General features: G+C 39.7%; 2 protein-coding genes and 2 long non-coding RNA genes across 4 annotated transcripts; 2 read left to right on the top strand and 2 right to left on the bottom strand.

Moving 5' to 3' along the window:
- Nucleotides 1–38826: 38826 nt before the first annotated feature.
- Nucleotides 38827–40251, bottom strand: LOC110872995 (caffeic acid 3-O-methyltransferase). Its single transcript, XM_022121894.2, has 4 exons — nt 39827–40251; nt 39402–39712; nt 39254–39318; nt 38827–39171 (listed from the first exon to the last, which is right to left on the bottom strand). The coding sequence occupies exons 1-4, from the start codon at nt 40249–40251 to the stop codon at nt 38875–38877; spliced, it is 1098 nt and encodes a 365-aa protein (XP_021977586.1). The 3' UTR covers nt 38827–38874.
- A 2450-nt stretch (nt 40252–42701) lies between these two features.
- Nucleotides 42702–43732, top strand: LOC110872996. The gene is made up of 2 exons (XR_002554854.2): nt 42702–43180; nt 43337–43732. It is a non-coding gene; the product is annotated as an uncharacterized LOC110872996 (long non-coding RNA).
- Nucleotides 43733–48817: 5085 nt separating this feature from the next.
- Nucleotides 48818–50746, bottom strand: LOC110872994 (caffeic acid 3-O-methyltransferase). Its single transcript, XM_022121893.2, has 4 exons — nt 50247–50746; nt 49383–49693; nt 49239–49303; nt 48818–49148 (listed from the first exon to the last, which is right to left on the bottom strand). Exons 1-4 carry the CDS (start codon nt 50669–50671, stop codon nt 48852–48854), a joined length of 1098 nt encoding a protein of 365 aa, XP_021977585.1. The 5' UTR covers nt 50672–50746; the 3' UTR covers nt 48818–48851.
- Nucleotides 50747–51848: 1102 nt separating this feature from the next.
- LOC110871170 lies at nt 51849–53824 on the top strand. Its single transcript, XR_002553530.2, has 3 exons — nt 51849–51983; nt 53093–53168; nt 53249–53824. It is a non-coding gene; the product is annotated as an uncharacterized LOC110871170 (long non-coding RNA).
- The last annotated feature ends 18265 nt before the right edge of the window (nt 53825–72089 follow it).

A 72089-nucleotide genomic window follows, 5' to 3' on the forward strand; every position in this document is an offset into this window, starting at 1 on the left:
CTTAAAATTGTTTGTATCAGTTGATAAAACAGAGTAAAAAGGTAATCAGGTACAAAGTTGATTATTCTGAAAACTTTTGTAAAAATCAACCAAGATGGCATCACAATCACACGACCCTTACAACACCGGGACTCTTTTCAAACCACCGATGCTTGTCACATCCGAGTACAACATCTGGAAACATCGGATGGGTCATGTCCTTGCACAACAAAATACCAGCCATTGGAAGTCAGTCATCTATGGACCACATGTTCCACAGGTGCCTAGTACTGAAGATCCAAAAGGCTTTGTGCCTAAGAGCCCTGAAAACTACTCAGAACAAGATTTTCAAAAAAATGAATTAGATGCAAAGGCTTTTAGCATAGTAGCCTCAGCTCTTCCAAATGACATTTATGCTGGACTGTTACACTGTAACACTGCCAAAGAGCTGTGGGATGCTCTAAAAGAACAGTTCGGTGGTAAAGAAGAGGTGATAGAAAATAACAGGGAGGTTTTGAATCAACAGTATGAAACATTTTACCATGTGAAAGGAGAATCACTAACACAACAATTTGAACGTTTTAGTTGTCTCATTAGTGAACTGAAACTTGTTAATGTTGAGTTTGCAAAATAAACTCTAAATAGTAGGTTTCTAAGGTCACTTCTTGAAAAATGGGACACAATTGCTTTTGTAGCTAGAAATTCAGTTCGATTCAAAGAATTAAGTCTGACTGAACTTCATGGTCGACTCCTCACTTATCAGAGAGAGTTGAACCAGAAAAAGAAGTTTCAAGAGTCCGGGAAGGTTGTTGATGACTATACATTTGGTAGCACAACACTTCTTGGTCAAGAGGAATATGGTAGTAGTAAGGATCAGAGTTATGATCATTACATTGACATAACTGCTGGTGGAGCTTTTACTAACTCTGATTCTTACTCAACTAACTATGCTTTCACAGCTAGTAGTGAAAACCAGAGTTCTGACAACTTATCCTTTGAACTCAATGATGTTCAGCATTTTGATCCAACTGATTTGGAGGAAATGGACATATTGCATCAATTGGCATTACCGAGTGTAAGAACTAGCAAGTTTTATAAAAGAACAGGGAGAAAATTTCCAGGTTACATGGGAACTTAAAAGTTGGGTTGGATAAATCAAAGTTAAAGTGCTACAAGTGTAACAGGTTAGGACACTTTGCTAGAGAATGTAGAAGCAACCAAAACAGTGGACCAATCATAACACATCCTAGCCCTAGACCTCAAAATACACAAAACACTGTGCACTATTACCAAAATACCCCTGCTGCTCATGTATACACTGCTCATTATGCATATTGTTAGTGCATGCGTCAGTAGACTTCATCTTGTATCGAGTCTTGTACTAAGAATGTTAGATAAGGGCACGTAGTTCGAGAAAACATGTAATTTCGCTTGAATGGATGTAATTCCGCTTGAAAGTTGCTACGTAATTCCGTGCGGAATTAGATTCCGCGCGGAATTAGATTCCGCTTGGAATTCTAATTCCGCTTGGAACCCTTTCACACGGAATTAAAACACTATATATACCATTCAAACGAAATCAGTTGTAGGGATTCTGGTTTCAGTGCCGAACTGCTACCGAAGTGTCGTCTCACTGTAAATTGTTGTCAGATTAATCATACGACAGTTTAATGTGATACTTGCTGAATTGACCTTGATTCGACTATTTCCTCCATTCGTTTCAAATATAAACTCTTCTGAACGACTCGTTTGGGTCCGTAATCGATCCTACAAGTGGTATCAGAGCTGAGGAGGAAGGGTTCATACCAATTCAGCTGCAAATTCTGATTTCTACACCTTCTTTTTCAAATTAAACTTGTTTTCACGGTCAAAATGTCTTGAATTTTTCACATCATGTGCGCTTTACTGTTTTAACAAACCCTAGAAAGTTTCAGAACTAAAATCGGCCTATATCTTGATCAATTTGACAATTTTCACATCGAGATGATGACGTCAGTTTAATTCCGCATGGAACTAGGGGTTATTTCGCTTCTGAAAGTTAATTCCGTTTGAAATCTCACACAGAATTAGCTAATTCCGCTCCGGTTTGTAATTTCGTTTGAGGTGTTTAAAAACGAAATTAGTAATTCCGTTTAAAAGGTATTATTCTGTTTGGGTGGTTCACGCGGAATTAGTGATTCTGCTTGAAAGTCTTGATTTCGTTTGGTAATCTTGCACGAAATTAGTATTCCGGTTGAAAGTGTGTTATCTCAAACAAAATTAGGGTAATTTCGTTTCAAGTAATCTCGTTTGGACTGGTATTTCCGTTTTGAAAGGATTTCCGTTTGAAGGCTAATTCCGTTTGAACAATCTGTTTATGAAATTTTTGAAAATCCGAAACATGGAAGAAGAATTTTATAACGCCTTTGCTACCCCGATCACAGTTACTCAGCAGACAATGTTGGAAAATGAAACGGGGACTATGCAAAAACCGCCTAAGCTCATGAACATTGAGGAATATAAAGGTTGGGAAGGACGTTTTGAAAACTGGGTGCAAGCAAATTATTTGGATGCTTGGGAATGCATCGAAACGAAGTATGTTAGATCGACTAATGACGATGAAGAGGAGATTGCTATCAAAGATATGAGTGCTGATGATAAAAAGAAATACAAAAATGAAAAAAATGATGTTAAGTTTACTACAACAAGCTGTGAAAGAAGACATCTTGGTCTTATTGCAACATAATGGAAGTGCTTATTCGATTTGGAAAGATTTAAGATCAAAGTTTGTTGGAAGTCAAGAAATGATAAAGAATAAAAGATCGCTTCTGAAGAAAGAGTTTCATCTATTTCGAGGTCTGAAAACTGAGAGCATAAAGCATATCATCGAAAGATACTGCAATTTGTTAGTCAACATGAGGAGGGTGAGCATCAATAAAGACAATGAGGAGTTGATTGAGAAATTAGCAGATGCATTGCCACACGAGACTTGTGGCACATATCTCCTGATGCTAAGGAACAACAAAGGTTTTAGCAATCTGACACTTAGCAAGTTCATTGAAAAAATTGAAGCTCAAGAGATGGAGCAAAGAAAGATCTCATAAATGAAAGACTTCGATGGTGAACAAGACATTGGGCTTTATTACAAAGCAGGGTTGAATGACAAATCCACCAACATGTCACCAAAGGTTGAGACAACTTTCAATGCCAAGAGCTCATCTGGAAGTTCATCCAAAGGATCAAACAGCAACACAAGTTTTTCATCATATCCATCATTTGATCCGAACATTTCAGCAACCAAGAATGGCAAGAAGTTACAATGCAACATTGTTCTGAATCTAGAGAATGATCAGGATTATTCAGAAGAAATTGCTAAGAGTCACATGTCTTTGTTGGGAACCGTGTTGGAGTCATATGGTAGTTTTGTTGCAGGTCGGATCGGGAATCCAATGCTTACAAAAGAGGATTACGATTAGATTGACGCTGAAGAGATGGAATTGATGGATATTAAATGGTGTTTGGCGAGCGTTTTAAGAAGAGCTGAGAAATTCAAACAAATCACAGGAAGAGATGACTTCCATGATGCATGTGTTTCTAATTTAGGTTTTGATAAATCTAAAGTTACTTGTTTTCGTTGCAGGGAAAAAGGACACTTCAAGAGGGAGTGCACAAATCGCGAAGCAAGTGGAGCTCAAAATCCGTTCAACAACAATGATTACTACCGGAAGGCCATATATCATCAAGTTGCTCAACAACAACAAGAACCACAAGTGGAACATGGTAGAAAAATAATAGAGGAGTCTTCAAAGAGAGCATGTTTGGTGAATCAAGAAAATTTCAGTGGGATAAATGCATTTCAGCCGACAACAAAGCATGTTTGATAAACCAAGATGATGAAAAGTTGCCAGAAGGGTTTAGCTGGGCAAATTTCAATTGGGATGATTATGATCCGAACAAGACTTCAAGTCATAAAGCTTTTGTTGCTCGAATTGAAGAAGATAGTGATGATGATAAAGATTAATATGCAAAAAGGATGGCGAAGCACTTGAAAATGTTGGCAGAAAGTGATAATGAAGATGAAAAAGCTAAAAAGAAAAAGGAAAAGGTCAAAACACCGGTTAGCAGTGACGATGAAGATGTTCCGGTGGTCAGAAGAAAAGTGAAAGAAATTCCATCTTTCAAAGTTGACGAAGAAGCTGATGCAAGAAAGATTCCAGCAATTTGTGAGAACTGTGAAGCTATAAAGAAACAAAACAGTACTTTGATTCACAACATGAAAAGGTTGAAAGAATCTTATGATGTGCTGAACAAAGCCATGAATCAATATAATAAATCCAGTGAAGAACAGGCAACAATAATGAAGACACTTCAAGGAGCGTTCATGATAAAGCAGAAAATTATGAACAATTACATTGAGAAGTGTGCCATGTTGGAACAGAAGCTGGAGACACAAAGAATTGAAACTGAAAGAGTTAATCGTTTGTTAAAAAGTTACTCATGTACTTCTAATGTCATTGACAGGATTTATCCAACTGTTGAAGGCATGAAGGCATTTGAGGATGATGATGTAACTGAAGAACAAATGGTATCTGAAGAAAAGACTCCTGAAAAGAAGAAAGAAAAGAAGAAGGATACTAAAGTAAAGACATCTGGTAAGAAACAAGGTGTCAATTACAACAAGTGTCCACCCCCGCTGGAAAATGGATATTCGCCAAGAAATCCAAATTCTGAAAGAGTAAAAAAGGCAACAAACTTAAAGTGGGAGTTTGAACCATCAGTCAATTTGCCAGAAAACATTGATGTCACGTTCACATCGCGTCTGACACTAATCAACAATCTCAATTGATGAAGAAAGTGGTGGATCATGTGTTAGATAACGATGAAACCGAGGAGTCAAAGTCGGAGTCTATGTCAGAATCAAAGTCTGAGTCAGACATTCCGAGTCAAACCGAAAAACAGGGCAAAAGAGTTTACAATAAAGAATTCCTATTATCAAAATATAATTTGAATGACGACCAATCAAAGTGGCTTATACTTTGAATGATTCTGACAAATTATATTCTGATGAGGAATTTCCAATAAGAGGTGTCAAAACTGAAATGATAAAAAAAGGTTTTCAAACTAACATAAATTAATATTTCTGAAATAAAAGATGCAAATCTTACTAATAAACCTAAAAAATACGCCTCAAGAGTTCAACAAAGAGAAAACAAGAAAAAGGGCTACAGTTCTGGTTCTCGTTATCGAAAGAAACCAAACCATAACGGTAATTTCAAAAAGAAAGGTCTTGGATTTATTCCACCAGAAAATCATAAAAATGAAAAATATGTTAGAGATTTTAAATCAAAAATGATATTTGTTTTAGGTACATCTTCTGAAGAACAGAAAGAAAAGTTGTTCAGAAAGCAGTCAAAAGTGAATTCCTTGCGAAGAAGCAAGAAGAAATGCAGACTGTTGATCAGAAGAAGGAAACTCGAACCTGTTTCAAATGTGGTAAAAATGGTCATATTGCCATGAATTGTTCACAGGCAAATCAAACCAAACAGGGAGTTTCTAAACTGAAAGATAAAGAGGTTGGGTTTGAACCACCAATTGATAGAACTAAACTTTTCAAAAATTCTAAATTTGAAATTGGTGAGTGTTCGAACATATTTTACAAGAAAAGTGAAAAACTTGACAACCAAAAATGGGTTGTTAAGAAATCTGGTGATAGTTCTATCGATGATTCTGATATTTCAAAATCAGAGGAGCTATCTTCTGGCGATGAATCTGATTCCACAAAGTCAGAAGAGCCACAGGTTGAGGAAAAAGGAGAAAAATCAGTTCCGACTGTGAATGATGTGAATTTTCCACCACTTCGGGCTGAAAATTTTAAGAAGAAAATTGGAAAGGGGGAGTTCTGACCTGAGCAAATGGGACACACCGAAAGTCGAGCCGTTATCTCTCTGCTGAATGGAAGTTCTGACCTGAGCTCTCACGGTTTCGCATTTACCCGTTTACAGATATTACTAGTGTACATTCACCTGTAAGACAGAACATAGAAATCTGGATACGGGAGTATATTCTGAGGTGGGACACACGAATAAGTTTAAGTACTTAAAACATCTAATTCGTATCTCGAAACAGTTGAACTTTGTGTTGAAATTTAAGTGGATCAGTATACTGACAATCTACGTGAATTATTTAGAACTTAAAATGTCTAAAGCTTAACGGTGTTAGTGATTTGTTTTATTACTATTATGATCCTCTTACACAAACTCGCAAAAAGATTGGTTGTAAATATTTCTTTACTGCATTTCATGAAAAATCCAAAAAGATTTTTAGTGTGTTTTAGCATAAATTTTGAAAAATTCAAAAAGATTTTCAACAACTGATGTTGGAGAGATGATTTTCAAAATTCTGAGTGCTAAACACGATGATCATTTGGAGGGGGAGTTTGTGATAGAAATGAGAAAAGATTTTGAATTTTTATCCTACAAGTGGATCATCAGAAGTTTTTTTAATGAAAAATTATTCTATACTTGCAAGTGATATAAGTTTGTCAAATGTTAAATTTGAGAAATTTATTGTGAGGTAGAGTATGTGCAGGTTTGAGTAAGAACTGGGTCAATCGATCCTGATGAGCTTGTGATTAGAGAAAGCCAGGTTTCGATTCCTGAGGAAGAATGTATGCCAGGTTATGATCCTGTGAGCCAGATTCCGATTCTGAAGATAAAGTTCTCGCAAGCTGATGATGCTGATGAACTTAAGGAATCAAGAGACCTGATCAAGAGAATTAAAGAGAAGCCAGAGCCAAGTACAGATCCTGGTAAAAGAGTTCGAGGAGAGTCTGTTGGTGCTGATAGAGGAGAGAGAGAGAGATTTGATGATGCTTTACAATGTAAGATACTTTGAAAAGAAGCCCGAAGACTGATAAAGACTGAAGATGTTGAAGACTCGACACTTAAGACTCGTCAACATTCGAGGGGGAGTCTGTTAGTGCATGCGTCTGTCGACTTCGTCTTGTATCGAGTCTTGTACTTAGAATGTTATATAAGGGCACGTAGTTCGAGAAAACATGTAATTTCGCTTGAATGGATGTAATTCCGCTTGAATGGATGTAATCCCGCTTGAAAGTTGCTTAGGTAATTCCACGCGGAATTAGATTCCGCTTGGAATTCTAATTCAGCTTGGAATTCTAATTCCGCTTGGAACCCTTTCACACGGAATGAAAACACTATATATACCATTGTTGTAGCAACTTTCCCTGACTCTTGTATCTTCTTTTTTTGGTTCAACTCTCTCTCATAAGTGAGGAGTCGACCATGAAGTTGAGTCAGTGTTAACTCTTTGAACCCAACTGAATTTCTGGTTACAAAAGCAATTGTGTCCCATTTTTCAGGAAGTGACCTTAGAAACCTACTATTTAGAGTAGATTTTGCAAATTCAACATTAACCATTTTCAATTCACTAATGTGACAACTAAAACGTTCAAACTGTTGTGTTAGTGATTCTCCTTTCACATGGCAAAATGTTTCATACTGTTGATTCAAAACCTCCCTTTTATTTTCTATCACCTCTTCTGTACCACCGAACTGTTCTTTTAGAGCATCCCACAGCTCTTTGGCACTGTTACAGTGTAATAGTCCAGCATAAATGTCATTTGGAAGAGCTGAGGTTAATTTTTTTTTTTGAACCACCACAAGTGGCCTAGTGGTGGAGTGACTTGGTTTCTCCAATGGAGACCCAAGTTCAATTCCCATTAGTGCCACTTTGGTGGCCACCGACACCCGCTTTAAAGCCGGACCGAGGACACTCGAGGTCTCGGGTTCGAAACATGTTTCTTACCCCTCTTTGATGGCTATGGGTATTTGCCGCCAGGGATCCTTGTCGGGTGGTGAACTGGGAAGGGAGATCCCTTCCGCGGTCAGGGGTACCGTGCAACTACCCTTTTTTTTTAATTCAATTTTTTGAATCTTGTTCTGAGTAGTTTTTAGGGCTTTTAGGCACAAAGCCTTTGGGATCTTCAGTACTAGGAACCTGTGGAACATGTGGTCCATGGATGACTGACTTCCAACATCCGGTATTTTGTTGTGCAAGGACATAACCTATCCGACGCAGCCAAATGTTGTATTCGGATCGGACAAGCATCAGTGGTTTGAAAAGAGTCCCTATGTTGTGAGGGTTATGTGATTGTGTTGTTATCCTGGTTGATTTTCACAAAAGTTCTTAGAATAATCAACTTTGTACATGATTACCTTTTTACTCTGTTTTTATCAACTGATACAAACAACTTGAGTGTCAATAAATCTGAGCTGAACTTTTACGTCAAATTGATGGTTAGATTGAATTTTGACTGTCCAAGCTCTGATACCAATTGTTAGGATCTGTGTTTCTTAGATTGTGTAGTTTAATTAGAAATGAAGATGAAATAATGAATTTAAAGTGCAGCGGAATTGTGGATATAAACTTTGATTACACAATCAAGGAAGAATAGTTTTAAGCAAACATGTTTTCCATTGAATCGAATGATTGTATCAAATTACAATAATCAAAACAAACGCATGCATGCACTAGACTCCCCCTCAACCCGAGCTTAGTGATTTATTCGTACAAAATGACTTGTGAAGAAAGAGCTAATGGAACAGTACAGAGTACTTTTCTATTTATAGTACAGACAAGCCACTAAGCATCTTTGCTGACGTCACCATGAAAGTGACATCTAACCTCCTAACAAACTTTAATCACTGTTACATACAACCACTGATTACATAGACACTGATTACATAAACCAATGATTCTTCTTTCCACTGTTGTAGTCTAAGCACTGATGTTGAGCATCGGTGCTTTCTTCAAAGGATGATCAGTTCTTTGAATGGGCAGTGCTTTGGTTTTCAATAGTGCTTGGAAGACATCAGTAGATAGAGCTTCAGTCTTTATTCTTCATTAGCAGTTTGGCTTAACAGTAGTTGAGATGATTAGTGCTTTGGAGTCTATCAGTTGCTAGTAAACCATTGTCAGGGGGAAAGTCTTATACAAGCTCTGCTTATGATGACCATCTGTTCTGAACCAGTTTTGGCTTTCCTTATCATCTGTTCTTTCTAGGTTTGAAAGCATGGACCAACAGGAAGAATCCAACTCAAATATTTCTAGAACACGTTGTTGATTCACATTACTTTGAGTTAAATGTTCTTTAAGCGTTGAAGCTCCCAATGAGTCTTCCCTTTATGTTTCATCTTAACTGGTTTAGGCTTAGTGTTTACTTTAGTAGACTTCTAAAAAAATTTTGCAACCTCACTTGGGCTTGCTGTCGATCCAACATGTTCTCTTACTTCATTCAACCATTCACTGAATAGAATTTTCTTGAGTTTCCAAGTTTCCTAGATTAAAAGGTGTATCACCGAAGAAATTGTCACCTCCCTCAACATTGTCATCCTCAAGGTTCTCAACATGCACCTCATTGAATGTGGTTGGATCCATAGAGGGTGCCACATAGTTTTCCCCACTAGCAACTGCATCTCTAAATAACTGACCCCACTCTTCTTGTAGTTGTATAGATGGTGATTATTTTGAATTGCTAGAACTTTCAAGTTTTCCTATACATTAAAATGGTGAATCTTTAGTTATCATTATGACTGGAATATTATATGGTATTTAAATTTTAAATGAGTTATATTATGTCACCTGAATTTTTCATTTCCACCATTCATCTAGATAATTAAGTTGCTTGGTACTTGCATTCCAACCTGACCAGTCTATCCGTTCTTAAGTGACTTCCAAAGGTGTTGGACCGTTGTATGACCTTGAAAAGTCAGTTAAGGTAGTTCATCTTTGCGTATAAAGGCGGAATCAATGTACACAAAGTAACAACAGCTTTTCCTCTTAAATTCCTTCTCTATTTATGCTTTCTGAATTGATTTTGACAGAGTTTCGTCACCTAGCATATGACAAGATTTCGCTCCAAGTTATAGAATGAAATCACACATGGGGTATTTATAGTTATCCTGATTTCGCTCCTATGACTGACTAAAGAGCGAAATCCTATGTGATCATAAAAGCGAAACCCCCATGTAACCCTATGACCGAAATCTCAAGCTGACCTAATAAGCGAAATCACCTCTAACTATGTACACATGAGCGAAACTAACAAGTTAAACCCTATTTTGACTTTCAAGCTCCAATCTAACCTATCTTGACCTAAGACTCAATACAAACGTAGTCAACAGACATTTCATGCACCAACAGACTCCCCCTTGGATGTTGACGAAGTCTTCGGCTCCGAGTCTTCAGTCTTGGTCTTTTCTCCAACTCTGTCTTTTCATCATAAAAACTCTATCTTCACAGGTTCAGAATCACTTCCTAGCTTCATCTTCAGACTTCCCTTTGACCGTTGATCCAGACTCCCCCTTTCACAGACTCCCCCACTCAATATGCTAGAATCTGAGGTCTTGATCTGGTTCAAGCTTTGACATTTAGCTTCCATGGGAATGATGAAGTCCAAAACCTGTGTCTCAAACAATAACATTACAATCTATCTTTTCACAAAAACACACATTCTATCAGTCCTAGAAATCCACTCAAGTACTCAGGTCCAAGTTAATGACCCTGATTACTCGATTAATCTACCAAGTTCAACTCAATGACCTTGGTTGATCTTTTGACAAAACAAACTGATTCTGTTAATCATTTTCAAACATTTTCTGAAAATAACAAGCATCAAATTAATGAACTTGTTTTTGACTTTTCAAAAACTCAAACTTCAACAAGATAAGCTCTCCTCATTCTCCAGTCCAGAACCTCCTACATCTGCTTCAAACTTCTGAGAATCCAACAATCAACTCTCCACTTTGGTTTGTCGGAAAATAAAGCAGAAATAAAATCTTTTTGGATTTTTAATAAAGTTTCTAACCTACGAAATGAAATACAGAAAACTTAAATTGCAGAATGTAAACAAAGTAAACTAATTACAAACTTATTTTTGGTGAGCGTGTCAGGGAATCATATCAGTTATCAGACAAGTTATCAGTACCTTTAAGCTTTAATTCATACCCAGACTTAAACAATTCACGTCAATTGTCGATATACTGATCCATTTTAATTTCTCACACAAAGTTTAATCTATTCAGGATACGATTTAGATGTCTTATGAACTTAGCTCATTCATGTGTCCCACCACTTGAATATACTCCTGTATCCAGAATCCCAATATTCAGTCTTACAGGTGAGTATACTACAATGATATCTGTACATAAATTAGGGGTTAAATGCGAGAGCTGAGAGATCTCAGGTCAATACTTCTGTATATGCAGAGAGATATCAGCTTCGACTTATCGGTATGTCCCCTTTAGAGGATCTTTTAGCTACAACAGCAATGATTATCAATTTTATTGTTTAATCAGCTGAGGGCTTATGCTATGTTTCAAGCATTTACGGAAAGTATTATCCAAGGACTAGGTCAGAACTTCCATTCAGCAGAATTCCCGGAATAATACCCCAGACATCATTGAGTATAAAGACCTAGTATATCAGAATAAGAGACCTTTCAAACGAGATTTCAGGGGTTACCTATATATCCAAGTAGTGTTCCCCACGAATTACGCAAGTTTGAAATTTTAAGTTTATATCCCGAATAAATTTACTAAATGTGCGAAAACCTATCGACACATCATCAGTGAGACTGCTTAACTCTTTATACTTTACAAATCTTTAGCATACCGTAACTGTCAAACCGATGTACTATCATTTTCCCTCTATTCACAAGCTCTTTTTCAGATTTTATATTTTTTTTGGATTTTAAAATTTTATCATGTTTTTGTATTTTTTGAATTTTTTTACTGTTTTTGTATTTTTCTTAAAATATATCTATATACATATATCTACTCCCCCTAAATACCAAAATAGGTAAAAAATCGACAAACCATTGCAGATTGTTTCTCATCTTCATCCGCAACAGTACTCTCATCAACGCCCACAATTCCATCCGACACCGAAAGAAGCTTCATACCATTCTGTTTTAACAAATATTTAAACCGATTTTTATCAAAAGCTTTGGTATGTAAATCAGCTTTCTGTTCGTCAGTGTGGATTTTCTCTATTCGAATCAACTTCTTCTCGAAACAATCTCGAATGAAGTGATGTCGAATTTCTATGTGTTTAGTTTTAGTGTGATGTACTGGATTCTTTGTTATATTTATTGCTGCCTCATTATCAACAAAAAGAGGTGTGTTAAGAAACTGCAAACCATAGTCACGCATCTGTTGCTGTATCCACATGATCTGAGAGCAGCAACTGCTAGCAGAAACATACTCCGCTTCACATGTAGATAGCGCCACAGACGTTTGTTTCTTACACTGCCAGGTAACCAATCTAGGTCCAAAGAACTGGCATCCTGCAGTTGTTGATTTTGAATTAACTTTGCAGCATCCGAAATCCGAATCAGAATACCCTTCGAGCGTAAAGTCGCCTTTCCTAGGATACCACAACCCAGCCGTTAAGTACATCAATGAACCTATCATAGAACGATAGAACGTCTCATCAGCCCTGTGTCCGGTGAGATCTGGGTGAATCCCAGATTTGTTGCAAGTGGGGTAGCAGCTGGAGTAGAACTTGACATCCCAAATTTCTCTAGAATATCACGAACGTACTTCGTCTGGTGAATGAAAATTCCCTCAGGTAGTTGTTCAACTTGCAGACCCAAAAAGAATTTCATTCCTCCCATTGATGACATTTCGAACTTTTGCTTCATCACTGATTCAAAGTCTTTGCATAGACTCTCATTTGTTGACCCAAAAATTATATCATCCACATAAATCTGTACTATCAGAAGATGACCATCGACCACTTTGGTGAAGAGAGTGGCATCCACTTTTCCACGAATGAACTTGTTGGCTAGTAGGTGTTGAGAAAACGTCTCGTACCAAGCTCTCGGGGCCTGGTGTAAACCATACAGCGCTTTGTCCAATAAGTAGACCTTGTTTTTGTGGATTGGATCGGTGAAGCCCGGCGGCTGTCCGACATAAACCTCCTCTAAACCTTCCCATAAAGAAACGCCGATTTTACATCTAGCTGATATACTTTGAAGTTCTTCCAAGATGCAAATGCCAGGAAAATTCTGATTGCTTCTAGTCGTGCCACAGGAGCGTACACTTCAGTAAAATCAATCCCCTCCTGTTGACTAAAGCCCCGAACAACGAGTCGAGCCTTGTTCCGTACAACAACGCCTCTGTCGTCTCTCTTACACTTAAATACCCATTTAGTATTGATTTTCCTATGACCATCCGGCAAATCAACTAACTTCCACACTCCCAACTTTTCAAACTGGCTTAACTCCTCTTGCATTGCAATGACCCAATAGTCTTCAGTAACCGCCTCTTTGTAAGTTCGCGGTTCGATCTGCGAAATGAAACAACTTAATGAAAATTCAGTTTGTAAAGGTGCCACTGTAGAATAAAAACATGTAAGGCCCTGGTCAATTTGACGTCTTGTGCGAACGCCTGTTTGCAACTCTCCAATGATTAACTCCCCTGGATGGTATGAAAAAGTTCGCGGCATTACTTCGCTAGGAACATCTACATTGCCCTCCAGATTAGTAACATTCTGATCTGCATCTTGTTCACCAACTTGGTTTGTTTGACTTGAAATCTGGATCTGCTCCCCCTCAGAGTCTGAATCACCATGGTCAAATACTGGCATGTTATCAGCTTCTTGATCATCATTCTCTGCCGACTGATTACCAGGAGCAACTTCATCATCATGTTCACCAGTATTGCTAGGACCTGCTTCATCATTATTTGAAGTTTCCCGAGGTCTTCTAGAATATTCGGCTGGGAACCTGTGCTGTGACTCATACTCTCGCAAAATATCCAGCTCATCAAAGAAATCTTCATCATCCTCTGATTCTTCTCTCATGTCAAACGAATCCCACAATTTGTCATAATGATAACGCCATCAATCTCCAGGATTCTGCGGCGGCATAGTATAACCTTGACATTCAACATTTGCAGCTTCAATAATCCGCTTCTCACTTGGAACGAAGACACGACGTGAAGGACTTGAATAACCAACAAAGATACCCTCAATACACTTCGGACCAAACTTTCCATGAGGCTCTATAATAGTACAGGGTGACCCGAACGGTTCTAGATACTTCAAATTCGGTTTGCGGTTATTGATTAGCTCAAAGCATGTTTTGTGGAACTTCTTGACAGTGAGAACCCTGTTGAGCGTATAGCATGCGGCGGAAACAGCTTCAGCCCAAAAATTAATCGGTAATTTTGAATCTGCGAGCATAGTTTTAGCCGTCTCGATTAGTGTCCGGTTTTTGCGTTCTGCGACTCCATTCTACTGCGGAGTGTACGGAGCACTGAACTCATGCAATATACCTCTTTCATCACAAAATTCTTCCATCTTGCTGTTCTTGAATTCAGTACCATTATCACTTCGAATTCTTTTGATACGCCTTTGGTACAGATTCTCAATTCTTTTGAACAACGCCATCAAACTGTCAAATGTTTCATCTTTCGTCTTCAAGAAAGAAACCCACGAAAATCTGGAATAATCATCAGTTACGACCAAACAGTAGTAATCTCCTGTAATACTTTTGACATTCACAGGACCAAATAAATTCCTTGTGAAGTCTTTCCAGAGGGCTTGAAACTGAATTGACTTGCTTTTTAGGGTGTGACTTTTTCTTCTGCTTGCCTTTGACACAGCTAATGCACTCCCCTTCTAGATGAAATCCTTTGACATGAACTCCTGTAACCAAATCGTTGTGTACCAAGTGATTCATCTTCCTTAGGTGAATATGCCCCATCTTGCGGTGCCACAATCTCGATTCTTTCTCAGTTGCTCTGGACACAAAACAATGAGCCTGACCCGTGGTTGTAGTAGCGACGCTCATATCCAATACGTACAGATCATTGACTCTTGGTGCCCTCATGATGATCCATTCCTCAGGGATTACAAATCCTGGCTTCAAGATCAAACATTCTTTATCAGTGAAGTGAGTAGTATACATCCTGTCACAGATCTGGGAGATACTCAGCAGATTATTCTCCAGCTCAGCAATGTAGTTAACTCTTTCAAACGTCACAATTCCGTTAGATAACGTTCCTTCACCAATAATCCTTCCTCCTTGATTACCCGCAAAACCAACATAACCTCCATTGATATTCTTCACATCATACAACAATGCAGTCCTGCCTGTCATATGTCGAGACGCTCCACTGTCCATAATCCAGCGTGAGACTAATCTCGGAAGATCCTGCACATATCACAAAAAAAATGATTCCAATACTTCAATAAGGATGTCGATTCATGCTTCGCGATCAAGGAAGCTCTGGCAATTCAAACTGTTTAGTGAAACATTGTGTCCACCCAGGCCTCATCAGCCTTGGGTGTAACCTTGACACTTTTAACTCTCGCAATTTGAATTTTAAAGTTTTCAGCCTTCAAAGGTGGAAAATTTGCATCATAATCAATTGGAATTGAATCCTCAAAAGGTGAAATCTTTTTTCTTAGTTTTTGGTTTCCAAACTTGTTGAGATAATGCTACCCGTTTGTAAAACTTGTCATTTTTAGTTACCACGTTCTTTACGGGTTCATTTTTCACTTTGGTGTTGTCATTGTTCACACTCTTGTTCTCAACAACCACTTGTGCTTTACCCTTCACATCAACTTTCTTCTGTTGAATCTTCACAGTTTCAGTCTTAGGCTTCACATTGGTACACTTTCGTGCAATGTGACCAACTTGATTACATCTAAAGCATGTTCGAGTATCAGTTACCCGACTCGTGCCTTTACACTGAGACTGTGAAGCTTTCTTCTCAAAGAACTCTTCATTCGATTTTGAAAAAATTTCTTTCTCTTCATCAGCAAGTGAACTCGAACTGTTCACAAACTTTTTCTTTTCAACAAACCTCTTATTCTGAACATTTCTCTTTTTATAACTCTTACCACCCTGATATCCACCGGACCAATTGTTTCGGTTGTTATTATAAAAACGTGGTGGAACAACAGGTTTCATGTAATAAATTTTATCTTTCTCAGAATTCATTTGTCTCTTTGATTGACTCAGATTGCTCACATCTGACAACTCCACTTCAACCAATTTGAAAATGTTTGTCAATTTGTTCACATTTAAATTCTCAATTGGAAACTCAGAATCTGAAAACAACTTATCTGAACCCAACATCTTGTATATGACAAGATTTGATTCTTCATTTAAGTTGTTCTTGGACTTTTGTTTCGGAATGTATTTATCCAAGAAACATCCATCTTCCTCAGTAGTATCACTATCCGTTTTTAGCACATTTTCAACAACACTTTTTACAACATCATTTTGGACACTATCGTCATTGGAAGATGTGAACGTGACCTCAATTGAATTAGGAAGTTTCACTTCACTTTCTTCTCCAATTTCAACCAACCCCGATTGTTTTTTCGAATAATTTTCCATAATCGGTGGTGGAACTCTATGAAAACCCACCCCAGTTCCATCAGAATAAACATCTTCGCCAACTTTGTTTTTACCGATGGGTTTTGGAACAATATGTTGCAAAACAAAGCTTGCGGAGTTGTAACTATTAAGCTTCAACTGGATTCGCTCATTTTCGATTTCAGCCTCTTGAACTTTAAGTTTCAGTTTAGCGATTTCATCCAGTTGTTGGTTGATTGATTCTTCTTTTAACCTAAGCACAGTTTTTAATTGAACATTTTCTTTATAAGTTTTACCATTTCGATCATCATTATCTTTCATTTTGGTTTTAAGCTTCTCAAATTTTTCAGTAATTTGACGGTTTTCAAGAACTAACTTTTCATTTTCTTGTCTAATCCTGTCATGATCAGTTTTATCATTTTCAATTTTGTTAGTTAATTCTTTTATCCGTTCAGTTGAAGCTTTAACCATCTTGTCACGATCAAGAATTTGATCCTCAACGCTTCTGACTTTCGCTGTCAGATCTTCAACTTTCTTACCGTTGAGATACGTGTCTGTGTTACAAAATTTGCATTCTTTGATGCAATTTTTGCAATCAACCTCCCCATTAACTTTCTTACCTGACACAATCGTTGATGTGTTTGAACTGACCTGGCTTTTAGACTCAGAGACGGATTTAGAATCTACCTCAATCGCCTTAGTTGCCAGCACCTTGTCAGCCATCTTTCCAAGGTTTTCTGCAGTCAACTCCTGAGTAGTGTCAATGATTCTAGTATCAATTTTCTTTGACTTCTCTATCTCTTCTTCCTCCTTCTTCTCTTTCTCTTTCTCGTCTCCAGTTCCCCACCATTTATTCTGCCAATAATCATCATCCACTTTGAACTCATTGATTATAGCTTCTATATCAAGAGTGTTGTGATCAATAGCAATGTTTCCGTATGGGTCAAGATAACACTCCCTGTCTGGATCCCATCTTCTTGCTCGTTTTGCTTCCAAATAGATACCAGATATTCTAGTAATTCTGTTTTCAGCTAACATTCTTCTGTATCTATACTTCTGCTCTTCAGTTCTGTTGTCTTTCCACGGAACAGGTTCATTCTTTGCCATGAAAGCGTAACCAACCACATCTTCCTCCGGTAGCAACTCACTCCAGTCGTAACCCTCATCATCATAAATCACGGCAAGAGCTCTAGATTTCTCTTTGTTCTCTTCAATCTGCTTCATTCTTGGCGGCTCCGATTTGTTCTGATGATATATCGCCTTTTTGTAATAGTCTTCTCTGAAAGGGTTCTCCGACTCATCAGCATATGCGTTTCTGCATTCTCGCTTGAAGTGACCTTTCTGCTTACACTTGAAGCACGTCACCTTGGACTTGTCAAATCCCAGCTTGGTAGATGGTCCACCAATTGACTTTCTGCCGGTAATTTCCATGAAACGCTGTGCTCGACGAACAGCACTGGCCATACACCACCGTATATCAATTAATTACATTTCTTCAGGATCTATTTGATCATAGTCCTCTTTCGTCAGGTTGGTGTTTCCTATCTTCCCTTCTACTAACCCTTCATACGATTCTAACACAGATGCTAGGAAAATCATCTGTTGTTTAGCAGACTCCTCGTCAAAATTCTGAGCATTCTTTAAGTCTATTGTGATATTGCATTGAAAACGATTCTTTGCATCAGAATGACTTGCAGATGATGAAGATCCACTGTGATAACCACTGTGATTTCCACTGCTTTGACCACTTTGACTTTCTTTGCGAGTTGTGGACACATTCTCAGCAGAAAACGCAGTCTTGGGAGAATTGTTCTTTGGCATCATGCTCTTTGGATAATACAAATCCAAATTCTGCTGATAAGATGAGTGATTGATTTTGTATGTCTTCTTCAATTCCAACTCGTGACTCTCGAGTTTCTCAATCAGCAAATCTAGAGTTAACACTTCTTGCTCTTTGATAGTATTTTTCAGCATCAGTGCATAATATCTCCAATCCATTTCGTCTGGCAACGAATCGAACAATTTGTCTACTAGCTCATCTTCAAGATACTTAATTCCATTTCTAGCTAGTTCCAGCTTCAGATGCCCAAACCTCTCGATCATTTTTGAAACTGACTCATTCTTTAAACACCTAAACATATCAAACTCTTTCCTAAGTAGTTTCTTTTTGTTTTTCTTGATTTCTTCACTACCTATACATTTCTTTTCTAACTTTTCCCAGAGATCTTTAGAACTAGAATAGTCAATCAAAGATATTATATCTTCTCAAACTGATTGAAATAGTAATGCGACACATTTTTGCTCGGCAACAAACGATTCTATCTCCTCGGATGATGATAAAATTTCACCCTTTTTGCCTCCATTATCGTAGCCATTTTTGAGATTCTTCCAACTAGGGAACGCAAACTCCATCAACCAATCTTCGAATTTCTTTGCCCACCGACTATATTCCTCAATAGCCATCAACTTCGGTGGTTTGCTGTAAGTTCCAAAAGCACTTTCAATCTCCAACGCATCTGTTATTTCTTCTTGGCATTTGGCGGGTTATCATTGTTGTTGCTTGAAGATGTATCGTCTCCCGAATTTCCAGCACATGCGTACATGTCGCTAAACGGGTTCAAGAAAATGTCATCCGTATTGAATGTACCTGACAAATCAGCAAACACTTAGAAAAATTTTTGAAATTTTGAAAAACAGTGATTTCGAGCGAAATGACCTATGAGCGAAATCAGAATGTACTCTCGAGTGAAATCGGACAGATAAGCGAAATCAGCAATATGTCACAAAAGCGAAATCAATAACTTGTGTCCTATGAGCGAAATTAGAAATGACGTATTAGCGAAATCAGAAAATCCATGTCTTTATGAGCGAAATCAAGCAATTAGCGAAATCCTTGGATGTCCGTAAAAGCGAAATTAGGTTTTTAGCTAATTTTCACCATTTTTAGTCCGAATTTTAACCTGATTCTTTCTAGGGTTTGTTATTTCTATGTTTTACACGTTATATTCGAAATTCAGGCCATTTCAACCGTAGGAACCAGTTCAAATCAGAAAAATATGAGAAAAAGTGAGAAAAAGTGAGTAGAAGTAAGAGAATTTGTTAGAATCAAGCTGTAGTAGTATGAACTCCTCATCCTGAGCTCTGATACCACTTGTTGGACCGTTGTATGACCTTGAAAAGTTAGTTAAGGTAGTTCATCTTTGCGTATAAAGGCGGAATCAATGTACACAAAGTAACAACAGCTTTTCCTCTTTAATTCCTTCTCTATTTATGCTTTCTGAATTGATTTTGATAGAGTTTCGTCACCTAGCATATGACAAGATTTCGCTCCAAGTTATAGAATGAAATCACACATGGGGTATTTATAGTTATCCTGATTTCGCTCCTATGACTGACTAAAGAGCGAAATCCCATGTGATCATAAAAGCGAAACCCCCATGTAACCCTATGAGCGAAATCTCAAGCTGACCTAAAAAGCGAAATCACCTCTAACTATGTACACATGAGCGAAATTAACAAGTAACCCTATTTTGACTTTCAAGCTCCAATCTAACCTATCTTGACCTAAGACTCAATACAAACGTAGTCAACAGATGTAACACCTCGAAATTTTGTGTCCAATAATGTGTTGACACGTGTCATGAGTTTACACGTGGTATTAAATACTAAATAAAGGACTAAAGTTGACAAACCTTGAAAGTATGTAAATACGAGGGATAAAAATGTCAACGAGGGGTAATTATACTGTATAGTAACCCTAAATGATGCTCGTACCTTCAAACGAATCAATCATGGATCGTACAGAGCGAAACGCGGAAGAAAGTGAGAGATTACAAACTACAGGGGTTAATTGTGTCAACATGTTTAATTTATACCTCTGAGTAACCCTTTGACGAACCCGAGGCTTTGTAACAGTAAAATACGCTCACTAGAATATACGATATAAATTTCGCGAAGTTCCGTTTTAAAACGAGAAAGTTATGATCAAATTCGTATGCGAGGGGTTAAAAGCGTCAACAATAAAAGTTAAGGCTTTTCGGATAGTAATTAAACTAATCGGGGACTTAACAATGCGGGTAAAAGTCACGAGGCCCTTAATTGTAAATAATTGAGGGCCAAATCGCAAAGTTACCCCTTCGAAACCGAAAGGTCAGGTTAATCATTACAAAAGATTTGAAAATCTTGGAAATCAACCCTCAGGCGGGCCGCGTTAAGGAAACGGGCGAGCTAATGCGGGCCGCACGCCAGTTGAAGATTCGTTTACAGACTTTAGGATTTAGGCGGCTCGCGTCTGAGTTGCTTGAATCCTAAAGCGGGCCGCGTACGAGTCCTAGATGCAGAATTCTTGGACAGATTCAATGTTTGAGCTTGTGAACGATCTTGTGTGCATTAATTGAAGCATGGGCGCCCTCTACATGTCCCCTAGCACTATAGGACACCTGCTGATCATCCATGAACCATTGTAGAGTGAGTTGTAATGATCTTGAGCATGGAAATTCACTATAAAAGCCAATGCATTGCACCAATGTTCAACACACCTCAAACCTGCATTCTAATTCATCTCTGGAGCTCTAAAGCATTCTTCTATCATCCCTAGTCGTGCACCAAGCTTTTGTAAGTATGCCTACCCTTTTGTGGCTTAGTTTATGCATAGTTTAGCTTAAAAGTCAATCCGTCGTAATTAACAATTGACTTTGCGATAAATCAGAAATGGTCCAGTGGTTTGTCGAATCAAAGATAGTTATATGTTGGTAATCATGTGGGCTTTAAACCCCTAAAAGCGCACCCTCTGATTCCCACTCTAACTAATCCGAATGTCGAGTCAAACGTGCTTAGAAAGAGTCAACAGAAATGCTATTTTGCGATTTCATGCATAACAAGTAATGTAGATGATGTGTAACATGTTTAAACACTCATAAAACATAATAATAAGTATATTAACTAGTCTAAGCTTGTTTGATCCGACCATTACTGTTTTGACCCAGTTCGGAGCCAAAAGTCGCAAAGCTTTGACTTTTGCATTGACTTCAGTTCTGACCCGTTAAACTATGATTTAGATATGCCTTAGGACTCTCTTAGGACCAGGTTACATGATGGTATAACCCTCTGTGACTGGTTCGTTGTTTGTCCGAGTCTTTTACACAATTCCGTTAAATGCTTAAAAGTTGACCGTAACGCCCTTTTTAATTTAAAACGAGGATTTCGGACATGTGAAAGGACTGTAACATTTGTTACTGATTTCTAAGCATGTCCCTAAAATTTCACGTCAATCCGAGGACCAGAATAGGAGTTATGCTAAATAGCGCAAATTGCGGAAACTTTAGTAATTAAATAGCGCAATTAGCATAGCGCCTATCTAAACCCAGATTTTGACACCAAACCTTTTACACATTGATGTAAAATAATATTTTGGGATTTTTAAAGATTTTTAATTATTTTTAACATGCTCATAACCTGCGGGTATGGCATCGATTCGGTAAATACCGAATATACCCTTTTCGACCATAACTTGAGTTCTACAAGGTCTTTTGACCCGATTCCAGTTGCTACTGATTTTAAATATTAAATAAAGTATTTTGGACTTTATAAACTATTCGGGAAACTCAGATTTCCTGTAGAACTCAGAAACCTCTTTTAAAACCTTTAAAAAGACCGAAATACCCCTACGGGGCATAAAATGGATTTAAACTCGTTATGGGCATTATGGAAGGTATCCTACAGATACCACAACCGTAACTATCCTTTGAAACTGACCGGTCTAAGCTACGGCTAATTTAAAGATCCGTTAGGATTCTAATAGGTTAATTTAAACCTCCGTTCCAGAATAGGAGACCAGTAAAAGCTATCTGCAATTTATTTCGATTAAGGATTTATACTTGCAAAGGTAAATACTTTTAACTTATTTTCCGTTATACGGGCTTGGGTTACGGTATATAATATACCGCTTGATCGGGCATCAAATTCTCCAGTTGAGTGGGTAATTGAATAAATTTGATCGGCTCGTTTAAACAGTCTTGTTACTTAAAAGCCTTTGGGGGGTTAATGACCATGTCCCGGATATCCCTGGCATCATTTTACGAAATGGCCACGACCTAAGCGCGGAGTGTAGGCGTACACTCGTCAGTGCATAAATAGTCGATATGGTGTGTCTATTGATCTTTAACCCAGACTTGATCCGGGCTACTGAACGCATAAGGAACATGTAATTCGTTCACAAGATTATAAATGTAAATAATTCTCCCAAGTTATAAAAGAGTTTGTGCCTTGTGCATTCAAATCAATTTTAATAAACATTTTACAAAAGTGTCGGTTGAAAGTATTTACCAGTGTAAACTGACGTATTTTCCCAAAAAGACTAAATGCAGGTACTATGCGTAATTGGATGGATATTTCTCCTTAGCATCATAAAGAGTCTCGCAAGCTTAAGATGCCTACGTCTGTTGAACAATACTTATATTTTTATTTGATCCCCTGTGGATACCTTTCGACTATTCGTAATACATTTGATATTACAAACAATGCTTGAAATATAATTATCTTTATGCTTCCGCTGTGCATTCATATATTGTGTGGTTTGACTATATTGTTGCCAACTACGTCACGGTAATCCCCCACCGGGCCCACCGGTGAGACACGTGGAAAATGGGGTGTGACAGGTTGTTATCAGAGCCAACACTGAGTGAATTAAACACTAGCCTTTGTGTTTAATCTCAGTTACACAATTGCACATACTTGAGTCTAGACAAGAACATAGGACAAATTCGAATTGTTATTCCAGTTTGTCTTTTTATTGTTTATTGTTATTTAAAGTTTTGAAAGCAGGAAATATGCCACCAGCAATTAGAAGAGGAAGAGGAGGAAGAGGCAAAGGGCCGATCACTCACAATGATCACGAGGCTGGTCCTTCGAACATGCGAGCTCCTTCCAGTACAAGAAGTGAGGAACCACAGAGGCGAAGGAGGAACCTCTTTGAACCTGCAAGACATTCTACCTTGCATAGTTCAACACCTTCATACCGTCATTCTTTCGGACCAAACTCAAAAAATGAACCCAATAACCCTCAACCATCATTCATACCTCTCCAGCGATCTGCTTCGCACCGTTCTTATGGCGATCCTTCACCTTTCTTCGTAGGACAGTTTAACCCGGCAGATTATGTCCAAGAGCCAATAGGGTATAACCCTTTAGGACCAGAGGATCACTTTTCCGAAGATAATGCAGTGGATATGGACGAGGATACAGATCCCGTCGAACCTGCAAGGGGTACTCCCAATCATCCAATCGAGATCTCTGATGGGTCATCCTTCCATGGAACACCCTATCAAGGTCCCGACAGTTACCAGGCGAGGTTTGACCAATGTAATTGGTACTTCACACCATCTCAACATTTCTCGCCTCATGACCAACAGCAGCAGCAGGATCCTTCTGAGGATTCGTGGTTCGTGGCAGTTACGCCACCGCCACCGCCACCGGTTCAACCAGTAATTCCAGATCCACCAAGGCGTAGAAGATCAGGCGCGCGGATGTCCACCTGAGGAGGGGAATTCCATTTCAGCACCCCTCGCCACTCGAGTGCGAGTCACTTTCCGTCAGTGCCTGAAGAAGAACCACAATTAGGGGAACCTTCTGGTCACCCTGCAGAGGTGAATTCTGCACCAGTTGCACCACCTCCGCCACCTTTCGGATATGACAATCCGATACCAGCGTACGGCGGCTCCACCGCATACAATCCGTTTGAGCAGCCGACTCACACGCACTACAACTATAACTATGATGCCGATCCATACGTGGTAGCGGCTAATTACAATGCTCTCCATGGAACCTCTTGGAGACCAGATTACTCAGCTCATGGGTATCCAATACCTCCTAGACCTCCGGTTCAGCAACCGTCGCAGCAGCCACGTTTTTCTCCACCGGAGCAAGAAGAAATCCTACACCATTTAAACCGTGTGGAACGAGACTTCGAACAAGAACGTAAGAGTAATCGTGGATTTCTCAAGGGCCTAGCAAACCTACTAAAAGGGAGGAAGAAACGAGATCATTAGTCTCCTTAGTTATTATTGTATTTACTATTACAATCAAGTCCCTACGAGGACATTTGTTTTGAGTACTTTAGTCCCTCGTGGACAATTGCATTCCAGTCCCTGCGTGGACTTATCTTTTAGTCCCTGTGTGGACATCTATCTTATATTTGGTCCCTGCGTGGACTTGTTTTTCTATAAACCTCTGCGTAGGTATTTATTTATTTAAAAAGTCCCGTTTAGGGCATCGTGTAATCATATTTGAAATTTATGGAATGTTATGTTACAAATTTCATTTTGTTATTTTATATGAAATAAATCAAAAATCATTCCTTTTAAATTTAAATATGCCTAAATAAAGAATCTTAAGAGTGAAACCTAGCCAGGTGTCTTCATAAGACCCGGCCAAGATGGTAAGACCTGATTAAAAGATTCGGATTCCCAGTTAACCTCTGTAAACATGTTAACGTTCATGGCAGATGTGATTCGTTAAAATCGCACGCGTCATTCTTATATAAGAATCCTCTTAAGGATTCCAAAGCCTAAATTAATGATTTGTAAATCATGGGTTAAAATCGTCAATGAAGATGATCAATTATTAAACATCCATTAGTGATGTAGTGCCTACGGGCCAAACTTATTAAAACATCCATTAGTGGTGTAGTGCCTACGGGCCATAATTATTGTCATATAAGACAAAAGGCAGTGGTAGTCTATGACTCCCTGTCAGAAAAGGTAAAAGGACTACGGTTCGAACCTTCATGCCTTGATTCTCTGTAATCCCGGCTTATACTATAAAACGTCCTTGTGACTAGGCTGTTGTGCCACTAACAATATTGTTGTAATTAGGATAAGTTATATTCAAATCCTAAATAAAAGTGAGTAACAAATTAACCAGATATGGTCTCCGTTTACCATGGTTAATGAATTGTCATAAAAGACAATTCCATAATAAACTCCTAAATAAAACTTTTTCATTATCTTCTGTAGCAGATTTAAGTTACAATGGCTGATCCAAATGAGGAGAATAGTCATTCGAAAGAAGATGAATATGATAATGCCCAGGTTCATTTGACGGGCGCTGAATTAAAAGCTCTTGTCGACGGTGCTGTTAAGGCAGCCTTGGATCGACAATACGAAGAGTACACTGAGTCCCGGAGCAGAACCATATCTAAACCACACTCAAAGCCAAAAACCCACTCAAAATCTCACAGCAAACCCCCGTCTAAGCCTAGAAAGGACGATGATAACCACTCATCCAATGAAAACAGTGTTCGTCCTACGGAAAAAGTGTATACTGATGCATCTCGCGCCAGGGGCTGGACCTACAAGTATTTCGTATCTTGCAAACCCCGAGATTTCACTGGGGAGAAGGGCGCGGTAGATTGCATGACGTGGTTAGACGAGATGGACACTGTGGTGGACATCAGTGGGTGCACAGAGAAAGATGTGGTAAAGTTTGTTTCACAATCATTCAAGGGCGAGGCTCTGGCTTGGTGGAGATCTCTGGTTCAGGCCTCGGGGAAGGCTGTTTTGTACAACATGACATGGGAGGAATTCATTTCTCTCATCAAGGAAAATTTCTGCCCTTAACATGAGGTTGAAAAGATCGAGTCCGACTTCCTATCGTTGGTTATGACGAACCTTGACTGTCAAGCTTACCTCACGAGCTTCAACACGATGTCCCGGTTGGTTCCGTATCTGGTAACCCCGGAGCCAAAGAGGATAGCTCGTTTTATCGGTGGTTTAGCCCCCGAGATAAAGGCAAGCGTAAAGGCCTCTCGGCCAGCGACCTTTAGATCTGTAGCTGACATTTCTTTGTCCCTCACTCTGGATGCGGTCAGACAAAGATCGCTGAGGAACAAAGAAGCTGAGAAGAGAAAGCGTGAAGATGATACTTCACGGAGGTCGAGCAAGAAGCACCGTGGAAACGGTGACAACAAGAGAGGGTCTGAGTCAAGGAAGGATGGGCACCAGTCTGGTGAGAAGCCCAAGTGCAAGAATTGCAAGAGACATCACTTTGGAAAGTGTAGACTCGAATCGAACTCGCAGACTCAGTCGAAGTCATTTGCTTGCGGGTTATGCAAGTCCAAGGACCACAAGACCTTGGATTGCAAAAAGATAAAGGATGCAACTTGCTACAGTTGTAACGAGAAGGGGCACATTAGAACCAACTGCCCTAAAAACGCCAAGAAGCCTGAAGAGGCCAGGAGGACCAATGCAAGAATCTTCAGGATGGATGCGAAAGAAGCAGTGCTAAACGATAACGTGATCACAGGTACTTTTCTTGTAAATGATATCTTCGCAAGAGTACTTTTGATTCAGGCGCTGATAAGTCTTTCGTAGATCATAAATTTTGCAAATTGCTGAATATGCCTGTCAAAACCTTAAATGTGAATTATGAGGTAGAGCTAGCAGATGGCACCATAGAAACCGTCTCCACTATGTTAGATGGATGTGTGATATCCATTAAGAACCACTCTTTTCCTCTATCTCTACTTCCCTTTAAATTGGCCGGTTTTGACATAGTATTGGGTATGGACTGGTTATCTCACAACCAGGCCCAAATCGTCTGCAGCAGAAAGCAAGTGGTGATAAAGACTCCGTCTGGTGAATCGCTTACCATTCGGGGAGATACCCAGTATGGATTGCCTGAGCAAGTGACTATGCTCAAGGCTTCAAAATGTCTAAAGAAGGGTTGTGTCATCTACATGGCACATGTGATTTTTGATGAGCCTAAACCGAAGATAGAAGACATTCCCGTCATTTCGGAATACCCAGAAGTTTTCCCTGAAGATCTACCTGGCTTGCCACCAGATAGGCAAGTGGAATTCAGGATCGATATCATCCCTGGAGCACCACCTGTTGCTCGAGCACCTTACAGGTTAACACCAACCGAAATGAAGGAGTTGAGGACCCAACTAGATGAACTGCTAGCTAAAGGTTTCATCAGACCTAGTTCGTCTCGTTGGGGAGCACCTGTCCTGTTTGTCAAGAAGAAGGACGGATCGATGCGTCTGTGCATCGATTATCGAGAGCTTAACAAAGTCACGATAAAGAATAGGTATCCCTTGCCGAGGATCGACGATTTGTTCGATCAGTTACAAGGGGGCAAGTTATTTCTCGAAGATTGACTTGAGATCAGGCTACCATCAACCGAAGGTCAGAGATGAAGACGTACATAAAACCGCATTTAGGACTCGTTATGGTCATTATGAGTTCCTAATGATGCCTTTTGGGCTCACTAATGCACTGGCTGCGTTCATGGATCTCATGAATCGCGTCTGCAAGCCGTACTTAGACAAATTCGTCATCGTTTTCATCGACGACATTCTTATCTACTCTAAGAACCGAGCTGACCATGAGAAACACCTTCGTTGTATTCTCAAACTCCTGCATCATGAGAAACTCTATGCCAAATTCTCTAAGTGCGAATTCTGGCTTCGAGAAGTCGAATTCCTAGGACATGTTGTCAGCGAGCGTGGTATCCAAGTGGATCCCGCTAAAGTAGAAGCTGTCATGAATTGGCAAGAGCCAAAGACGCCTACAGAGATTCGTAGTTTCCTGGGGTTAGCAGGATATTACAGGCGTTTCATTGAAAAATTTTCAAGGATTGCTGCGCCTTTAACTTCCTTGACCAAGAAGAAAGTAAAGTTCGTTTGGGGCCCTAAGCAGCAAGAGTCCTTTGATATTCTGAAGCAAAAGTTGAGCAACGCTCCTGTACTGACATTGCCTGAAGGTACCGAAGAATTCGTAGTTTACTGCAACGCATCATACACTGGCATGGGATGCGTGCTTATGCAGAAAGGCAAGGTTATTGCCTATGTTTCAAGACAGTTAAAGGTGCATGAAAAGAATTACACCACCCATGACTTGGAGTTGGGTGCCATTGTGTTCGCACTAAAATTGTGGAGGCATTATCTGTATGGTATCAAGTTTGTGATCTATTCGGATCATAAGAGCCTTCAACATCCGTTTAATCAGAAGGAATTAAACATGAGGCAGCGCCGCTGGATGGAGACTTTAAATGATTATGATTGTGAAATCAAATACCATCCCGGCAAGGCGAATGTAGTCGTTGATGCCTTAAGTCGAAAGGAAAGGGTGAAACCCATCCGAATCAATGCCAAGAGCATTGAAGTGAAGAATAATTTGATTGAAAGGTTGTTAGCTGCACAGAGAGAAGCTGTGCTGGAAGCTAACTATCCTAAAGAAAAGCTAGGAGTAACTGAGGAGCAGTTAACTCTTAGCAAGGACGGAATTTTACGATTAAATGGACGAATATGGGTTCCAATTTATGGAGGACTACGAGATGTTATCCTCTAGGAAGCCCATAGTTCCAAATATTCTGTTCACCCGGGAGCTGATAAGATGTATCAGGATCTAAAGGCAAATTATTGGTGGATAGGCTTGAAAAAGTCTGTAGCCGCTTATGTAGCCAAATGCTTGACTTGTACGCAAGTCAAAGCTGAGCATCAAAAGCCATCAGGCTTGCTACAACAGCCTGAACTTCCCGAATGGAAGTGGGAATGTGTAACTATGGATTTTATTACCAAGTTACCCAAGACGAGGAAAGAAAATGATACAATATGGGTTATAGTTGAGAGACTGACTAAGTCAGCACATTTCTTACCCATCAAGGAGACGTATAGCTCCGACATGTTAGCCCAGTTATACATTGATAAGATTGTAGCCTTACATGCCATACCTGTGTCTATTATCTCCGACAGAGATACTAGATACACGTCTCATTTCTGGAAAAGCTTCCAGCAATCTTTGGGCACACGTTTGAATTTCAGTACGGCTTACCATTCTCAGACAGACGGTCAGAGTAAGCGTACTATTCAGACGTTGGAAGACATGCTACGTGCATGTGCTATCGATTTGGGTGGTAGTTGGGATAAGAACCTACTATTAATCGAATTATCCTACAACAATAGCTACCATACCAGCATTAAGGCTGCGCCCTTCGAGGCATTATACGGTAGAAAGTGTAGATCGCCCATTTGTTGGGCGGAAGTTGGAGATGTCCAATTATCAGGACCAGAGATAGTCTTCGAAATGACGGACAAGATTGTCCAGATTCGAGACCGTCTCAAGGCTGCCCGAGATAGGCAGAAAAGTTACGCAGATCCAAAGCGTAAAGATTTTCACTTCGAAGTAGGTGAAAAAGTGTTACTTAAAGTATCACCCTGGAAGGGGGTGATGCGTTTCGGTAAGAAAGGCAAACTAAGCCCGAGATACATAGGACCTTTCGAGGTTATCGAACGTGTCGGGTCAGTTGCCTATAAGTTAAACTTACCTGAGGAGCTCAATGGAATTCACAATGTGTTCCACATCTGCAATCTAAAGAAGTGCTTCGCTGATGAATCACTGGTAATACCACATACAGATGTGCATATAGATGAGAGCTTAAAATTTGTGGAAAAACCTTTGTCGATCGAAGATCGACAGGTAAAGAAGCTTCGAAGGAAGCATGTACCTATTGTTAAGGTCAAATGGGATGCCCGTAGAGGTCCAGAATTCACGTGGGAGGTTGAAGCCATGATGAAAGAAAAATACCCTTATTTGTTTTAGTAAATCTCGGGTCGAGATTTATTTTAAGGGGGTGAGGATGTAACACCTCGAAATTTTGTGTCCAATAATGTGTTGACACGTGTCATGAGTTTACACGTGGTATTAAATACTGAATAAAGGACTAAAGTTGACAAACCTTGAAAGTATGTAAATTCGAGGGTTAAAAATGTCAACGAGGGGTAATTATACTGTATAGTAACCCTAAATGATGCTCGTACCTTCAAACGAATCAATCATGGATCGTACGGAGCGAAACGCGGAAGAAAGTGAGAGATTACAAACTACAGGGGTTAATTGTGTCAACATGTTTAATTTATACCTCTGAGTGACCCTTTGATGAACCCGAGGCTTTGTAACAGTAAAATACGCTCACTAGAATATACGATATAAATTTCATGAAGTTCCGTTTTAAAACGAGAAAGTTATGATCAAATTCGTATGCGAGGGGTTAAAAGCGTCAACAATAAAAGTTAAGGCTTTTCAGATAGTAATTAAACTAACCGGGGAGTTAACAATGCGGGTAAAAGTCACGAGGCCCTTAATTGTAAATAATCGAGGGCCAAATCGCAAAGTTACCCCTTCGAAACCGAAAGGTCAGGTTAATCATCACAAAAGATTTGAAAATCTTGGAAATCAACCCTCAGGCGGGCCGCGTTAAGGAAACGGGTGAGCTAATGCGGGCCGCGCGCCAGTTGAAGATTCGTTTACTGACTTTAGGATTCAGGCGGCCCGCGTCTGAGTTGCTTGAATCCTAAAGCGGGCCGCGTACGAGTCCCAGATGCAGAATTCTTGGACAGATTCAATGTTTGAGCTTGTGAACGATCTTGTGTGCATTAATTGAAGCATGGGCGCCCTCTACATGTCCCCTAGCACTATAGGACACCTGCTGATCATCCATGAACCATTTTAGAGTGAGTTGTAATGATCTTGAGCATGGAAATTCACTATAAAAGCCAATGCATTGCACCAATGTTCAACACACCTCAAACCTGCATTCTAGTTCATCTCTGGAGCTCTAAAGCATTCTTCTATCATCCCTAGTCGTGCACCAAGCTTCTGTAAGTATGCCTACCCTTTTATGGCTTAGTTTATGCATAGTTTAGCTTAAAAGTCAATCCGTCGTAATTAACGATTGACTTTGCGATAAATCACAAATGGTCCAGTGGTTTGTCGAATCAAAGATAGTTATATGTTGGTAATCATGTGGGCTTTAAACCCCTAAAAGGGCACCCTCTGATTCCCACTCTAACTAATCCGAATGTCGAGTCAAACGTGCTTAGAAAAAGTCAACAGAAATGCTATTTTGCGATTTCATGCATAACCAGTAATGTAGATGATGTGTAACCTGTTTAAACACTCATAAAACATAATAATAAGTATATTAACTAGTCTAAGCTTGTTTGATCCGACCATTTACTATTTTGACCCGGTTCGGAGCCAAAAGTCGCAAAGCTTTGACTTTTGCATTGACTTTAGTTCTGACCCGTTAAACTATGATTTAGATATGCCTTAGGACTCTCTTAGGACCAGGTTACATGATGGTATAACCCTCTGTGACCGGTTCGTTGTTTGTCCGAGTCTTTTACACAATTCCGTTAAATGCATAAAGGTTGACCGTAACGCCCTTTTTAATTTAAAACGAGGAGTTCGGACATGTGAAAGGACCGTAACATTTGTTACTGATTTCTAAGCATGTCCCTAAAATTTCATGTCAATCTGAGGTCCAGAATAGGAGTTATGCTAAATAGCGCAAATTACGGAAACTTAAGTAATTAAATAGCGCAATTAGCATAACGCCTATCTAAACCCAGATTTCGACACCAATCCTTTTACACATTGATGTAAAATAATATTTTGGGATTTTTAAAGATTTTTAAAGATTTTTTATTATTTTTAACCTGCTCATAACCTGCGGGTATGGCATCGATTCGGTAAATACCGAATATACCCTTTTCGGCCATAACTTGAGTTCTACAAGGTCTTTTGACCCGATTCCAGTTGCTACTGATTTTAAATATTAAATAAAGTATTTTGGACTTTATAAACTGTTCGGGAAACTCAGATTTCCTGTAGAACTCAGAAACCTCTTTTAAAACCTTTAAAAAGACCGAAATACCCCTACGGGGCATAAAATGGATTTAAACTCGTTATGGGCATTATGGAAGGTATCCTACTGATACCACAACCTCTTTAAAGCGTATTGACTTAGGAAAACAGTGTAGGACTCTTACGGTTACCCGTTGCGCCTTTTGCGTGCACGGTTCGGCTTATGTAACTAGTTTACATAAACTAGCCGAAACGGGTCAAACCATATTGTTTTGACCCCAAAATCCAGAGTGTGGTTATTATACCCATATAAAACAAGTCTTCAAACTTGTTGGGTCCAAATCACATTCCATTCACGGTTTTCGCCTTTCACGCGATTAAACCGTAACTATCCTTTAAAACTGGCCGGTCTAAGCTACGGCTAATTTAAAGACCCGTTAGGATTCTAATAGGTTAATTTAAACCTCCGTTCCAGAATAGGAGACCAGTAAAAGCTATCTGCAATTTATTTCGATTAAGGATTTATACTTGCAAAGGTAAATACTTTTAACTTATTTTCCGTTATACGGGCTTGGGTTACGGTATATAGTATACCGCTTGGTCGGGCATCAAATTCTCCACCGTTGAGTGGGTAATTGAATAAATTTGATCGGCTCGTTTAAACAGTCTTGTTACTTAAAAGCCTTTGGGGGGTTAATGACCATGTCCCGGATATCCGTGGCATCATTTTACGAAATGGCCACGACCTAAGCGCGGAGTGTAGGTGTACACTCGTCAGTGCATAAATAGTCGATATGGTGTGTCTATTGATCTTTAACTCGGACTTGATCCGGGCTACTGAATGCATAAGGAACATGTAATTCGTTCACAAGATTATAAATGTAAATAATTCTCCCAAGTTATAAAAGAGTTTGTGCCTTGTGCATTCAAATCAATTTTAATAAACATTTTACAAAAGTGTCGGTTGAATGTATTTAGCAGTGTAAACTGACGTATTTTCCCAAAAAGACTAAATGCAGGTACTATGCGTAATTGGCTGGATATTTCTCCTTAGCATCATAAAGAGTCTCGCAAGCTTAAGATGCCTACGTCTGTTGAACAATAGTTATATTTTTGTTTGATCCCCTGTGGATACCTTTCGACTATTCGTAATACATTTGATATTACAAACAATGCTTGAAATATAATTATCTTTATGCTTCCGCTGTGCATTCATATATTGTGTGGTTTGACTATATTGTTGCCAACTACGTCACGGTAATCCCCCACCGGGCCCACCGGTGAGACACGTGGAAAATGGGGTGTGACAACAGACATTTCATGCACCAACAAAAGGTTGTACTCTTTTCTCATACCGTCATACTTGTTCTTTATAGCTTTGTCACTAACGAATTTATGATTTATAATCTTTTCAAATTCTAGCTAAGGAGAAACCCATTTAAATGGGAAAGTTCGATCATGCTTCGTGATATATTTGTTTAAGAACTGACATAATTCTAATACCATTTCTTTTGTCCAACCTTTTTTTCCCTTTCTCTTTTTTAGGGTCTGTCTGGTATGGGGTAATGGAATGGATGAATGAATGGAATAGACGAGGGATTGCAATGGATCATTACCATTCCATGGCTTGTTTTGTTACCATGTGTGAATGGAATGAATTATTATTGTGTATTGTTCGGTAGGCAAGAAAAACGAATTAATAAAACCAGCGGTGAGTGGTGGTGGTGGTCGATGGTAGTGATTGTGGGTGGTTATAGGTGTCGGTGGTGGGTGTCGGCGGCGTCAATGGGTGGTGGTGGTGGCGGCGAGTGGCGGTGCGGCGGTGACGACGAGTGATGGTGGTGGCAAGGTGGTCGTTGGTAGTGGGTGGAAGCAGAGGTGGCGGTTTGTGGCGGCGGCGTCAGTTGGTGGTGGCGGTGGTGGTGGCGTCGATGGTGGTGGTGGGCGGCGGCGAGTGGCGTTGGCGGTTGGTCACAACTGTGAATGATAACGGTAGCGAGTGGGTGGCGGCGGTGGTAGCTGTCGGGGTAAGGTGGTGGCGGGTGGCGGCGATGGCATCAGTGGTGGTGGTAGGTTGTGGCGAAGGTGGTGGGTTGTGGTGTTGTTGATGAATGGTGGAAGAGGGGATGGAATGGAAAAAAACATGGGGGTGGAAAGAATGATTTTAAGGGAATGGAATGTCTTTTGGAATGGGTGATTCCATTCCATTGACCAACTAAACACCCTTTTCTTCATTCCCTCGTAATCATTTATTCCATTCCACCTCTCATTGCTGCATACCAAACACTACCTTAGAATCCATCTAGCAACTTGAGTATTGTTTACAATTTAATATAATAGTTAATAGTTAATAGTTAATTATATTATTACTAATAATAAGCTAAAGACGAATTAAATGCGAATCAAAGTCACTTCATGCGAGCTTTTATACTCTACAGTCTATCCAAAATCGGTGACACCAGATATCGCTTTTCAAATCAATACCTCAACCTAAATCCGACCCGTTTATGATCAATACCCGCTTTTTCCATACCTGGCCATGCTTGTACCCTGGTCCATACCCGGAAAAAAACCTGGTTTTTCATAGCCACATAACTCAAAGACCAAAGAGTCAAACTGGTGACAGTGAACGAGGAAGAGAGATCGATCAACGAACAGATGGAATGTGTTTAAGGTGCTAGTGGTAAAGCTGGTGGTCGGTGAGATTTTTCTTGTGTTTTCGTTTTAGGATTTTTCTACCCTTTTCGTTTCTGTAGGCTCCTAGTTAATATTCTTATTTTTAATGGCTAAACTTCCACACCATGGGGATTGAACCCCTGACCTCTCCTATCCTAAGCTCTATCTAAACTCACCAACAACACTAGACTATTCTCAAGTGGATATTATTATACATATTAATTGAAACTGTTGATGAATACTGTTTTAATATTTTATTTTAAAGTGTTTTATTTTTTTAAATCCTATTTTAAAAAGGTCATTTATTTTGAAATAATATTTTATTTACCTTTTAATTTAGTTTTCTTTTAATAACTTGGGTTTGTTAATTTAAAAAAAATATTAAATTTGCAACAATGTTTTTTTAACACTATAATATAACTTTTATTGAAAATCGATACTGTATTGCAGGTGTATCAAACTGAACCAAAACCGACAACGAATGGTCATTATTATTTTGAAGTATTTATTTATTTTTAAAAAAAATTATTATTCATCATTTATTTTGTTTTTTTTTTCTAAAAATACGTTTTATTTTTTTCCAATATTGTCATAAAGTTTTTTTTTTTTAAATAGACAATGTGTTGCTAATGTACCAAAACGTACCGAATCGATTGAACAACATCTGTATCTATACTGTAACACCCCAGGAAAACCATGCAACTTAACTAGCTTCCTCAGTGAGTAGAGTACGTACTAAATTTCAGGACGAAATTTCTTTCAACTTGGGGATAATGTGACAACCCGTATTCTAGAACCTTTCTTTGTGCTTTGATGTAACTTGTATGAGCAATACATGACTAGTTAATGTGTTTGATTTCGATAGAATATTATGTTATGTGTATATGAATGTGAACGTGTTGTGCATATGTCGAATAATAAACTCACTTGGGCCGCACATCTTGTCTTTTGTCACACATCTTTCTTGGCCCAACTCCACTCGCAAACCACTTGGCCGACTCGAGACCAAGGGCAGCCCATTGATGGGTTCGGCCCACTCCCTTATGCGAATACACATCTCCAACTTAGGGGTTTGTTTCTCATAACTTCCAAATACTAAACACACACACACACACACCTAACCCTAGTTTCCTTCTCCCCTCTCTTGTTCGACGGAAATCAACCCAGCCGAAGCCCCATCTGATTTGGCCTAGTTATTCGGTGTTAAGGTTAGTGTTCCATCATGGTTAGTTTGCTTAATACATGATACTTGATGTTATGCATGATGGTTGATCTTTGATGTTGTGACAAACTATGAATATATGATTAAATGTTGTATGTGCGATTGTTGTCTCTGAACGATTGATCCGAACCCACATGATGATCATGAGATTAGTGTTTGGTGTAGAATTAGGATTTATGTGATGATGCTCTATAAATTGGATTGCATGAATTAGATCTAGAACCGATTGGATATAAGATAATCGGCCGTATTTATGCATATCATCGTTGTTTATGTAATTAAGTTGGAATGATTAGGGTTGCATAATAGATAATTAAAATCACTGATTCGGATGATTCGATGATTGCTGTTCTTGAGTTGATTATGATTAGGGTTGTATGATTATGCATGATTGCTGAATTAAGTGTTGATTTGATTTAAATTGAAACTGCCAAAACTGTTAGCAAATGTTACGAGATTAATGAGCTGCAATTAAGGAAATTTGTTACATCTTCTGATCTCGACAAGGGTTGCGAGTCGTGAACTCTCGATCTCGACTCGAGACCACACGTTACCATCACATAGACAAGACTCGAGACCATGGTTGCGGGTCTTGTTGCGACTCGAGACCGTCTAGTCTCGACTAGTACATGCATGACTCGAGGTCCCTTAGTTGCGACTCGAGAACGTTGAGACTACAACCCGAGACCACACTGTCTCGACTCGAGACCATTTAATCACACATTCTGTTTGGGCTTGTGTACTCTTACCAGCCCAACCATTTGGGCTGCATACTTGGGGTTTGTTTGTTTAAGTGATACTACTGTTGAACTGTCATGATTACTCGTGTATGCCATGATCATGCAACTTGTTAGTATACGTGTAGAAAACCATACGTGCATTACTTAAACCTAGACCTGACTGTATGGTAACCATGTTAGGACGTGGTTGACCACAAGTGACTCAAGTGACCTTTTGTGTATCTGCCGAGCAAACCAAGGTGAGTTCACACTCTTACCAAGGCATGGGATTCCCGGGGTTGGGAATGGGATTGAATGATTACTTGTACTTTTATCGTTACTGGAATATATACCACTAACCTCGTTAGGGGAAGGTCATTATAGATACAGCTAGACTAGTAATACATGGGAAGCCCCCACTAATCTTCGCAAACATGCCTGGAATGGCCACGATACGAATACTAATCTTCGCACACATGCTTGGAATGGCTGCCATACAAATACTAATCTTCGCACACATGCTTGGAGGGCCGCGGTACAAATATAACTAGTCTAGAATACATGGGAAACCCCCACTAATCTTCGCAAACATGCCTAGAGGGCCGCGATACAAATAAATACGATATATGGTTTACAAAACGAACATGTGAATTACGAAACGTATACTATAACTAAACAACCAACTGTGAACTCGCTCAACTTTGTTGTTGACTCGTTGTTACATGTCTTGCAGGTCGTTATGTACTCATGGAGCTTGCGCTGGGAGGCGCGGTCGTTGTGGACATGGATCGTGGATGCCATGTTAAACATTTATGACATTTCAAACTTATTACTTACGTTGGGTTTTACATTAATGCTTGTGCTGAACATTGAAACTATACTTTTGTTTTGGAAACACCTTTCATATTGATTGGTTGAATTACATTTATTATTGTTCAATATAATTGGTGGTTTGATCCTGGTCATGTCACGCCTCCAGGCGGTAATACTCCGCGTGTGGAATTTGGGGGTGTGACATATACCGCTATTTATTTTCATTGTTTTTACTTTTCATAAACTGGCACCATATCGTCATTATGTCGTAACAAACCAAATGAACAACATTGGTACCGATACCTGTATTCATTTTTATGGTTTCTGATTTCGATCATTTTTTGTTTATACAACTCTGTATTCGACGATATATGAAAATGATATAAATATTGTGACGATCTGAACTAATCAATACCGTTTGAACATCAGTGTCGGTGCCTGTGTTCATTTTTATCGTTTTCAGTCGAATGATTTCGATACAATCCAATGCTCGAAGTAATGTACATCCGCAATGCGCGGTTAAATAACCTAGTTGAAAATTAAAAACAAAAAGTGATGCCATCTTATATTGGTATTATGTATGTTCTATCATATTTAGTTTCCAAGAATCTGTTATAGTTTTGAGTGTGGATGGTAACACATGATAAAATCTTTGCATCAAATATCACAGGGGAAAGAACTTGGTAATATGTTAGATCTGTTTGTTATGGTTTTGTTCTTCTTGAACCACTTTTATAATATAAATCGGTTGAAATCGATTTACTCATAACGAAATTCTTGTTTGGTTATCTTCTTCGGTTTGCTTTTTGGTTACGACCAAAAAAAATTCAAAACCGCAAAACCGAACCGATGAACATCCCCATAAGTCATATTACATTCATATATGTAATCGATTCAAATATAGAATAATAAACGATTTCCTTAGCGGGGTGGTGATTTACCAAATTCCCAATGGAATTTACACCCCAAAAGTTCACACACAGACGATCTCGACATACATTGGAACGATTTCACTTAACAATTGTTGGATGTCAAAAGATTCAAGAGATTTCACTTGAGATCCCTTTCTATTTATAATGTTTTGCACATCATTGTCATGGTGATAATGACGCCTTTAACATAATTGTCTTCATCCAGTTAGCAGGTGCCACATGGTTTCGCGTTGTCAAATTGCTAACTATTAGTGAGACGTCACTGGCCTTCATTAGTAGGTGACTTATTAGTGTTGAGCCCCTTTTTTTCTCGTCAGTGGTGAACATACACGTGTTATGTTTTACTCTAGTCGTAACGTGTCACTGACGATAGGTTCATATAAACTCTCTTTTAACTTCTTTTCGTTGCTGTTTGATCGGTTCTTACCATAAAGACACAGTAAAGAAATTTCCAAAAAGTATTAAATCAAATTACATCTGTTATTTAAATGGAAGTTTATTTGCAAAATTCCATAACCCATGTATTGAGAGCACAAGCAGCCTTGTTAAAACCTTTGAAACCTGACCCTTTGGCTAAAGCCTCAAATTCTTTTTCAGTTCTCTCTTTACCACCCGGGTTATGAGCCAACATAATCACGTCGATGTGTATCACGTTTTGCGTCGCTGGAGTCGAATCGGGTGCTTCGGGAAGAACGCATTCCGCAACAATCACTTTCCCATTTTCCGGAAGTGATTTGTGGCAGTTCTTTAGAATTTGCAAGCAGTGTGCATCACTCCAGTCATGAAGTATCCACTGTCAAATTATACACCAAAACTTTATTACAACTGAATCAAAGTTGGTTATCTTTTTAAATAATAATAAAAAAAAGTTTCACCTTCATAAAAATAGCATCTCCTTTTGGTACACTTTCAAACATATCACCTCCTTCATGCTCAATGCCTGCAATAATCTACATTAGTCCAACTTATATATTTTCTATTTGATTCTTGAACCGATAGTGAAACCATTTCATATGTACATACCATGATAAGTTGTGGCATCTTCAATAACATGTGGCAAATCAAAGTTTATACCCTTGAGTGAAGTGTGTTTAGAGGTGATCATGTTAAGGCTTGCACCCGTGCCACCACCAACATCAACTAGTGTTTCGAGACTACTAAAACCATCGTACAAATCTACAATCTTTTTCATCGTCATGGTGGAATGATTAAACATTCCACTGTTGAAAACCTTGTTAAATCTTTGATCTTTACCATGGTATTCAAAAGCCGACATACCATAAGCTTTGTTGAATGGAATTCCACCGTCCAAAACCGCGTCTTTTAGATAGTACCTAACATCATCAATCATTAAACAATCAGTTTATCATATAATTCGTATGACAACCCACATATCCAAATCCCCTAAAAAGCTAAAAAGTACAAAAACACCCCACTAAAAATCTTACCAGCTCTCCATAAGAACCTTATCCTGGTTCATGAGCAACAAGGATGCCAATGAAACACCAGCATCATTCTTGATCAAGAACTTGCACACAGGAGCCAAACCATAGAACCGCTCAACGCACCCATCAGCGGTCTCCTTGAGGGTGCATGTGAGGACAGAATGGCTAGACAGAAGACTACAGATCCTGTCAATCATCACGTGTGCTTCAGGGTTGTTAACCTTGTGGAGCTGAGCCACCAGTTCAGAAGACGAGAGCGAACCGTCTGGACCAGCTTTCGCAATGGTCTCAAGCAAATCAAGCTCAATGGCGGTTTTCAACACCATTGGCAAGACAGATGCAGTTGCTAGTTGCATTGCAAATAGGAAAGATTGATCATCTTGGCTTTCTTCCACTGGAACATTCACAGATGCTGATGTTGAACCCATCTTTGATATCTTGACAGATGAATTAATTTGGATACAAAATGGAATATGAAAGAATCATTGCATATGTATGTATATATACACATGAGATTCACCAACCTCATGGAGTCTGGACCCTCACTGGTGTAAGTGTTTGCACACTTGTTTGGAACAAGTTTCTTTGACCCACGTTGAAAAGTCATAAAATATAATATTTTGACTTGCAAGTAGTCCGACAAAATCCTCACCCACCACGGCATCTATGGATGAATACAAAGAAGAGGGTTTCGCAGCAGTAGATGGCTGACCACCAACTCTTCTCTATCGCAGCAATTGATGACTGACCACCTCATAATCCGATTCGCAATTTCGCATGGATGGACCAACCTCGTATTTGTTTAGGGGTATTCTTTGTATAAAACCGAAAAAAATTTACACTATAGAAAAGAGAGTTATCCCTAGTTGTGCACTATATCCACCACTGATCATTGGTTTACTTGTTGGACTGTTTTTGTAAATTATATGAGTCATATAGATAGTATAGAAAGAAAGATATTAAATATCACGAATTTAAGATTTTAAAATATGGAGTTTAAAGCCGTCAATTTAATTATGATTTCTTTAAATAATTCTTTCTTGTCCTTTGTTCTTGGTTTAACACTATATCTAAGGCTACACGGTATGGGGTTGGCCTCGGCCCGTCGCGGGTCGGCGACGGTCCAAACACCGTGCCGCCCCCATCCGTCCCCGTCCTCTCCGTCCCATTCTAGCCGTTTGCGACGTACCGAAATGGTGGGCCCATGGTCAATTTTGACCGTTAAAAAAATAAAAAATAATAAATTTCAAACGGCTATTTTTTAATTTCTCCCCCATTTCACTTCCATTTTTATAAATACTCACCTCTTTTACTCATTTTTTCACAACTTTTCACCCACTACAATCTCACATCTCTCTCACATTTTATAACCCACTCCCCTTTTTATAAAAACTCATCTATTTTTTTACCCGCTACCACCCCATCTCTCGCTAAAAAATTATCATGGCTTCACCCGTTTCTTCCATTTCTTCAATTTCTTCTATGTCTTCATCGTCTTTGTCCGAGTGGTATTCATCATCTTCGGAAGAGGATGCTATTATGCACAACATGATTATGAACGCGGCTCAGGTGTTCATGGCGGCCGATGAAGGGTCGTCCCAACGGCTAACTAGACGAGCAAAATATAACCGAGACCAAGAAGGTATTTTACTTTTTTTTCCTTATGTTTTATATAGACTAGTAGCTTATTTTAATATGTTAGGATATTTTTAAGTTTTTTTTTTAACTTTAGGTTTTTAAGTTTATGTTTTTTTTTTTAATTTATTTTTTTTAAGTTTAATTATTTTTTAAGTTTATGTAATGTTTTTTAATATTAATGAAAATATTTTGTTACTTTATTTGTTAAATGTTTAAAAAAAGTTGAAGATTAAAAAAAATATAAAAAATATAAAAGTGGTGGAGGATGATGACTAGGACCATCCTCCATGCCCCCTAGTTTTGGAGGATGATCCATCCTTGGGAGGACTATGATGTGTCACCTACGTGGCGGATCATCCTCCAAGGATGGTCCATCACCATACCTTGTAGTCTAAGTTTCATTGTTCAAATTACATAATTTTAATCCTCAACCGATTTGATAGATACAATTTATAACTTGGAAAACACTTATTTAATATATTTTGAGTTCGCCAGTGCCTTACAGCTCAGTAGGTATTGGAGGGAAAGTGAAGATTTGGGTTTAAGGTCAGATGTCTCAAGTTCAAATCCAATCCCAATTAGGTTTTACCTAATCTGCATTCGGGCGGCTGGTTTTCCCCGAAACTGGTAATGGTTGGCTTGGGCAACCAAACGCTATTTGCGGTCGCGGGCGTATGGAATCGCATTTTACCACTGGGTTACCATTAACTTTATCATTGACCGTATAAAAATTTATTTTGAGATCATTTAAAAGCATTGTAGACTAATCTACGAAGTCAACATTTCAAGTCACCTCTAGTCAAAATTATCATATTTTAAGAAAAAAACAATAACTTTTTAAACATCAAACTCACACACCCGGCCAGTAATTATTTTACACCAATGTACACTACTACAACAACAAAATATTTGAAATTAAAAATTGGAATATCATACAAACTCTTATGTACGTCCAGATTGTTGATATTTCATCTAAGGCATAGTACTCGTATTTTTGGACTAGAAGATCAAACTAAACTTGTAACATCCCAACTTTAGGTGACTTAAATATAAAGCGTATAATCTATATATCTATATAATACATCTCCTATGTACTCAAATGTAATTTCACCTTGAAATTTTAAGATGGCATATGAAAGGTTAATTTAAAATCCTCATTTTTTACCATTTTGTTCCCATTCTGCCCTCCTCACATAAAATAGACACCATATTATTAATCAATCACGATTAATCCGAAGAAAACACGTTTCAATCCTGCATCTAAGGGTTTCAGCCAAATCGCCTATCTTTCTACGCCCGTTCCATTCTCATTCAATGCCATTATCAGTTTCTTCAACTCAACCGTTCCTCATTCAATGCAATCATCAGATTCTTGAATTCAATAGCCCTGTCTGTTTGCATAAGTCCTCCTGATGGTGTTCGGATGATGGCGGTGGTAGGTTGTGGACAAAGCGAAGCCCCAACAACGATGGCTTTAGGGTTCTGTCGCAAGTCAGTCAAGGGGTTATTAGGATTTGGGCAGATGAATCTTGTGGTAGACGATCCTTCTTGATTATGTTGTTTGTGGCGATGGAAGTGGTAGGTAGTGAAAAATCGAAGCCTCAACAGCGGCGGCTTTAGGGTTCCTTCATAAGTCAGTCGGGGGCGGTTAGGATTCCGGCAGAGGAATCCTCAGATGGTGAAGTTGAGGTTTGGTAGTGACTATGGTGGTGATTACAGGTAAAATTGCTTGATTCTCTTATTGATTTTGGATTACGAACTTGTTTCAGCCCAACAGTCATGCATTTTTACCTAATTTTCATCATTTTCTCCCAAATATGCCCCTAATTCAATGTGTATCCTACATGATTCTTGCGCAATGACTATTCATCCCAGTTGTGTACATTGAAGACACCTATTGATGAAAGTGTAAATTGAAGAGGCCGACTGATGATTGAAACGATGGCAACAATTATTAATATAATCAATTAGGTTTGATGATTGAAATCAACTCACGAATCATCATCCCAAATTGAATGAAATCGCCCATGAATTCGGCCTCTGGTTATTCTTTTATTGACTCACATCGGTCCAATTGCAGAGGTAACATCGGGGATGGAAGTAGGGTTAAAACCCTGGAAATGACGACGATTTAAGAGGTACTTCTCTTGGTGTAATGTTCTTGAATCATGTTTCTGTTATTGATTTTGAAACGAATTTATTGGATATAATCTCTGATATTAATATCATGTTTGTGGTTGTGGTGCAATTGAAGTCATGGTTTCAACTTTTCTTTATTGGTTTGTTGGCTTGTAAAACCTGAGCACCTTTCTTTTGCAGTTACGGCAGATTATTGTTGTCCTTTTTGCTTGCTAATATGTGCGCAATATGGTTCTTTTGGACTTCATTGTTTATATAATATATTTTGTATATTTGATCTCGAGTACTTTACGAGCGACTCCATTCTTTGTATACCAGATGACGGTTTGGTCTATTTCTAGGTTTAGATCTTTTATGCTCATGAAAAACTTGAAAGTAGGCGATTTTTTAATTGTAGCTTTGCTAGATTTAAAGATATTTTTTTTTGTTCCTTTGAAGCTGTGATGTTTTGCGAGTCTCTAACTATGGGTAATTTGCAACAAGCCATTTTTACAGTTAATCCACATACTACACAGGTAATCGCTCACTTTCACTTTATATTGTTGTATGAGTTGCTTTTTTTACTTCAAAGTTCACGAGAGATGTTCGCTTTTTATGGAAAACAAAAATCTATACTATTTTGTTTATGGGCTTTAATCGTCTATACCTTTGGAAATTATGGTAGAAGGTGAAAAGATACTTGTTTATAGATCAACTTTGGAAGTAAGCTAAACATGGGTTGACCTTTTCCGTAAGTTAAAGGTTTGGATTTTTTTTTCAAGGTACCTTTACTTTGACTTTGTAGACTTGGAAACTCCATATGAATGAATGCAAAGGTTACTAGACTTGAAAACTCCATATGGTATTACAAGGTAGGGATTGAGATTTTTTTACCGAAATACCAGTATCGTACCAATTATAAACGGTATTTGTATCGGTATTAGATTTTTTGAATTTCGGTATCGGTAAATAACGGTATTGGTACCGGTATTTTTTTGGTAAAAACGGTATTAGTACCGAATTTTAGTAAGGAATTTTAAGGGTATTTTTGCCACTATTTAATTAATTTATCCTTCAATTTATATTTTAAATAAGAGTAAACTGCCATTTTGGTCCCTGTGGTTTGGCCAGTTTTGCCACTTTAGTCCAAATCTCAAACTTATTACATCTGGGTCCCTGTGGTTTGCATTTTGTTGCCATTTTGGTCCAAATTTCAATTTTGGTCAGATTCCCCACTAATGACCATGATATTTTGTCTTTACCCTTAGGGGTATTTTAGTCATTTTGAAATTATTATAACTCAATTATATATATATATATATATAATACCCTAAAACCATTAATATATTATTATAACTCAATTATATATACAAAATCAAATAACCCTTCATCTTCAAGAGTTCATCATCATCTCTCTCTATCTCTCTCTGAACTACCACCATCACCACCCCCACCACCGGATCTGCAGCCCGCCGCCACCACCACCACTCTGCCGCCACATGCACCACGACCACCCTGCCGCCACATGCACCACCACCACCGCCACCTCCTCCCCCTTCTCACCACCGCCACCATCACCAACCTCTCTCTCTTTCTCTCTTTACACCACCGCCGCCACATAAACCCTCCATCATTCTCGTTCTCATTCGAAATCAGACCCATGAAATTGCACACCATCATCATCTTCATTTCTCTGTTTGCGGCGGAAAAGATGATGGAGGTCACCGGAGTTCACGTGAGCAGAAAAGGATGGATGGTAGTGGTTAGCAATGAAGATGATGTCGGAGGTGCAGATGAAACTCAAAACAGAACTCGAAATTCACTCCGTCACCTGAAAATTCCCCCGGGTTGCAGAGCTGGTTACCGGTGACGGTGATGACCGGTGGTGTTGTTATGGGTTGCAGATCAGGGTTGCAGAGCTGGGACTTCTTCTACCTCCTTTCTCTCTGCTTCCAATTTTCCCTAAATCTAACCCCTGCACATAGCCATCACCGTTGATGGAGGCGTTGGAATATGCTAAGGATTTGCTCAGATTGGGGAGTGAAGGGAGTAAGACTTATTTGGTATGGTTTTTGGAACTGAATCTGGTGATTGTTTTTTTAGGGTTTTGGTTTTGTTTGTGTGGATTTGGGAGGTTTGATTGTGTTTTTGAAGGATTGATTTGGTGTGAATTGTTGTGGTGTTTGTAGAGATTGATGCTGCTGTTGTTGATTGTGTTGAATGTTATCTGGAGATTGAAGATTTTTAGTGGCATTTCTTGAATGTCTGATTGTATATTTTGCATATTTGGTGAATCTTGTTCGAAGCGTTTACTGGTATTGTTGAAGTCAATGCTTGCATTTCTTGTATTGTGAATTTTGCATCTTTGATGAATCTTGTTATAGGGTTTACTGATTTTCAGTAAAATGATGGGATTGTATTGTGAATTTTGCATCTTTGATGAATCTTCTGGGTTTCTTGTATGTCTGGTTGTAAAAAGAAAATGAATTAAGGGGTTTTTTAATATTATGTGGTTTTTTTAATTATTGAATACATTAATGAAAATTTAATACCCAAACTACCCCTCCACAACAGGACAAAAAAGGGTCAGTAAATCAGTCAAAATTCAGACATTTTGAGTTTTGAACTAAAATGGCAACAAAATGCAAACCACAGGGACCCAGATGTAATAAGTTTGAGATTTGGACTAAAGTGGCAAAACTGGCCAAACCATAGGGGCCAAAATGGCAGTTTACTCTTTAAATAATGGTAGATATGTTAACTTGGGTGATGTATTAGTTTAGTTATTTATTGGTTTTGAAAACTAAACATATAAGTGTTTGAATAGTTTGTGAAATGAACAATAGGCGAATATTGGATAATAGTTGCATGATTGAGTCGATTGATTAAAACAAGCTATGTATAAAGTGTGTTAACCAATGTTGGGGCAATGTATTGATTTTTTTTAATGATAATATCTCATTATATACACAGTGAGGATCATCATGTTGATTACCTTCATGAAGTACTTGAATTGTAGCAAAAAGAGAAACTTTAATAAATTCTTCTAAGGGCAGGCGAGGTGGGAGGAGAATTCCTCCGTGATGGATTTCTTCACGCGTGGAACATTAATTCACACCACCCCCACTGTTTTATATCACTCGTGCATTTTATAACTCGTGGAATATATCACGTCGTGAAGAATGGAATATGTGAGGGTTTTTGTTGGGTGTTGTGAGTGATGGGTATATCCACTAAAAAAAGATTATGAGTGATAGAATAATTGTTGATGAAATGACGAAATTTGATTTGATGTTGTGAGTGATGAGTGATCACCACCCCTCCCTTAATGTGCATTTGGATCTAAGAGGTCCAAGTCCTAAATAATGTGATAAACTAGACTAGTATTCATGTGACTCGAAGTAAAGTTGAGGCTTTTTTGAAATCGTCACCACCACCAAGGACCCCTCTTAAGTTCATAGCTTTGTAGGCTTGATGAGTTACTATCACATGTTTATTATAGATCTCTGATAGCCCTTTGATTTTTTTTTTTTTTTGAAAATTACTTTCATTTACAACCGGCCGACCCAAACCGGGCCAACCAACCAACAACAAACAAGACTACAATTACATATTACCAAAAGAAATCCAATCTACCCAACCTATCTCTTTGAATCTCGACCTATTCGCAAACCAAGCAAAACCCAAAGATTTAACTTCACTTAAAATCTTATTAACACAAACCGGATTGTTGGAAAAAATGAAGTTGTTCCTGGCTCTCCATAAGCTCCAGCAAGCGATCCTCAGTATACCTTGAACCGCCACTTTCTTTTTCTCCGACGCCCCGAGGGATGTGTGCAATTCGAGAAGATCCTTAACGGAAAAGCATAAATGTTTGGAATCTTGCACCAAGCACTAATCCCATTCCAAATGTTCGAAGCAACTATACAGGCGATGAACAAATGACCCGTATTTTCTTCTTCCGAGCCACATAACGGACACAACGCATCACCCACTTGAATGTTCCTTTTCTTGGAATCTTGATAAATGATAGCCCTTTGATTGACCAAATTAACTCCACAAGATGTCAATTTTCTTGAAATAAAGGACATGAGGAAGCGTTTTAATTATTTAATGAGAAATTGACAATCAAGATCCGATGATACTACCACTTGAAGCAATGATGACTTGGTAATTTATTGTGATGCGCACGTCTTATCTCAGGCTGGGTGTGTTCTTATGAAAAGGGTCAAAGTGATTGCTTATGCCCCATCGATTAAATCCCCAATATCCAACTCATTATCATGAGTTAGCCGATGTTTTTGTTATTTGGAATTTGGAAATACTATTTAAACAAAAGGTACCAATTACCTAGATAATAAAAAAAGACTCGAGTAAGAAGAGTATAAATATGAGACAAAGACATCGATTAGAGTTGGTAAAAGATTATAATTTTAAAATCCTCTACAACCATGAGACAAAGACATCGATTAGAGTTGGTAAAAGATTATAATTTTAAAATCCTCTACAACCAGTGGCGAAGCTTTAAATTTCCAACCTAGGGGTCGAAAACGTATATACTAAAAAATTTCTATAAAACCGGATGGTCGAAAACGTATATACCCAAAAATTTCTATACGATAAATACATACTCTCCACTACTGAGCGAAAAGTTCGGGGGATCGGCTGCTCCCTCCTGTCCCCACAAAGCGAGGCCCTTGTCTACAACCCTGGTAAGACGAACGTGGTTGCGGGATCCCTTAGTCAGCAGACTAAGCATCCACTAATTCAATTGAAATCACTTAAAAGGGTGGTTACAACCGATTAATTCTGAAAAATCATGGCTACACAAAGTTAATCTTTGAGTATATATATATTATCCAGCTGCAATCGGGTGCTTCTGTTCTTATCCTTATTTCTGGCGTTCTAGGGTGGTGGTGCTCGGTGTTTGATAGTGTGTTTGGTGATAATGGTGGTTGACCGTTGGTCGGCTGGGTATGCAATTAAGGTGTCGTTGAATATTGTTTCTTTTTATTATTTATTTAACACAAGGGTATTTTAGTAATTTCATCAAAATTTAACAGCATAATAGATGGGGTTAACGAAGATGGACCGTAATAGTTACGAAAGTGAAACTACAGTAAGTGTTTTGATAATATTTGAACTATTGGACTGAAATAGTGATTTTTGACAAACCATAGGGACGAAAAAAAGTAATAACTCAAAAACAACTTTAAAGAAGATTTCCAACAAATCTCAAGTCGAATTACATTTGTTTAATTTATTTGGAAGTTTATTTGCAAAATTCCATAACCCATGTATTGAGAGCACAAGCAGCCTTGTTGAAACCTTTAAAACCTGCTGCTTTAGCTAAAGCCTCAAATTCTTTCTCAGTTCTCTCTTTGCCACCCAGGCTGTGAACCAACATAATCACGTCGATATGTATTACATTTTGGGTAGCTGGAGTCGAGTCGGGTGCCTCAGAAAGAATGCATTCTGCCACAATGACTTTCCCATTTTTTGGAAGTGATTTGTAGCAGTTCTTAAGAACTTGCAGGCAGAGTGCATCACTCCAGTCATGAAGTATCCACTACATAATTAAACATTTAAAATTTATTAAAAACCAAATCAAAGTTGGTTATCTTTTTAAATCATAAGTAGAATTAAGAAAAAAAATAACCTTCATAAATATAGCATCTCCTTTCGGTACACTTTCAAACATATCTCCTCCAACATGCTCAATACCTGCAATAAATTACATTAGTTCAACTTATTTCCTATTTGATTGTTGATCCAATGGTGAAACCATTTCATATGTACATACCATGATAAGTTGTGGCATCTTCAATAACATGTGGCAAATCAAAGTTTATACCCTTGAGTGAAGTATGTTTAGAGGTGATCATGTTAAGGCTTGCACCAGTGCCACCACCAACATCAACTAGTGTTTCGAGACTACTAAAACCATCGTACAAATCTATAATCTTTTTCATCGTCATGGTGGAATGATTAAACATTGCACTATTGAAAACCTTGTTAAATCTTTGATCTTTCCCATAATATTCGAATGCCGGCATACCATAAGCTTTGTTGGATGGGATTCCACCATCCAAAACCGCGTCTTTTAGAAAGTACCTAACATCATTATCAATAATAAATCAAACTTAGTTATAGCGTACAACTTTGAAACTAATTATGTGATATTAAATAATCTGCGTTTTGAAAAAACATTTCAATATATAGTCAAATTGTTTGAATCAACTTGAAGAAACATGTTATATATAGTCAAGTTGTTTGAATCAACTAAAATGAGCAGGTTTGAAAAAACATGTCATAATATCGTTAATTGTTTTAGTCAATTAAATTGACCAATTTCGTATTTTGTTTGAATATGATAATGTTATTTTCATCAACTATATATGTATTAATTATTTACTACTATGTGTTAATACTTTTTGTCAATAGCTTTATTATATATAGTTCTATTTTTTATTACAGGTCATCTAGTAGAATCATAATTACTTTATTAAAACATTTAAATTCACTAATTCTACTTGAAATGCAATTAATCTATTATCAAAGAACTCCTTTACGTTTCAATAAAAAAAATAACTCCTATGACACAAGAAAAGAAAATTAATTAAAACAAAATACTGAAAACTAAACAAAAAATCATTTTAAATGTTACCAGCTCTCCATGAAAACCTTGTCCTGGTTCATGAGCAACAAGGGTGCTAACGAAACACCACTATCATTCTTGGTCAAGAACTTGCACACCGGAGCCACACCATAGAACCGCTCAGCGCACCCATCCGTGGTCTCCTTGAGAGTACATGTGAGCACAGAATAGCTAGCCAAAAGTCTACAAATCCGGTCCACCATCACTGGTGCTTCGGGGTTGTTAACCTTGGGAAGCTGAGCCACCAGTTCAGAAGACGAAAGCGAACCACCTGGACCAGCTTTCGCAATGGTCTCAAGCAAATCAAGCTCGATGGCGGTTTTCAACACCATTGGCAAGACAGATGCAGATGCCAATTGCATTGCAAACAGGAAAGATTGATCATCTTGGTTTGCTTCCAGTGGAACGTTCACAGAGGCTGATGTTGAACCCATCTGATTGACAAATGAAATAATTGTTATATGTGAATCCTTTTAATTTTTTATGTGATACAACATACAAGATATAATATGAAAAAAGAACAACTGTGTATGCATGTATATATACAGATGAGACTCACCTATTTCACTAGTATAGTTTGTTTTTGCTATGGCAGCCTCTACTGCTGTTTTTAATGAAACTGACAGTTCAACTTTATCTTTTTTTTTTTTTTGAAAAGTCATATAATCTATTCACTCCGCCATCCAAGTGAGAACATTGGCATAATTCATTATTTATTAATAATAATAATATTATTATTATTATTATTATTATTATTATTATTATTACTATTATTATCCATAACTATTAATTCAGAAATGTCGGTACAATAGTGATGAAACACTGGTTAACCAAGAGAGGTTAATTCACTCGTCTCGACAAGTAGGTTAATCCCTTCTTTCCGAGGATCGGTGGCTGGATCGTCAGCTGGGCTGTCTCCTGCACAAGAAAAACACACCATAACTCATAACAAGGAGAAAGGGGTGGGGGTGCTCCTTGTTACCACTCTCCGGCGTGAGAATTAGTAATTTGCTTGTGAAGCAAAGTGTGTGATAGTAGTAGTAGTGAGAGAGTTGAGAAGCGATACCTCAAACCTGGTTTGGGATGGGTATTTATAGCCGAGGAGTGAAGGAGGGTAGTTGAGTGGTCAGACTGACGACGCGCCGCCCTTATGCAGGTGTGTCAGGCTTGTCGGCTGTGGAGGTGAAGCCACGTCCTACTGCGGTATCAGTCTGTTGCTTACGTATGGGCTGACAGGCGACTGTCATTGGTGCCACTGGCTCTCTGGTGTCAGTCCCACTTGCCTCGTGGGCAGGATGCGGTGCTGCGCCGCATCGCTGCCTGCGGTAACTGCTGTTGTTTCCGCGTCCTTACTCTGGCGAAGACTGCGGGACGCGATGCCAGGCCGCATCGCCACTTGTGGTGTAACACCCCAAAATTCATAATAGCTAATTTGATGTTAAAGAGTCTAATTTAATTACTTAAGTTCAATAATTATGATGTAAGTTTATAAAGAATGAAACATATATGCAAACATGACAACAAGGATAACCTTAAGGGCTAAATGTGTAAATTGTAATAAATATTAGTATCAAAAATAAAAACCCAGTGATTGTGGGTGTGGGTGTGCGACGCAAGAAGAGCAGGGGAAAGAGAAACCCTTCTCCTTTAACCTAACTCAAGAATCACTTCAATTAAGGGTGTTATCAAGAAAGAATCGGAAGCATGGGTCCAAGAAATCTCTAATCTAAGCATATTGAACATAAGGTAAGTTGAATGTTATATTTTGATGCATTATCATGAACTAGGGTTTAATCAAATTCGTGAAATTGAAGAAATTGAACTTGTGTATGAATTAGAATCATCATTAGAAGATGTATTATGCTTGAATTAGTTTATATTGAAGGTTTGAAGAAAAACCCACTTGTGCTAGTTACATGATAAGATTTTAGAAATTCTTAGATGATGAGACTTATGAGAAATCGAGAGATGAATGTATAGGTATTAGAGTTTTGATTGATGTTCTTGATGTAGATAAAGAAACTATGTGAAATTTGGTTGAATTTTGTATGGACTAGGAAGGTTGGGCATGAAATACTTGTACATTGTGCCTTGTTTGTAGTACGCACATCAAGTGCTCGATAAAATGCCTAAGTGACAATTTTATGTGGAATTATATGCAAGTTGCGGGTAATTATGTATGGAAAGTGATAATGACATAATTGATAGCGAACTAAGATGAAAAGTGTGATTTAAGTAGAGATCATATGGGACTTTGATTTGTTAGTATGATGTGTTAGAAGCGTGCATTAGTAGCTTGTATTCTATGCGTAAGGTTATGGCACACCAAATACACTTAGTTGATTTTGTAGTTGGGTGATGTGGTTGTATGATCAATCTTAAATGATGTTGATAGTTGTGGGATTATGAGATGACAAATATGGAAGGATTTGATTATGTTGAATGTGCATATATGATCGTGTGGTGGTATGTGTGTTTTGCTAAGTAAGTTGGGAATGTATATAATGCTCGTAACATAATCGACTATAATAATGTGGACGTATGAAGTTAGATTGATAAATCACAAGATGGACAGTTGACTTTCTGAAAGTCAACTGTGCATAATTAGTGTATTAAAATTTTGTCTCAAGTGTTATATTAGTGAAATCAGTAAATACATGCTAAATCAATATGTGCTAAATGTAACAACATGAGGAATTATGCGGAATGAAAAGATGCGACTTCAAGCTTATATTTTGTGTTGATTGGAATTTGATAAATAAAGTATAATGTTGGATATGAATGTCAAATGAATGCAATATTAGAATGTGTGTTTATACTAATGAAGTGGTAACCATAATGACATGAAAGTATAGGATCATGTTAAGATGGGAGAAACATGGAAGGCTACGTAAAGGATATGAGGAAGCATGCACGAGACGGGCACTCGAGGTAAGTGAATCTCGATTCACTTTTTAGTAGGTTTAATAAATTTATAATACTTATGCCTATGAAACATCATGAAAGAACAGGTACTAATTAGAAGTAATAAACGAAGGAAGCCAAGGCTTACGCAGCCCGCGAGGGACCGTGCTGCAGGCAGTTTGTTGGATTTTAGTTGTTTTATACATTGGACTTGTTTAAATGGTGTTCCAAGGTCACATAACTTATGTTAAGGATTGGTTTTGAATATAAGAGATGTTAAGGGTCGTCGGTTAGTGAAAGAATGGATTTGTTTTCGTTTAGTGTAAGAAATTGTATAAGTAAATATGTTTAGGAATCTAGTAGGCACGTAGGTCGTTTTGTATATTGCCTATATTATGTTAAGTTGTGAATATGCCATTTCGGCGTAAGCGTATGTGTATGAAGTGGTAAGTATGAGCTAGTGCATATAAATTCGTAAATGATTGTTTGTGTGTAGGTAGGGACGTAGACATGCATGAAGGTACGTTTGCATATAGGTGTATGTGATAATAGGCGCGTAAGTGTGAATGCATGTGTGTATGAATATACGATGCTAAAGATATACGTATGAACGTTATCAAGGCGTCGGAGTACTTACGATTACTCATGATGTGCTTTGAGTTTGGAATGTAATGCAAGCATGAGATTGTCAGATTCATGATGGAATGAAACCTGGTTTGGATAAAGAGTATTTAAGAAAGCGCTTGGACAATTCCACTTTTACTTCATAGAATACTTTACGAATTTCTATTATATTGTTTAATGTTGTATGGTGTGTTAATGAGTAATGGTTGGGTTGTCCACTGGTATCGCTCGGGTTTCCTCTACCACTAGTGAAGTGAAGCAGACATAGATCGAGTTGAGAGCAAGGATTGTACGGAAAAGAAAGTTCACATAGTTTGTTTTAAATTGGTCATGAAGCCTTGATATAATGTAACATTGTGAAACCTCTCTAATGAACGTATTACATTTTGTAATTGAGTTTTAATGAAATTAATATGAATTTTTAAGAACAAAGTTTTTGGGCTCATATTTTCCGCTGTGTTATATTTAAGTTCTTACAAGTTGGTCTTACAGGGATTTGTTCATAACACGAACGGGTCATGCCCGAATTTTGTTAAAAAATAGTATGATACTATTACTTTTTTGGATTAGGAAATCTGGGTGTTTCAAGTTGGTATCAGAGCCCTGGTTTGAGGGAAATCAAGTATGAGGAGACAAATACTTGAACTCAAACCTGTGTGCTCTTCTGAAAAGGAACCCGTACAATCCAACACTAGATCAAGATCTAAAGATAAGCATAGTGGATGGAGAGGATGATCCACGAGTGCGGTCTAGACCGACACCAAGGCACGTAGTAAGATAAATTGGTTCCAGGTACGTATATTTAATATATGTAAGTACATGTAATGTAAAACCTATCAATGGAAGGAGAATTTTAAATGAAAGATAATAATGGAATAGTAATGAAGTTTTGAAAATGATACACGTGCTGAAAACTAATTCTTCGGACATAAGGTGACGGTTACACGAAGACACGAAACTAGTATGTGGATTGTGTACCTGGCCAGTACACAAGAAACATACAACGTTCGTGAGACCGTGATAATTGTTACAGGTATGTCCGTTAGAATCAGGGAGTAGGTGGACGTGAGGGTGAATGGAAAATGTAAGACTCTCAAGAAATTGAAAGTACCAAACATAAAAAGAATGAGAAAGTGTGAATAATATGTTAGAATCCACGAGACGGATTCGAAACATAGAAGGAATGAGAAAGTATAAATGATATGCTAGAATCCGCGAGACGGATTCAAAACATAGAAAGAAATGGAAAGTGGAATGAAAGGTCTGAATTCGTAAGTAAATGCGAACCGAAGAAGTAAATATTCTTAAAGTAGATATTAACCAAGTTATGTTCTAAACTTTTTACTATATATATAAATATATTTATGTAAATGCGTTGTATGCAAGATGGTTGAGAAGGGCAAATGAGTCACACGGGTCAAATGGTGATTACCATTTGAACCCGATATTTAATGTTTTGATTGTTCAAGTCTTACATTTGTAGGTGGGCGTAATGCATGATCATCCAATACCACAAATTGGAAAGAAATAACCAACGCAAGGAATGGATAACGAGTCAATGGAATTGACTTGCATTGGTATGTATAAAGATTATGTTTTTAATAGGAGCTTATAGCTCGACTAGAGAAGGATGTGTCAGGACAGGATAATTAGTAAGCATAGGTCATAATGTATTTACAAATGGACTTCTGAAAAGTCAAACAAAGTAAGTGGATAGTTATTAAACTAGTATTAGTAAAATAGTATGAAGTATTTGATTCGCCAAGTAGGTAAGACCGATGAAAGCTATTGTAATAGCAAGAAACAGTATGTGAGAAATGGAATGCGTAATATGTTTTAAGCATGTATGTAAGAAATTTGTAAAAGAGTCTTAGGTGAATAATCACCTAGTAGAATGAATGTTTGAATGAAATGTGCTAACCGCCAATTTTGTAGATAATAGTGGTAGATCTCTTAATGTGATGAAACCAATCGAATTGGTGAAAGGATGTGCACGAGCAGAAGCTCATTAAATGGAATGAAGGGATCGATCTGGTTTTGATACAGACACTTAAGGTAAGTGATTTCTGGAATCACTTTTGATTTATAAATGAAGTTTGGTATGTTGTATATAGGGAACCATGTAAGAGTTTACGGGTAAGGGTAAGTACCAAGGTAAGTTCATATGAACTTCGTCTATCCTTAATGTAAATTAAGATGATAGTTTCATCGTGTTAATGGAATGTTCATTATGTTGCTGAATGTTCGATCGTGTTAATGGAATGTTCATCATGTTTGTTGAATGTTCATCGTGTTAATGGAATGTTCATTATGTTGCTGAATGTTCGATCGTGTTAATGGAATGTTCATCATGTTTGTTGAATGTTCATCGTGTTAATGGAATGTTCATCGTGTTAATGGAATGTTCATTATGTTGCTGATTGTTTATCGTGTTAATGAAATGTTCATAATGTTGCTGAATGTTTATCGTGTTAATGGAATGTTCATTATGTTGCTGAATGTTCATCATGATAATGGAATGTTCATCATGTTTGTTGAATGTTCATCGTGTTAATGGAATGTTCATTATGTTGCTGAATGTTCGATCGTGTTAATGGAATGTTCATCATGTTTATTAAATGTTCATCGTGTTAATGGAATGTTCATTATGTTGTTGAATGTTCGATCGTGTTAATGGAATGTTCATCATGTTTGTTGAATGTTCATCGTGTTAATGGAGTGTTCATTTTGTTGTTGAATGTTCATCGTGTTAATGGAATGTTCATTATGTTGCTGAATGTTCATCGTGTTAATGGAGTGTTCATTTTGTTGTTTAATGTTCATCGTGTTAATGGAATGTTCATTATGTTGCTGAATGTTCATCGTGTTAATGGAATGTTCATTATGTTGCTGAATGTTCATCGTGTTAATGGAATGTTCATTATGTTGCTGAATGTTCATCGTGTTAATGGAATGTTCATTATGTTGCTGAATGTTCACCGTGTTCATGGAATGTTCATTATGTTGCTGAATGTTCATCATGTTAATGAAATGTTCATCATGTTTGTTGGAAGTTAGTCAGTTATGTTTGTTTGTAATTGCATTGATTTGTGTTGATATGTTTGTAGATAAGGCTCAACTTACAATAAGTGAATGTGACTTGTATGTATGTATGTAGATATGGAACTGTAGCATGTGTAAGTAGTGTGAACTTGTATGTACGTACATATGAATGGGATACGTATGAATGTACTTAGATATATGAAAGTGTATACACGTGTTGTAATCTTTTGATTGTAGGTCACTGGTATACGTATATTTGAAGATTTGGGTTTTCAATATGTTTGAGATTACGTACTCCTAACCATGTTACTATTGAGAATGAAATAAATGGAGTGCAGGTATGGGAACGCCGGACTGTCGAGGAATTGATGTCGTACTCGAGTAAATATTAATTGAGAGGATGTTATAATGGAATTTATGGACTCGTTATGATTAGTAAAGGTAAGAAAGTTTTATGCTTAATTAAGAAAGGTAGAAACAAGTCGTAAACTTAGGATGTACAACCAATGGAATAACGAATGAACCGTTAGTAATGAAATGTGCTAGGAACTAGCACTATTAAGTGTAATGACACTAATAAGAGCTCTGGATTAAATTTCCGATCAATTACGTGTATGTAAAAGTAAATTACATAATTCAAGAAAATAGGAACAGTGTGTACATTTATGTTGTTTGGGAATGAAATCTGTAGCCAAGATCCCGAATATATCCAACACGTAATACGCAAATCAAATGAGTGCAATGAAAAGATAAGAGTAAGTATGAAAAAGGTTTTGAGGACAAAACCTCCTTTAAAGGGGGTAGATTTGTAACACCCCAAAATTCATAATAGTTTATTTGATGTTAAAGAGTCTAATTTAATTAGTTAAGTTCAATAATTATGATGTAAGTTTATAAAGAATGAAACATATATACAAACATGACAACAAGGATAACCTTAAGGGCTAAATATGTAAATTGAAATAAATATTAGTATCAAAAATAAAAACCCAGTGATTGTGGGTGTGGGTGTGCGACGCAAGAAGAGCAGGGGAAAGAGAAACCCTTCTCCTTTAACCTAGCTCAAGAATCACTTCAATTAAGGGTGTTATCAAGAAAGAATCGAATGCATGGGTCCAAGAAATCTCTAATCTAAGCATATTGAACATAAGGTAAGTTGAATGTTGTATTTTGATGCATTATCATGAACTGGGATTTAATCAAATTCGTGAATTGAAGAAATTGAACTTGTGTATGAATTAGAATCATCATTAGAAGATGTATTATGCTTGAATTCGTTTGTATTGAAGGTTTGAAGAAAAACCCACTTGTGCTAGTTACATGATAAGATTTTAGAAATTCTTAGATGATGAAACTTATGAGAAATCGAGAGATGAATGTATAGGTATTAGAGTTTTGGTTGATGTTCTTGATGTAGATAAAGAAACTATGTGAAATTTGGTTGAATTTTGTATGGACTAGGAAGGTTAGGCATGAAATACTTGTACATTGTGCCTTGTTTGTAGTACGCACATCAAGTGCTCGATAAAATGCCTAAGTGACAATTTTATGTGGGATTGTATGCAAGTTGCGGGTAATTATGTATGGAAAGTGATAATGACATAATTGTTAGCGAACTAAGATGAAAAGTGTGATTTAAGTAGAGATCATATGGAACTTTGATTTGTTAGTATGATGTGTTAAAAGCGTGCATTAGTAGCTTGTATTCTATGCGTAAGGTTATGGCACACCAAATACACTTAGTTGATTTTGTAGTTGGGTGATGTGGTTGTATGATATGTGGATTTTTCTAGCAAGCTAAACCACAGGTTCAACGGTAGCGTTAAAATTGATCAATCTTAAATGATGTTAATAGTTCAAGGATTATGAGATGACAAATATGGAAGGATTGGATTATGTTGAATGTGCATATATGATCGTTGGTGGTATGTGTGTTTTACTAAGTAAGTTGGGAATGTATATGATGCTCGTAACATAATCGACTATAATAATGTGGACGTATGAAGTTAGATTGATAAATCACAAGATGGACAGTTGACTTTCTGAAAGTCAACTGTGCATAATTAGTTTATTAAAATTTTGTCTCAAGTGTTATATTAGTGAAATCAGTAAATACATGCTAAATCAATATGTGCTAAATTTAACAACATGAAGAATTATGCGGAATGAAAAGATGCGACTTCAAGCTTATATTTTGTGTTGATTGGAATTTGAAAAATAAAGTACAATGTTGGATATGAATGTCAAATGAACGCAATATTAGAATCTGTGTTTGTACTAATGAAGTGGTAACCATGATGACATGAAAGTATAGGATCATGTCAAGTTGGGGGAAACATGGAAGGCTACAGAAAGGATATGAGGAAGCATGCACGAGACGGGCACTCGAGGTAAGTGAATCTCGATTCACTTTTTAGTAGGTTTAATAAATTTATAATACTTATGCTTATGAAACATCATGAAAGAACAAGTACTAATTAGAAGTAATAAATGAAGTAAGCCAAGGCTTACGCGGCCCGCGAGGTACGTGCTGCAGGCAGTTTGTTGGATTTTAGTTGTTTTATACATTGGACTTGTTTAAATGGTGTTCCAAGGTCACATAACTTATGTTAAGGATTGGTTTTGAATATAAGATATGTTAAGGGTCGTCGGTTAGTGAAAGAATGGATTTATTTTCGTGTTAGTGTAAGAAATTGTATATGTAAATATGTTTAGGAATCTAGTTGGCACGTAGGTCGTTTTGTATATCGCCTATATTATGTTAAGCTGTAAATATTTCATTTCAGCATAAGCGTATGTGTATGAAGTGGTAAGCATGAGCTAGTGCATATAAATTCGTAAATGAGTGTTTATGTGTAGGTAGGGACGTAGACATGTATGAAGGTACGTTTGCATATAGGTGTATGTGATAATAGGCGCGTAAGTGTGAATGCATGTGTGTATGAATATACGATACTAAAGATATACGTATGAACGTTATCAAGGCGCCGGAGTACTTACGATTACTAATGATGTGCTTTGAGTTTGGAATGTAATGCAGGCATGAGATTGTCAGATTCATGAAGGAATGAAACCTGGTTTGGATAAAGAGTATTTGAGAAAGCGCTTGGACAATTTCACGTTTACTTCATAGAATGCTTTACGAATTTCTATTATATGGTTTAATGTTGTATGGTGTGTTAATGACTAATGGTTGGGTTGTACGTGGTGTCCACAAGTATCGCTCGGGTTTCCTCTACCACTAGCGAAGTGAAGCAGACATAGATCGAGTTGAGAGCAAGGATTGTAAGGAAAAGAAAGGTCACATAGTTTGTTTTAAATTGGTCATGAGGCCTTGATATAATGTAACATTGTGAAACCTCTCTAATGAACCTATTACATTTTGTAATTGAGTTTTCATGAAATTAATATGACTTTTTAAGAACGAAGTTTTTGGGCTCATATTTTCCGCTGTGTCATATTTAAGTTCTTACAAGTTGGTCTTACAGGGATTTGTTCATAATACGAATGGGTCATACCCGAATTTTGTTAAAAAATAGTATGATACTATTACTTTTTCGGATTAGTAAATCTGGGCGTTTCATGTGGTGATTGTTGCTGTTATCCATATCCCTTGTCGTGACGAAAATGTTCATAGGATGCGGTGCCAGGCCGCATCGCTATGTGTACACCCATTTTCATACACAAGGTAGGTCTTCTCATCACTTGACCAATTGGATTCGACCGTTGTGTTTGCGCGTGCCCGCACGGACACAGATAAATTCTTTCTGGTGGGGGTTTTTGATAAGGGTAATGGTCACTCGCGGTCAAGCTGACGCGAGATCTGGGACCATACCCCTTCAAGTCCCCCCAGTCTAGTGTTGTTTCCTTATGCAAGTTGCATGTGGGAGGAATACTGGACTATGAGGCCGATTAGGTACTTTGGAGTTTGGAGAAGATTCTAGGCCATGCTGATGGATCCTGCTTCAAGTAAATCAAGCTGGGGATCCGGTAGAGTCGTGTGACGTCTTTTCCGTACCGGTGGGCAAGTTCCATCTGATGCGGAATTTCTCAGCCGAGGGCTTTGATCCGGTAGTATGGTCTACCTTTTTCTGATGTCATCAAGGTTGGTTGCCACCTGTTGGTGTGTCGAACCAACCTTTGAGATCGTGACTGAAGATGTCAGTGGCCGCAACTCTAGTTGTAACCTCTGTGGAAGCGGCTGCAATGCTGTAAGTGCTTTGCTCTCGCTTTATGTTTATCAACTGGACATGTAACGATGATCCCTATTTTGTGGGGTGTTCGTGTCCTTCCAGTGTAGCTCTTAAGTAACCGCACGTCCTTTGCAATTACCTCGTTCCGTAGCTACCGCTCGCGTAGTTGCGTTTCGCCGCAGCTACTCGTGAGTATCTGCGGTTTCTAGTAGAAGACTCGCTTTAAAAGAGGGATTCTCTTTGATGTGGCTCTTGAAGGATCAGGAGTCAGGGTTGCTGATGTGCGGTTGCTCATCATACTTATCCTTTTCCCTATGGAGGAGCTGTTTTTGTCCCCTCTATGGTTGTGAATCGGACACGAGGGATTTGAAGCTTGAAGAACTTCAAGGTAATGCAACTTTGCTGTTCCTGAGAAGCGGTTTTCACAGTCCAAAGAACAACGATGGTTCTGAGTATCTGACACACCTGTTCGGGCTCGTGTGTGTCATCTCCGCATATTCCACGTGTGCTCGTGGGTATATGAGGATATAGGTTATTCCCCTTTACATAGTGTAAATATATTTTTCCTATTTTTTGATGGGGTGTAAAAAACGACATGTGGTCTAGGTTATGGTTTGAGAAACCATAAAAAACCGCATGCCGCGTACATGAGAGTTATCTTCATTTGTAGCTTTTGAAAACGTTGTAGACCGCACGTGCGAGTTGGTGGAAGTTGGTGGGATTTGCCTGACATGTGCTTAAATGAAAGGACGTTTGCACTGCCCGAGGAAATCACTTCACTGTAGCAGGAGTGTAAAAGTCTCTTTTGTCAGGCGCGAGGGCGGCTACTCGCGCGTGGTAACCGTCAGCGGAACCGTCGCTGTACATGTGGTGTCGCCTAATTCGCTTATTCCATGCACGTCGTTTTGGTTACTGTTTCGCATTAATTGCGATGAGTATAAAAGGGGAAACCGTTGTGGGGTTTCCCCTCACTTCTTCAAAATTTCAAAATTTTCCGGTGAGAGAGAGTAAGAAATCCTTCGTCTTCTCCGATCAAATATTTGATTTTCCGGTAAGGTTTCTGAGTTTTTTGAACTCGTTCTACACTTGCTTTTCTTCGTGATGGCTGAACCATCGAACCCACATTCTGTTCCTGGAGAGAATCCTGATCCTTCGTCACCGGCGGTGGCGGAGGAGGAGGAAGGTGGTGCCCCCAGCGGAGGCTTGCCGGTGCTGAAATGGACGAAAGCTTCGTTCGATAATCTGATGAACAATGTTCAGATGCCTCAAGAATATGGGGTTGTTTACCCACAAGAGGGTGACACCGGCGCTGATGCTCCGGCGGGGTATGTCACCATGTGGGCAGATTTTTTCGGTGACTGTAACCTCCGGTTACCGTTGACTGTCTTTGTTGCTGAGATTTTGGAGTGGTACAAAATCCATATCTCTCAACTGAGCCCGTTTGGGATGATTCGGGTCCGAAACTTTGAGTACACCTTTCGTGCTCTTGGTATGGAACCCACCGGCGGAGACTTCCGGCGGTTTTATCAGATGACAGTGCACACGAGGTTCTTCTCTTTCTATCAACAACACGGTAGCCCTAGGATGATGGTCCCTCCTAAGGGAATTACAAAGTGGAAGACAAAATTCTTCTACATTAGGGCTGCTGCGGTCACTGCCAAGATGACCTTTCGGAATGTGACCGATATGATCATAACGGAGACCATAAGTGTCCCCAGGGTTGATACGGTGGACTGGTTCCCGAGGTTGCGGATCATCGGGTGGAAAAAAAATGAGCAACTCGCAGTTGTGGGTGCTGCGGATGATGCTGACAAGGATGAGTAGGAAAGCAAAGCCGGTTGTGCGGGAGAAGAGTGGTGGTAAGTACCTTTCTTCTTGTGTGGTTTCTTACTTCCTTGTTTTTGTTACGGAGTTCTATAAAAGTACTATCAGAGGATGCTGCCCTTTGGAGAATATATGACCCAGACTTCAAAGGCAAGGTTGGGATGCTTGCGTATGCGGATGGTGAAGAGGGGTTCAACTTCACCATTCGCGACAACTTCCGTATTCCTGGACGCGAGGCGATGGAGGCAGCACTGCCGCAAGGCAAAGGTATAGTAGATATTCCTTACTTGTTTCGTAAATAAGTTGACCTTGCTGATTGCTTGTTGATGAATGAAGCGCAGGTGATCTTTGTGCTTTGGGAAACCCTGATGCGACAGGTGTTCCCAAAAGAAGCGTGTGGAGAAAGGTGTGCGGATCCACAATCCGAAGAAAAAGCATGAGCCAACTTTTGTTCCGCCTTTGGTGCCGCAAGCGGCATGTATCTCTCGTACTCGTTTACACAGATACACCAATTACGTGGTAGTGTTTAACACCCTTGAGGGTTTGGGTGTTCCAGGTGGTGGCGCGGCTGCGGGTGGATCCTCTGCGGGTTCCAAACCTGCTGTTGATAAGAAAAACAGAAGGTAGATACCGCTAGTGTTGGTGAGCAGATACGTCCGAAGTTGAGGAGGACTCGGACAGCTGCTATCTCGCAGCCAAAGCCTGCGGTTGTAACTGGTAAGTTGAATATGTGTTTACCAGTTTTTTTCCATTTTTAGCTTGTGGCTTATAGTTGTTTTTACTTTGTTGTAGAAACTCTTGAGGAGACTTTCTCCTTCTTTGAGGCTCGTTCTTGTCCTCCGCGAGATGCGGTTGCGGACTCGGGAGTCAATAAGGAGTTTAGAAGAAGCCCCACTATCGAAGTGGTCATTGCGCCCTCTGCGTAAGCGGAGGATACTGGGAAGAAAGTCGCGGGCACGACCATCTTTGATACGATAGACTCATCTGACAATTTGATCCCCCCTCGGGATATTGATTTTGAGGGGGGGGGGATAATCTGAAGTTTGCTGATGCTGAAAAGCCAAAGTCCCCCGTCGCTGAAAAAACATCTGGTTCAACTGCCGCGGGCACGGGGTTTGAGGACCAACCATCCATTCAGCCTGGTGAGACTGAATTGGAGTTTTACTACCGTTCCTACGCGGCAAACTGGAGTGTGAGTTATCATCATCCCCCTTGGACTGTTATGCAAGGGGATGATATTTTCAATGATCCCTCCGCTTGCCAGGACATCTTGAGCGGTTTGGGCACTCCTTTTGAGGTTCTCCGGGCCCGTGGTATACCTCGTGAGAACCGGATAAACCAACTCTCTTCCATGCTTGTTGGGAGTTCCATAATGGCGAATTCTATTATGGAAGACTACAAGGTTCTGGGTCATAAGGAGGAGGAAATTGTTCGCCTGTTGGATGAGGTGGAGGCAATGGCGAAGGCTGCTCGTGAAGGTGCGGAGCAGCTTGAGAGGGAGAAGGCTCATTTTGAGAAGCACAAGTAGATTGAAGCTTGGGCTGCGACCACTGGCCTTAAACAGGTTCATACTCTTGCCAAATTGCTTTCTGATGAACGCAAGGGTTGGAGGGAAGCTTGTGCTCGGGAAAATGAAAAACTTTTCCGTGTTCTTCAGGAGGTCACTAATCTCAAAGCTGCAAATGCTGCTTTCATAAAGGAGAAGACCGTAGCTGAAGCGGTTGCCAAAGAGGCCAAGGAGGCGGAGGCCCGCAGTGCCAAGGCTCTTGAAGAAGCGGATGCTGACCGCAGCAATTTAAACAAAGCTGTTGAGGGCCTCAAGGCATGAGTTGCATTTACACTTGACTTTGTTTCTTTGTTTCACAAGTATGATTGATTATCCTTCTATACGTGTGTTTTTTTTTTGTTGATGATAGGTTGAAGTGCAGAACCGGGTGACCATAATTGAGGAGGTCACTGCCCGCACGGCTGAAGCTGAAGCGCAGGCAAGGGATGCTGCAGAGGCTAGAGATAGCCTGATTTCCTCTTTGGATCAGCTTAAGGCAGATCGTGATTGGATGCATGATCACGGTATCGGGCATGTAAGTATCCGATGCCTTTGCTATCTGTAGGTTTGCTTTTGTTAACCTTATTACTTGTGTTTTGCAGATTGTTGGAACCATCCTTGACGCGCCTGAAAACGCAAGTGCTATTAATGAGCTTAAGGAGCGTGCACGGGAGGCGGGGTTCAAGGCTGGTTACAACGAATGCCTTAACCATGTGAACCCTTTCTACCAGAGCAAGTTTACTGATGAGAGATCTGGGTTCCATGGTGTAGATACTGAGGCTTGGTATGTTGCGGTCATTAATGCATACAATAGCTTGTCCATTTCCGCCATTGAAGATTGAAAAATGCTTGGAGGCGGAAGATTATGTGGACCGCTTCCGGTTGTTGTATGATGATCCTGAAGAGGAGGAGGAGACCGCTGGTGGCGCAAAAGGAAATGCTGGTACCAGTGGTACAAAAGAAGACTAGGTTGGCCTGCGTGCCCTTTTTGCCTTCTCTTTTTGATTTAAATGTTTCTAGAGGAAAACTGATGTAAACTTCTTCTGCACCGCAACGACGTAGAAATATTTTGGAATATATAAAGTTTAACCCATTTGTTTGATTTGTACAAGTCTTTTTACTACTTGCATTTTTGAACATGTGTGAGTTAATGTCTTTGTAAATAACATTAAGTCTAAATTTGCCATTTGCATATCTAGGTGATATGAAAGTATATGCGGCTTAAAGTTCATAAGTAAAGAATATTTACTGTCTTTGTGTGAGCGCAGTTGAAATAGTGTTTATTTAAGGCCAATGTTTTAGCACATGTAAATAATACTAAGTCATTGTTTGCCATTTGCGCGTCTAGGTGACATGCAAGTATATGGATAACTTTGTTGGCTGTAAAGCGCGGTTGAGTATACTCTACACCTTTGTCGTGTGAGTAGTAGTTAATTCCTCTTTTTATCCCGTTAGGGTTTAGGAACTGTCAAGTCTGTAAAAACTATATGTGCGTATCCAGTCGGATAGACGCTGATGTTTTGTTTTGCCTTTGCTGGGCTATTACAATATTTGTGTGTGGTTGCCACTTTGTGTGGGTATCGCGAATGAAGATTTTGCCAATCTGTTTTTGCAGATATTGCGAAGTGGAACACGCATTTGTAATAGAAGGAATAAACAATATTGCATTGAATGGTTCATTTATTTATTGACAAATGGCCTGCGGGCCAGTAGGTTACATGGAAAATGTAAACGTAGCTTACATGTAACAGCGGCGAAGTTGCTGTGCGTTCCATGTTCTTGCGATGGGTTCACCTTCGAACGTTTGTAACTTGTACGCGCCCTTTCCTAAGATCTCTTGGATGAGGTAGGGTCCTTCCCACTTGGGGGCAAGTTTCCCTGGGCGCTCTGCGTTAGAGGCCTCATTGTCCCGAAATACATAGTCTCCCGGGTTGAATGTGCAGATGCGGACGTGCGCGTTATAGTACTTTTCTAGCTTGGTTTTGTACTTGGCCTCGTTGATTGCGGCGTTTTCACGCCTTTCTTCTAAGAGGTCCAAGTCGAGTCTGCGCTCGTCACTGTTGTCAACTTTGTTAATAGCTAACATTCGGGGTGAAGGGAGACCGATTTCAGCGGGGATCACCGCCTCAGATCCATAGACTAGGCTGAAGGGTGTCTCCCCGTGACTTGTCTTCGGGTTAGTCCTATGGGCCCATAGGATACTTGAGAGTTCATCGACCCAGCCGCGTCTAGCTGTTCCCAACAGTGCCTTTATGCCTTCGACTAAACTTTTATTGATGCTCTCAACTTGGCCATTCCCTTGCGGACGCGCCACTGAGGAGAAGACGTGTTCAATGTTTAGTTCCTTTAGCTAGTTTTGGAAATCTTCGGCAGCGAAGTTGGTGCCGTTATCGGCTACGATGCACAATGGTAGACCGAAACGACAGGCGATGTGTTCCCAGACAAATTTCCTTGTGATCATAGCGGTGGTAGAGGCTAGCGGTTTCGCTTCTACCCATTTGGTGAAGTAGTCGACAGCCACTATGATAAACTTTACCGCACCTGGTGCGTCTGGAAATGGTCCCACGACATCGATGGCCCCTTTCTGAAAAGGCCATGCGATGGTAACCGGAACGAGTTTGTTCTTTGGGCGCAATGTCTTTGGTGCGTGTCGTTGACAATTGAAACATTTGCGCAAGACTTTAACCGCGTCTAGGTGCATGCCAGGCCAGTAATACCCGGCGTTCATGATCTTGGCCACTACCATACGCGGCCTTGCGTGTGTGCCGCATATTCCGTCGTGTATCTCTCTGATGAGATATGTGGCATCTTGAGGGTCAACGCGTCGTAGGAGTGGCCCCAGGTATGATTTGCGGTATAGAATACTGTTCCCCATCCGATAGTGGCACGCTTTGTATTGTAGTTTGCGTGCCTCTGCTTTGCTCTCAGGGGTAACACCTGATTGTAAGTATGCAATGATTGGTGTCATCCAAGACGTTGTCCCGTATTGGATGACTTTAACCTGGCGTAGGGGTACTGTTGGATTTTGCAGGATCTCAATACGTATCTCCTTTGCCAGATGTTGGAAGCTGGTGGATGCGAGTTTTGAAAGTGCATCCGCGGGTTTGTTTTCACTCCTGTTGATATGTCGGATATTAAAGGACGTGAACTTGGATTTTAGTTGCATGGCTTGTTCGAGATATAGGATCATGATATCTCCTTTCGCGGCATAGTCGCCGCAGATTTGCCCCGCAACTAATAATGAGTCGACGTGTGCTTCCAAGTGTTGGACGCCGAGCTTGACTGCCAAGCGCAGCCCTGCTAGCAAAGCCTCGTATTCTGCCTCGTTATTTGTACTCTTGAAATCGAGGCGGATGACGTAGGTGAGCTCTTGACCATCAGGGCTTACGAGTCGCAGACCTGCACCCGCACCGTCTTCGTTAGACGCACCATCAGTATATAGTGCCCAGATGTCTGATGAGGACGGTGGAAGTGTAGGGGTTTGTTCATCTTCGCATTCTTGAATGTGATTCGTCGGTACCTCCGTGGTGAAGTCAGCTAAGACTTCGCCTTTGATTGCTGGGCGTGGTTTGTAAACCAATATGAGTGCGCCCAGTTCAATGGCCCATTTTGCTAATCTGCCAGAGATTTCGGGCTCGGGGAGGATTTGCCTGATCCTGTAGTTGGTGAGCACGGTGATGACGTGGTTTGCAAAGTAATGGCGCAACCGTCTGGACGCATGCACCAGTGCAAGTACCAACTTCTCCAAGATGGATTATCTTGTCTCTGGATCATTCAGCATTTTGCTGACGTAATAGATTGGTGTTTGGACTCCTTCTCTTTCCATGATGAGCACCGCACCTGCCGCGTTGTCTGCGGCTGATAGGTATAGGATGAGCAGTTCTTTCTTGCGTGGTACAGTGAGAGTTGGGAGTTGTATCAAACACTCTTTTATCTCCCAGAAGGTGTTTTCTGCCTCTACGGTCCACTAGAACTGTTCCTTTTTTAAGCAGTTCCGCAGAGTGCTGATAAAGGGGTAAGATTTAGCCGCGTGGTTGGCTAGGAATCTGTTCAACGCGGCTAGCCGGCTGGCTAGTCGTTGCATTTCCTTTATCGTAGAAGGCGATGGCATGTGCTCGATCGCATGAACTTTTTCCGAGTTCACCTTGAATCCATCTTTTGTGACGATGAATCCAAGGAACTTGCCTTCCTCCATTCCAGACGAGCATTTCCCTAGATTGAGCTTCATGTTGACGCTTCGCAGAGTTTGGAATGTTCTCTCGATATCTGTGAGCATGGTATCCTCCTCCATGCTCATGACGACTAGGTCGTCCATGTAGATTTCGACACTCTTGCTGACTTGACTTCCTAAAGTGTCGTTCATCAGTTTTTGATAGGTTGCGCCCGCGTTACGCAACCCAAATGGCATTTTTGTGAAACAGTAATTCCCCGATGGGGTGCGGAATGTCGTTTTGTCTTCGTCCTCGATTGCCATCTGCACTTGGTGGTAGGCTTTATAACAATCGAGGAAACACTTCCATCGGAATAGGGCGAGGTTATCGACCTTTTCGTCGATCTCTGGAAGTGCGTAGCAGTCTTTGGGGCAGGTTTTATTGAGGTCTTTGTAGTCGATGCACATGCGCCAGCCCCCAGTTGCTTTTTCTACCATGACTGTGTTGGATAACCAAGTCTGTTATTTAACTTCCCGAAGGATCCCTGCGGAGAGCAGTTCTTTGACATGCTCATTGATCGCCTCGTTCTTTGCGGATCCAGGGTGGCGTTGGCCCTGGATCACCGGCTTGATACCTGGTAGGGTATTCAAGAAATGCTGCGTGACTTCACGTGGCACACCTGTCATGTCTGCGGGTGTCCACGCAAAGATATATTGATTCTTTAAGAGAAGTTGCTTTAGGCGCGCCCTTGTGTTGTTAGACAAGGCGTGACCCAATGTCACCGTCTGTTCTGGGTGTCTTGCATTAAGGACCCATTTTTCTGGTTGGGTGTTGGGGGTAAGCCTTGCTGTCTTGGTCGGACGTAGTTCGTCCGTAGACATAACTTCTCTGTGGGCATAAATTATGGTGACCCCCGTCTCGGTTGTAAAACCAATGGCAGAAGTTTACCATGAAGTTTACCTCCTCGATCTGCGTGTGCTTACAGTTGGTAAGGTGCACGGGGAATGTAATTTGGCCCAGGGGGAACACTGTTTCCCCCCTCGAATCGGCCAAAGGGTATTCTACCGGCAGCAATCGATCTTTGTCTTCCTGATCGAATTGGTTGAAGCACTGCTCATAGATAATGTCAGCGGTACTGCCCGGGTCGATGAACAACCGCTCCGTGCAGTAATGAGCTAGGTAAACGGTGATAACGACGGCGCGCCTGTCACGCGGTCCGCCTCGGACTTTGGGGAAAACGACTTGTTTGTCTTTCAAGTCATTATCCCCTCTTCTTGCCACTTTGCGCGGCCTTCCACGGCCTCCATTGATCATGTGGGTTGAGGCCACATACATGGCCTTTTTTCCCGTGGAAGTGCCCTCGTCGTTGGGGGTGATGCGCTTGGTGTGCTTCTGCGCGGCTGTCAACAGATGTTGCAGCTTCCCCTCTTTTAGAGCTCGCTCAATCTCTAACCGGAGACTGATGCAGTTGTTGGTTGAGTGGCCCGAGTCCTTATGATACTCACAGTAAACGGTGAGATCTTGGTTCTTTTTGGACTTCATTGGTTGGGCCGGTGGCAAGAATTGTGCGTCTGTCTGGAGGACTTCTCTTGGCGACTTGTTGATCTCGGTCCAATTGCGGTCCCGAGATTCCTTCTTTGATGCTTGTTGTTTACGTTGGGCATTGATCGTTGCCCTTGCGTCGGGCTGGTAGCTGCGTGGGACATAAGGTTTGGAATCGTTGCCACGATTCCATGTGTCCCGGTTGCGCTTGTTGTTGCGCTTGGCGTCTTGGCGGGAGGGTTGGCATTCTGCATGGGGCTATGCCTTGGCAGTGTGCGGTTTTAGAGACCGCTGAGTTTGGGTGTACGTCTTGACCACGGCCATGACGTCGTCCCACTTTTCTGGCAAGCCCTCCTTGCCTGAGATGGTCATCACCATTTCATCGTCGTTAACAGCCCGGATGAAATGGTTGCGGGCCATTTGATCCGCGATCCCGCCAATCTCGAGGCACTCTTTATTGTAGCGGATGACGAAAGATTCTAAGCTTTTGTTATCCCCGCGCCAGATGTTCATGACGTCCATTGAATCATATTTGTGACGTCGTTGCTGGCTGAAGTGTGCAAGAAACTTTGCTTGCAATTGTTCAAATGAGGCCAGCACTCCTGCTGGCAAAGAATCGAATCAGGCCCTCGCTAATCCAGTGAGGGTCTGGGGGGAAAATGGCACCATGTGGCCTCGTCCCATTTGCCATTGCACCCAGCGCCGGTAAAAATGTTCATGTGGTCGTCCGGGTCGGATGAACCACTGTATTTCCCAATTGTCAGTGGAAGTTTAGTCGTTGTGTCTTCGGCGTGGGCGATCTCCGGTACGAATTTGGAGTTTTCGGACGTGGAATTTGGCCTGTAAGGTTGGGTTGCCAGCGCTTCGCGGCGCAGACGTATGTAGTGCGGGGTTGACTGGGAGGAATGTAGTTGTATCCTCCCGGTCGGTTGTTGGCTGAATGGGATTCCCAGCAATATGTGTGGTCGTCTGGGTCGGTGCGATCATGCCCCTCGTGACAGGGTTGTGGTCCCAGACGACTGTGGATGCCGGAGCTGCGGTGGGCTGTTGATTGCCACCGATGTTTGCCATGCGGGCCTAGGCGGCTTTGTATTGGACCCCTACGACGGGATCCATATGTGGAGTCTTCCTCGTCAATCGTGCGGACGTGCAGTAGGAGGATCTGCGTTCCTCTACCCTATCTTGGGAGGCCAAGTTTTCGGGTGGCCTACTATCGTATTGCAAGATACGATGCGCATGTGTGTGTGGTGCGGGGGTGGGTCCTCTAGGTACTTGCGCCTCTGCGCAAGCTCTGTTGTAGGCTGCCACAAGGGCAACCTATTGTTGGCAAAACCAGGAATGAAGATCCATTCCTGAAGGTATCACAGAACCGTACTGTGAAAAATCTGGCATGAACACTGGGGGAGAGCCCCCATGTGTGGATGTGCTTATGTGGCCGATTTGTTGTGCTGGGGTGGCGTTCCCCGTAGGTGCCAAGTTTTTGGGATTGGGGTTATCCCCGGTAGGATTGTTTTGACGATCAGAGATGATATTAAAGAAAGAAAAAGATGTGGAAAAAAGTGCTAAGAGTAGCGGTGGGCGCTAATGATGAAACAGTGGTTAACCAAGAGAGGTTAATTCATTGGTTTCATCAAGTAGGGTTAATCCCTTCTTTCCGAGGATCGGTGGCTGGACCGTCAGCTGGGCTGTCTCCTGCACAAGGAAAACACACCGTGACTCGTAACAAGGAGAAAGGGGTGGGGGATATTCCTTGTTACCACTCTCCAGCGTGAGAATCAGTAATTTGCTTGCGAAGCAAAGTATGTGATAGTAGTAGTAGTGAGAGAGTTGAGAAGCGATACCTCAAACCTGGTTTGGGATGGGTATTTATAGCCGAGGAGTGAAGGAGGGTAGTTGAGTGGTCAGACTGACAATGCGCCGCCCTTATGCAGGTGTGTCAGGCTTGTCGACTGTGGAGGTGAAGCCACGTCCTACTGTGGTGTTAGTCTGTTGCTTACGTATGGGCTGACAGGCTACTGTCATTGGT

The sequence above is a fragment of the Helianthus annuus genome, chromosome 8 (genome assembly GCF_002127325.2).
Source record: "Helianthus annuus cultivar XRQ/B chromosome 8, HanXRQr2.0-SUNRISE, whole genome shotgun sequence".
Classification (NCBI taxonomy): Eukaryota; Viridiplantae; Streptophyta; class Magnoliopsida; order Asterales; family Asteraceae; genus Helianthus; species Helianthus annuus.

Coding starts and splice junctions, on each gene's coding strand:
- LOC110872994 (XM_022121893.2), bottom strand. CDS start 50,671: ATGGGTTCAACATCAGCCTCTGTGAACGTTCCACTGGAAGCAAACCAA. Junction 49,304..49,382: donor AGATGCCACAACTTATCATG/GTATGTACATAT, acceptor AATTTATTGCAG/GTATTGAGCATGTTGGAGGA. Junction 49,149..49,238: donor GAGATGCTATATTTATGAAG/GTTATTTTTTTT, acceptor TTAATTATGTAG/TGGATACTTCATGACTGGAG.
- LOC110872995 (XM_022121894.2), bottom strand. CDS start 40,251: ATGGGTTCAACATCAGCATCTGTGAATGTTCCAGTGGAAGAAAGCCAA. Junction 39,713..39,826: donor AAGGTTCTTATGGAGAGCTG/GTAAGATTTTTA, acceptor TGATGATGTTAG/GTACTATCTAAAAGACGCGG. Junction 39,319..39,401: donor AGATGCCACAACTTATCATG/GTATGTACATAT, acceptor AGATTATTGCAG/GCATTGAGCATGAAGGAGGT.